Source organism: Dicentrarchus labrax, unplaced genomic scaffold, assembly GCF_905237075.1.
Source record: "Dicentrarchus labrax unplaced genomic scaffold, dlabrax2021, whole genome shotgun sequence".
NCBI classification, from domain to species: Eukaryota; Metazoa; Chordata; class Actinopteri; family Moronidae; genus Dicentrarchus; species Dicentrarchus labrax.
Window position 1 is genome coordinate 15,529,053 of NW_026136712.1, and position 57,641 is coordinate 15,586,693.

Genomic DNA, 57,641 nt, shown 5'->3' on the forward strand with positions numbered 1-57,641 from the left:
TTTACTTATATTTTTATTTCACATATAGACACATTCTACACATCCATCTTTTAGTCTTCAACGTCCGCTGTTTGTTCTTTTAAATGATGATGTTTCATTACAGTAAAAGACGTTTGTCTGGTTGGGCTAGTTAGTGGAGGTTTGATTTCTGCCCGTCATAATTAGCAGATTTAAGGTCAACCTGGGTTATTATATTTAGCTCTTGTTGAAATTCCAGATCAATAAAAATTTTATAAAACCACATTTTCTTTGTAGTTATTATCAAAAATATTTTACTTTTCTTAACAATATATATTCCTTCATTCTTAGTGACAGAAATGTCCAGAACCGACCTTATGTATGAAACCGACCTTTGCCAAAATCCCCTTGTAATTTGAGCTTAATGTTGCTCCAGACGAATTAAGTGCAAGTTAATGATTAAGCTATGTATCTATCAGACACTTGGTATGGGAAAGTTTTAGGGAGGAACAGCTTGGCCCGGCTCAACAATCATTAAAACGTGCTGACAGCGATGGGAGAACAAGTTCCCACTTTGATCCGATGACAGACCTGAGCTCAGCCTAACGTCACCCTCCTGCTCTGCCTCCGCTCCCTCACTTTTATTAAGTCTGAAGTTCAGACAACAACACCTTCCACTCAAAATCTGGCGAATACAGTCTTTTAATACTCATATGAAAGGAATTATGGCGTACAAGGAGCATAATCCATTAAGAGTGCATAGAAGAACTGTGTTGCTTTGTTTTGCCTCCCATACAAATTTGTGTGGGTCACAGATTAGCAAAATGAAAATTCAAGATATTAAGATTTGATTGTTTTAGTCTATATCTCAATCCTAATAGTGTTCTCATCCATTAAGATGCTTTTATTAAGTACCTGACATCTAACAATCACGCTCATTAATGTCTGTCTATATAATGAATACCAACAGACTGATATTCGTGGCGATCTCACAGTGATCTCTTCTTATGTTCTTTGTATTTTATATGACAGGTTTTCATATATCAATAAAACTGAATTATATTCAGATTTTGATTCTAAACATATAATAGTGAATATTTGCATTAAACAATCTTTTGCCATTAGTTAGGATTACATCTGTGAGTAATATGTAAGTGACATCTGACAGAGACTAACAGAGGCAGAGAGAGAAGTTTCTATGAAATCTTTGTTTCTTTGTAAGAACAAACTTTATTCTTTCTTTTGGAAGGATTTATCAGCAGCCTGAATCGTTACCTGACTTGAGCCTCAGCAGTAGGTGACAGTTGGTGTAAGTCAGCCGTAAGCAGCAGCACCACCGGTGTAGAAATGAAGGTCTTCTGCTGCCCCCCAGGGGTTCATAGAGGAGATCACAGGCAGTTGTACAGCTCATTTGAGGTGATACAGCTTTAGTATATGTATACGGTCATGCTGAGGGAACAGATCTCAGGACAGTAGGGTGGACACTGTGTGCTTTTATATGAATATCCTGCTCAAAACAGTGTAAAAAAATTAACTGCTAGTAGTTTTTTTTTTACAAATATCTGTCTAAATATTATTTCAGTACACTGTGGTTGTCAGGGCTTCACTGTTAGTATGCAGATTATTCACGTTTATATATTTCCATTTTTATTCCTTTTATGTTACAATGAAAAATAATGCACATAATGCAATAGTATAACATTAAATCTTAAATGAGCGGCTGCTCTGAAGCTGATTTTCAGAAGAAGAAATCAAATTGGTATTTAAATGACAATTAGCACATCTGGGTAATACAATAAAAACGATCATGGCCTATGTTACAGAGTAAATATTTACTCCAGCTGCAGAAAACGAGGCCTTAACAACACACCGTTTGTAAAGACGTCTTATTGAATCGCAGTATGGAGCTTCAGTTCACTGTAAAAAGATGAAGAACACTGAAGTGCATTAGGACGCAGAAATGCTCATAACATCTGTTTCCTTTGTGTTACAAAGGATATCGCTTTGTAGCAAGCAATATGTGCCATCAGTGACTGGTGGAATAATATTTGTGTTCCCCCCTCAAACAGACACACTGTCACAGAAGCACTTGTCTACATTTTGTAGTTGCTCGGGGAAAATAATTGCCTTATCTGCAACTGTCAAAATGATGAATGCCCTGGAGAGCACCGAGAATTGACTGATGGAATTGGGGGAAAATCTAATCCCTGATCTGAACACTTTGTATAATACATTAACCCCTCTGGTACAATAGGCTGCACAGAAACAGATTTGTATAGACTTGTAGAAATAAATTCAACAGAGGCTGAAGGATCGATAAACATCAGGAGTTATGGCCTCGTCTGTACCGAGTCAAACAGAGCGTCAGGAAACATTAAGTGTATTGAGATGTATGCAGGAGTTGAGTCAAAGAACAGATACAATAAATTATGGTATAATGCAAAAATATCTGTATTATCTGCCACATAGAGAACTAGAATTGATATGGATAAATAGAATTAGTAATTCATTCATCCTAAAATGTAATTGTAGCGTTACAGCAGCCAGGTCACATAAATTACAGACACAAACGAGGTAGGTAGGTAAATTAGGTAAGAACCTAAATACAGGAGTAGTGATGTAAAAAATAGGGCTGAACTGTAACATGTATTGAATATACTTTGTGCAATGATAGTGCAAAGATATGTATAATGTTTAAGAGTGACTGTATTTAAAAATTTAGTTTTAGTTTTTCATTTTTCAGCCACGTGGGGCTGAGACAAACGAATTCAGGTATTGAATGTAGAATAAAAGGGAAAATATATATCTGTGAAATCTGGAGACAAAGGACAAATCTTAAAATAAAAAAAGGTTCAAATGAATATCCCAATATCAAGATTTTTTCCAATATTGATATTCAATATGATAATACATGCAAAATCACATATAAAAATAATTGATGTTTAATGCAGTTGTTGTGTCCCACTGTTTTTGCACATGGGACAAAATAAACTTCAATAACTTATTTTTGTTACAATTTCTTTTCTTTTCATTCATTTAGACAACAAACTGTTCATATCTTCACAATACAATTCCAACAAAAGCCAAAAAAAGCTAATATTAAATTATCACTATGCCCCAAAAACATGTTCTGTAAAAATTAGTAGCGAAGGGAATTGTCACTCAGCTTTACAAAGGTGCCTGAATGCAATCTTATCTTTAGTTGAATATTTAAGTGACAAAGGCAAAGAAATAATGGCTAGGTTGAGAATTCAGTGCTATAAATGAACACACTGTGATATGCACAGGAGGATGATGGGAAATCATCTTGTACTCTTCCTCTATCGGTCCACAAGCAGCAGAGTGGAAATCTCACCCAGATATGAAGGGATATCTCTCCTGATTAAAACGATATTAACTTTTCATAACCTAATGTTCTTAAATGAAGTTTTCTAAAAATGAATGTCTGGCACCTACCTGTGAACGAGTTCTCCCTCTTTTTTGTCACACTTGGGTGGAATACATTATCCCCAATACTAGGAGAGAACATACCTGTAACAGGTTAATGACCTCACACTTTCCACACCATTTCACTTAGCGGGCCATAGCCAGGAAAAGCTAAACGCTTCACTCCCACTTCACTAAATTATGAATTAACCAAAAGGTGAGGCGATTAAAGATTCAACATTCTGCGGTTCGACCAATGGACAGCCTCTTCGTTGAGCTCGGGTGGGATATCTTAAACCATTAGCTGAAAACTGTCTTGATATCCATTACGAAGGGCATAAATATTGGAAGAGGAGAACTAATAATCTAGAAATTACCAATCAAAGTGTTTGCAACCTCAGAGAGAAATTACTCTCTGTAGTATAAATAAAGTCAACAGCACAATCTTCATCATTATACATTAATAAATAAATCACATGACGGAAAGCATTGCATCATTGGGATTTTAAATTATCTGTCATGAAATAGTGGAAATATTTCAACAGCTGTCATTTTTATCATGTAACCCAAGACTGATTTAGAGAAATATCATTTTTACACAACAATTATCAGCATTAACAAGCATTTTCTGAATACATTACCTTGAATTTGCACAAACTAGCTGTAATCGCTGGCGTTTTTAACGTCTACAGTGGCCTAGGCATGTCAGGCTTCTTCAGCCTTACCCGTTCTGTAATGAGAGCTGACAGGTCACATGGCACAAACTGTGATGTCTGAATAATTTGAACAAATGCTAAATCATTGCAAAGCAGCCAGAGAGATCAGCGACGTGAAAGTGAAGTGTTTGCGCTTCCCCAAGGCTCAGTGGCATCTGTTCTACATGTGTGCAGCAACAACATCCATGTTTCACCAATTAATTGTGCTTGTATTAGAGTAAATATTTGACTTTGAAGCGCTAAAGCGTTAATTGGGGTCCCTTTCTGCAGTGAAATCTATGGGAAATATTTCACGTCTAAATGTTCTGAGTTGGGAAACCCTTTAAATGATCTATGTATCTTATATAATACACTGCAAAATTAAAGTAGAGATGTTTAGATTTAAAATATAGCCTTGTTTTAAGTATGAATTGGATTATCTTGTCCTGACTGTGCTCGGCTGTTTGACTTAAGTAAATGTCTTTTTTTAGTTTTGTTATCTAGAAACAAGAATAGCACTTATCTTATTTTAAAGGACCAGTGTGTAGGATTTAGTGGCATCCAGCAGTGAAGTTGCAGATAGCAAGAATTTGAATACAGCAAGCCTAACAAGCGTTTAGGAGAAACTATGCTGGCAGTGAAAAGCAAAAAATGCTAAAGGCCCTATTTAGAGCCAGTGCTTGGTTTGTCTGTTCTGGGCTACTGTAGAAACATGGCGGTTCATTGTGGCAGCCTCCATGGAAGAGAACCCGCTCCCCTTGTAGATAAAAATGTCTCATTTTAAGGTAACAAAAACACAGTGATAATTATACACAAATGAAAACAGAACTATGAATATTGTATTCCATTTCTTCCCATAGATCCTCCTAAATGTTAAATACCAGACCTTTAAGTAATTTAAACTTATTTTAAGACTTCTCCTAGCTGAACATCCCGTTTTATTTTGAAAAATGTGAAGTGAAAATCACTTACTGCACTGGCAGCCAGATTTGCTTGGCAAAAGGAAGCTTAAACTTGATAGGGTATTTTTTGCAGCGAATGATTTTGAATCTCAATTTTCCTTTTTGTCAACCCTGGCCTCGGAGTCTGTCGCGTCAAAAGTGTTTGTCCTGAGCACAAATCAGCAGAATAAGTCAGGCTGATGCCTCTCCTTAATTCTGTAAATTGGAGTGTTGTGAGTCCAATTACGGTCTGATGGTTCAGCTCGAGGCCACCAGGGAGAGCTGTGCTTGTTTCTCAGAGTCACTGGAACAAACCACTCAAAGAGCCTTAGCCCTGCCATAAGGAAAGCTATCACTAATTACTACTACAGTATTTTTTTTTGTTTCTTGTTTATTGTTGACAAATAAGCACTGTAAAGAGGTATTTTGTAGGTGATAGGTGGTGAAAAGCAATGGAAAAGCTTTCAATTGAGCCTAAAATGAAGAGAGGATACAGATTCTGGTACTTCTTTTTCTTCTGTGTTTTCACAATTTCAGACTCTCACTCTTTTTAACCTGGCAAAGGAATTATGTACATGAAACCTCTGCAGGATGTGAGGTTGTTGGGGTCTGTTGCCTCTACTGGCCATTAACTGAGGATTAGTGCTGGTGGGGCACACATCCCTTTGAAGAGGTAATTCCTCACACTTCCTTGCCATAGAAAATCAGGAAGCAATCATAGAAGAAACCATGCAGATTGTTCAGACAGGGAAGCTTGTGAACATTTGAACATCTTGAGTCACAATTAAGACTTGGAGTAGCCACTGCCATTGTGAAAACTTAGCACATCAGAAAATTAAAGATGACATCCGAATTGGCAGGAAACGCACCCTGGTCCATCACGCAATTGTGCTTTAAAGTGCAGGGGGGAAAGGGTAACAGTGAGATCAAATGTTTCCTGTTTTTGTAATAGTTTTTAAAAGCTTGTTGAGACAGTTTCCCATATATCTGTCAACACTGTATATCCGAACACGAGGAAGGCTTTAAGACTATAAAGGTTGTCAGAGGGGCACATAGAGAGGCTCAGAGAACCTAAGAACACATGTTAGTGAGAATGATGACAGGGCATGAATCATTGTACTACTGCTGGAAAAATAGTGAAAGTTAGAGCTATTAGTGTTTTATATTGGAGCACACTGACTTCTACAGGGTTCTGCTGACATTTACTTTTCAAACAGAGGAAAGTCAGTTGTGTGTAATCATTTAATTTAATTTAAAAAATCTTCACAGGGATTCCCATTATAAAACACTTTTAAAACATTTAGAAATGTTTAGTGTTTCTGTAGAGCAGCAGGTTTTACATGTCCCTCTGGTTTCCTCTGGTGGTCTCTCTGGTAAATTGTTAGCATGTCGTCCAAGCCAACCATACAGTGTTGTATATAGCACTGGGGGTTTGTTCACTCTTTCAGAGCTGTTTCTATTTTTTTGTTCTCAAATCACTGACTTTGTAAAACCAGGGGCCACTTGGTTTTTACTTTCGAGGCTAAATTGAAGGTTGGCTAAAGCGCTTGTATTTAAAGTTTGCACATAAACTGAGAGCTTTTGAGGCAGTTTAAGGGTTGCAAGTTGTGCTGTGAGGCTCTGTGGGTGTTTACTCTGTTCAGTTTGACGTGCAAGTCAAAACACAAACATATGCATTATCTCTTTTATGAGGTGCAATTCAGCCTTTACAGCGTTTGCTTTGGTTGGTCTCCCAGTAAGGAGTCTATAAAGGCAGCCACTTAGCCCATATTATGTAGCCTTTATCTTTGTTTTGATCATGCCATTTTAAAGATTTTCAATTATTGCAAATGAGCTGCAATATTGATCAAGTCTTTGGATTTTATGGTGGTTTCTCAGTAGTGTGTTTGCCAAAAACTAAAACTTAATGCCAATAAAGTAATTCTGAAAGAGATGTAGCCAAAACAACTCTTTACAAAACTCCCAAACAAATCAGTAAAAAATGTTAATATTTATACAGCAGAGCAACAAAAAAAGAAAGAAGACATTTTATTAGCAGTTTTATTTGGTAACTTGTTTAATACAGAAAGTAGCACAAACATTTTCCAATGTGCATACTATGGCTATACTACATATATATATATATATATATATATATATATATATATATATATATAAAAGGTGTTTTGATTTAATGTATGAACCATATACTGTATTTATTATTGTACATACATACTTAGTATTATATATTAGCATTTTCTAAATATTTTATTGATGTCTTAATTATCAGTACAATCTGCATGCAGGTGAATTAGATTTTAAAAACATTTAAACATAATTATTTTAGCACATTTAAATATAACAGAGGTAAAGTTACCTCCCTAGGTAAGCAAATTATACAAAATTAATTAAAGGGAGGCATTGTGTTGTGTACATTTGGTCATTTGTAATGGATCCCAAAATCTGTGCAATTAATTCAAGAAGGCAAATGGTTTATAGTTGCATCTCTATTTGTTGAGGGTAGAGATTTTTTCTGAGGTACACTTAGACTATTCATATGCATTGTTTGGATTTATCATAGGCATTTAACAACCATATAACAGAATCCAACGGAATCCAGCACATCTGTAATGATAAAACACGCCTGCTCTCAATATACACTTAGATATACAGATTTTGTGAAACATGTATTTATTCAGAACAATACCTAACAATATCTTACACTGGTACAAATGAGAAAACCCTAACAACAGTGACAATTATAAGTCTTTAAATAATTAACTTGTGTGTTTGCATGGATATCACACAAGGCTTTAATCACTACAGTTACATGTTATGTTATTTTTCTTTTGGCCAGACATCAGCTATGTCACCCAGCTCGGGGCGCCCTCGGAGCCAGAGTCACAGCTCCCTCTTCTTCAAGCTGCTGCCATCAGATTATCGGCCGCTGGGTTACACGTCAGCCTGCCAGATATTTGATTAGCAGCATCTGTGTGAGCAACTGGTCATTTACGAGCCATGTGAGAGGCCAACCGTCGCCTGTGGGTACTGATTGACACTTTGTTTGGATTATGTATTATGCCATTTAACCACACATTTCCTCATTTATTGTATGAATTACATTTATTAATGTCACAGCATATTCTATTAAAATTTCGAAGCAATAGAAGACAAAGCTGACATGTTGTGGTCCTACTCTGTACAGTGCATTTCAAACTAATCTTGATTACATAAAACCCAAATAAAAGTGACTGTAAGTTTTGTGCCTTTACCAAAATTCCTAAATGCTGAATACAAGAAACTAGGTGTTCCATCGTCTTCAAAGTTCAGCTCCTGCCCTTTGGAAAAGTAAAGAGAGGTGTGTTTCCCCCCTCGCTGGGGCCTCCTTCCTGCACAGACTAACAAAGTACCAAGGTGGCTGAAAGAGGGTAAAGAGGAGTAGGGACAGCTGTATCTCTGGTGTTAGAGTAAGTTAGCCATTTATCGGGTTGGTGGTTTGACCCCTTGCTCCTTCTGTCCACATGACGAAGTGTCCAAGAAACTGAACAACAAATTGCTCCTCATGCTTGTGAGGAAAAAACATTAAAGATAAAAGCCAAATGAATGTAATGTAAAATATAGAAAAATGTGCTCATGTTGTGCTAAAATAAATGTGCATGATTCTTTCAGGTAGATGTCATTTAAAAGAATTTAAATTATGGGACCCCAAATGAACCTATAACCTGGCAGCTCTTGTATCCAAACGCTTTAAAGTGCATTTTTACTGTAACACAAAACCATACATTGTCATTCATAAGAAGAGAAGCGCTTTCAGGCCAATCAGCTGGTGCTCATCTGTCATCAGGCATTAATGAAAGGTCTTAGCCTTACCACCTGTTCTGCATATTCTAGTGCCACACAGATGTTTGTGTAGCTGCAGGGGATGTTGCTCTGAGGCCAGCGGTGGTTGTCCTGTGCGGTATGTGCGGCACCCGTCCAGTTTGCCCTGCCTCAGTAATAATAATAATGTAAGTCTTCTCTGTTCTTTGTTTAAAAGTATGCACACCTGAATCTGTCCCCGCCAGGACACGCAGGTGCATGGCAGCAGAAAACAGCTTCTTATAATGCCCTACCAAGGTAGAATGCAGTAACTAACCAACTGAATGTAACAGCTAGAACCAGTACTACTGAAGTGAGGACGGCCAGACTCTGAACGGTGAGACGGTATGAACAGTGACACATTCACTGACATGCAAAAGTGCATTTGAACAGAGACGATTGATCGCTTACCTTAACAAACTGCGTAGTCAGTGACCATCAATCTTAAATCACTTTAAAGAAAACAACCCAAATCAGCAAAGTGATTGTTAATTTATACCTCGGTATAGTTACTTACTATACTTACTGCATCTGGGGCATGAATACAAAGCCAGAATATAGTTACTGTGAATTACCCTGGTTTTTAGCTTGTGTGTTGTTACTGCAAATTTAAAAAGCTGTTACAGACAATATACATTTTTATATTATTTATATATATATTATTTAGCAAATCATCAGCATCGTTTTTTTAATTCAACTCTTTGTCTCTAGAGCAGTCTGATAGCATAAAGATATGTAATAATGGCAATTGGGCTTCCTCTGAAGGATTCTCAGGATGCATCTTTGTCTCTTATGTTAATATTTTTTATATTCAACAAATCCTATGAGAAGTTCTATGTATTGTTACTGTAAACCAGCTTGATATACACAGTGCACAGATTTAGACAAAGACAGAACTGGTTCTTGGGCTAACAACAATGAGGGCACATACTTTAGATGCCCTTTTGGGAGGGGACCTCATTTTTTGATAAGAATCTTGCAATAAGAGAAGGTAAACGTTAGCTTGTTAGACACATTAGCTTCTTTATATAACTTGTTTTTTTTCTCCAAGAGGAATTTTACCCGTACTTTATCTGCACCCACCATCCATATAAGACCACAGCCTGGTGCGCTAGAAATAGAGCAGCTTTGTGTATGAGAAATGGCCAAGGTGCAAAGGTATGAAAATGTTCCCTTCCTGCTGCCCCAATCAAAGAGAGTGAGTGGCCACTGTGGAAAGGGCTGACTTGTAATTCTGCTGTGTTGACTCCTATTACAGTTTTATACAGTGTATATTTAGAGGTGGTAGCGATATAACTGGACCAAAGACAGACGGAGAAGAAAACCATGAAGGGTTTCATTGTCTGTTGTATATCTCTATATGTTAGGCTTGGATTTGATTGGATGTCTTTGAAATACCTTGCCAGATTTTAGGCCATACTGTATGTGGTTTAATTTCTTTTTATCATCACTTGCAACTGTTTGAATATAATTTTAAGTGAATGTTGGTAACATTAAACTTGACAAATTACCATATGATCCTCCTTTTGTTCTATCATGAGTGACACACTGTCTTGCTGTGGTGTGGCACACAGGACAGGGGCGCATTCATTATTATTTTTAGCACTGTGGTTTGTGGTCAAACGTGAATATAGGCAAGTCATTAATACAGCCCATAGCTCTATATTTGTCACTGACCCATAGTAAAATTATCACAGTATAATAATGTTTGCTATGACAACTCAAAATTCTGAATACCACAACAGGGAGCCAGTCTGTAATTATTGTTCAACTTAAAATAAACTGTCTCCGTTCCTCAGTTAGTGGTGCATGATACGCTATGAGTAACACAAATGAGCCTTTGTTTCTGTAGCTTCTGCTTTAAGAAAAAATACAAACGTGAAAGTGAGGGAAAAGGTGGGAATGAAATCCCACAATGTAGATTTTTCAAATGGCTGCGGTTCAGTTACTCCACCATCATTTCCTATATGTAAAAATGGATATTTCCGGTGGTCATTCTGGTCTGCTGTTCAAACATTTCTCAGCATCTTTATTGCATCCTTTAATCTGTGGCAACAGCGTCACATGGTCGTGCCCTCATGGCATCTGTTACGTCAAAAAGGAAAAGGCCTGTTATTACACAGTTGAGGCTGGAGATTAATCTATAATTGGTAAATGCATCAGCATCAGATTGGTAAATGCTCCTTCTGCTCCTTTTAGCCCTAAACTGTAATGCCTGTTTTATTGTGACTAATAGTGGCAGTAGAAAAGCACTTACTCTGTATTTGGAGCAGAGCCAGCAGAGTGGGACAAATGGAGCGACCCATTCAGTACTTCTAAATTCTTTTTCAGACCTCTTCGCTCTGGCTTGGTGCTGACACAAAAGGAGGTATTGATGTACGGCAAAGACTGAAGCTTTGTGTTATGCCCACCAGAACTGGCTAAGGAAACAGTTCTTTCACAGACCTTAATTCAAAATGCAAATGGTGGCACATCTTGTCCTCGAGAAACCTACAGTAGGCCTATTTTATTTGAGCCATGCAGTACACAAGTAACACACAACATGGACATTTTAAGAAAACAAATGTTGTTTTTCTCTTTAATTCTGTTTGTTAAAGAAGTGAAAAGAAATAAAAGCACAGGAATGTAAAAAAACATTGTAAATGTTTGGGATTTTCTGACATGGCGGTTTGCGGCTTTAAATTGTCTCAGGAAGGGATCCGCGTCTGGGTTTAAAATATATGCATGATGAGTATATTTCCACATAGAAAACAAAAGAAACGTAAGTAAATATAGGAATGACACCTATTCACTGAGAATCAGAGTGGTGTTTTGTTGTCTTGTTTTCTTTGCACCACCTGCTGACCTTACTCAGAGTATTTACTTAAACTCTCCCCTCACCCACAAAGCCATTGTTTGTACTGCAGGGGGCTGACTGAAACTAAATGTCATGCTAGATGGCTAAAACCATGAAATGTCCATGTTATTTAAAACTAGAATGGATATCTAAATTTAGAGTGGGAGTAATGCTTTATGTTTTCTTGTGGGACTGGGTACAGGGGTTGGCAGTGCTGTGCGTAAACACAGAGCTCATAATCAAAATGATAAAGGGCGTCCAGTGTAAACGAATGCAAACCAAGAGAAAACCAAGTAGGGAAGTCAAAGATTACTCTGTGTTTGGTTAGAAAATCCCTGGTGTTTATCACATCACATGTCCTCTAGTAGTATAACAGGCCTTTTCTTGGGATGATTAAACCCTAAAGCATCAGCAAAACTCAAACACAAAGTAGTCAAAGTATAAATGCGAATTGAGTGTACACTTTGTAAAAGTTGACAGTTTTCTTAAGAATCAGTATTGCGTTGTTGAGTGTTTCTTTGCAGCACATTTTTGGCAAACACCTCACAGAGAACATCTAGGCTTTATTGTAAGGATGAAAATCGGTTACTGCATTTTTTAAGCCACCACAGTCATCACAATAACTGTTATTTTGTCTTTATACATTTTGGTGGCTGTGCTAAATGTACACTCGTCAGACAGCTTGAGCCTCTGTCCGTGTCTCAGGGGCATTTCTCGCATCTTTTGCTGAATCTTCCTGAGTAAATGGGCGTCCATTTCCGTTCTCTCAAAGGCTTTTATGGTGTGGTCAACCACAAGGGAGTGCTGAAAGTAACAACAACAACAAAAAGTGGCATTAGGTTACGAAGAAATTTAGAAATGTTACTCAGTAAAAATAATGTCAACAATAATCAATAATTCTGTGAAAATGTGATTCAAAATGCATTCATATTTTAAGCGCCTATTTGTGATTTCAAAAGTCTTTAGTGACACAGCATGATCAAACAGTTGCTGACTTCCTGCTGAAAGATGACAAGACACATAGATGAGAACAACAAGATAGCAAGGGATGTATGTAGATAAAGTTTTGGTACACTGTTGATTAGTTTCTGCTGTTATGGTTATTTATGTATGAGAAAAACTGGTTCATACTCATGTCTACACTGCTTAGAAACTATGCTGACAACAAACACATCAGTGCAGCTGCAGCGGGACAGCTAAACCACATCAGATCTTTCATGTCTGTGTATGTGTGAAGAAAATAAAATGCACTCATAAACCCACCAGGTTATCGTTGCCTGTTTTCGCTTAAAATTAGGAAAAATGTCTGTCTTTAATAACAGCGAGACAGCTCACATGACATTTGATCCCATGTCAATAAATGCCTGCGAAAAACAGGTTTTATTGCCAGCATTTTATTTGAAGCAGCGTGATATTGGCCAGGAAGTGCTTCCTATGCAAAGTTTGCCACAAGGCTTTATGCAACTTCTGCTGATACACAGGAAAACTGCGCATATGGATTTTATGCATACTTGGGAAATGGTCAAAGATGAGAGAAAACTCAATAATAGTGACATTTCCAATACGCCAGTTTTATATGATGAAAACTACTTAATTTGTCTCCTCATCACTCATCAGTTGCTTACAGTGAGTTTGGAGCATTGAAATTCTGTGCCCACTCCTCTCATAGTCACTCATTATCACATGCAACAACCTGAGTTTTATGAACTGCATTCCTCGGTGTGGCATAATTTACAGCGTATTTAGATTTATGTCTCCTCCTCAACCATCATTATCGCCTGCAACAGCTCAAGTTTTATGCGTGGCTCTGAGACACGTCTGAATTAACTTAATTTTGTGTCTGTTTATCACAGATCTTCCAGCACAGTATCATTCAGATCCTCTGCTATTTTGCATATTTCAAACCCCTCACGGTTGATGTGGCAGGGCACCATATAACAGAGCAGGAGGGTGGGGTTACCTAAATACCCTCATTTTACTGCAGAGAGGGGAGGGGGGGATGAGAAGGCTTTAATTCAGTGGAAAGTGGTTATTCTATATTTGATCCAACCATACAGTTACTCCACCCTCCACACGTCCCACATAAAGCCACTCCAATATAAGAGTTTATGAATGTTGAATCTCTCCTCATTAGGTTTAGTCTCAGACGCTGCAGACCTGGGAACACTTTTTATAAAAATAGAACAGCCATCCCAAACTAACCAGATAATGATCTGTTGATATGAGCAAACGTACTTGAAGTGCACGGAGGTGGCTTTTCTTAGAATGTGTGAGAGTTCAGATGAGTGCATTAATAAATATTCACTTTTTTTGTGTAAAAGAGAAGACTGAGGCTGAAAAAGAAACTGTATAAAAGACAGCCTTCGTGAATTTCTGTAAGCGGGTGGGGTCAGGTGGACCAAAATGACTTGGACCACATTATATGTAAAGTTGAGGTAATTACTAGGTTTGCAGACTTAAATAGCTAGGCCCACAGTGGTAAACACACTGGAAGTCAAGGCAGCCTCCACAGTATTCTTCCTTTTTGCCTCCTCAGAGACAAACTAGTCAGTATACAAAAAGCTTAAACATTTGGTTTAGGTAGAACAAAAAAAAAAGCACCAGGGACACTTGAATTAACCACTTGAACGAAGTCAGTGAATGCTTGTGTTTCACAACTAACACTATGAAATGTGACTGTTTTTGTTTTTATAGATTTCTTTTTTTTTTTTTTTTTTTTTTTTTGCACAAACCACAAAACAGCACAACAAACTGATATGCACACAAATAGATGTGGAGCAGCCATGAGAAGTCTAACTTGTAATGGACCAAATAACCGGAGTAACTTAATGGTACCAGTAGACTCTATCAGAAGTGCTTGTAAGATAGTCAAATAGCTTCAGAAACCCCTCCCCCTTCCTAAAGTTCCATAACCCAACCCCTCAGTCCAATGCAATACAACAACCCTGCAACAAAAGCTACCTTTGTGGGGGGGTTTTTGTTTGTTTTTAGGCTATGTTAGCTGAGTTATTTTAGGGCTGGCAATGTCATTCTGTTGGTCCACCACTTTGGTCCACACTGAACATATCCATGATGCCTGATGATGAATCCATCCAGCACCACCATGATGTTGACATTTCTGGTTTTGAGTAGAATGTCTTCAAATATTAGCACACACATTTATGTTCTTAAACCTTTCATATAGTTACGGAGCCCCTAAAGGGACATGGGAAAAAAAAAAAAAAGAAACGTTTCATTTTTTTTTTTCTTTTCCATGTCCCTTTAGGGGCTCCGTATATAGTGCCAACTTTAGGCCATTTCAGTTTCAATACTTTGTTTTATGACCAAAATAACCATCGTGGTAACATGGTAAACATTAAGCCTGCTAAACATCATCCTATTAGCTCTGTCATTGTGAGCATGTTAGCATGCTGATGTTAGCATTTACCTCAAAGCACCACTGTGCCTGAGTTCTTGTGACTGTGTCAGGGAGGTGTTGAACCAACTGTGGTCATTTTTGAGGTTGTACTGTTGTTCAGCAAATAATCTGTAAATGCTCTTTCAGTGATGGTGAGTCCACTTGTACCCACCGTTCCTCTTTGCTAATGCAGCGCTGCTTTTAGTATAACTTTAGCAAAGGCAGGCTGTGGTTACAAGCAGACTCACGTTAACACTCATTGACGTAGGATGCTCTATTAGAAGCTTTATGAAGGTTGTATTGATTGCAGGGGAATTTTTCACAGTGTACTGTATTGAGTGATTACATCTCATGGTTATTTTTTACATTGCTCAACCACATGAGATTCCTTTGATGCTGTTGTTGCTTAGCTAGATTAAAAAAGATAAGTGATAGGATGACAAAATGGGGAAGTTGTGCTATTGAATGTAACCTCTTTCAGACAAGGTAACTAAATTACAGTTTTGCCACACTTATGGATGCAGCATTTTCATGCCAAAAGTGAGATGTTTTACAGTTTATGTAAAATAAGTTTTATTGTCACAAAACAAAATGCAAAAGGAGCAGATTGGAACATCAGCTAACAGCATGGCAGGCCTAAGTATCAGGGCCCCTTTTTATCACCAGCCAAGAGACTTGTGTCAACAGACAGAGACCTGCCGACCAACCTTACACAATCCTGCAAACCAGCTGCAGTTGGAATGTTTGCATACAGTGGCAGTGTAAACATCTGTTTTTACAGAATGGGTCCTTACAGTCCTGCGGACAACTTCAAACAGCTTTTGGCCAATTACAAACATGCATGTACAGCAAAGTACAGTAGGCAATACGTGTGCAAGAAAAGTACCCTTACACAGGGGGAGAGAACCTGTCGAGCACATTCAGAGCTGGAGTTATGACTTTTAGCAAAGCGAAGAAATAAATAACCATACATTACTTCTGAAGGATCAAGAATCAATCTGAATCTCATCCGTAGAATTCATATGGAAAAACATTGGTATTTCCTCCAAGCATTGCTATACAAAGCAATTCGTTTTTTTTTCTCTTTTTGGCTATGCATGAACATTTCGTTTCAAGTTTCTTTGGTGTAAAAGCAGCTTATGTTGCTAGCTCAGAAGTTTCTGGACAAAAATAACTAGCAGAGGTTCCTGGAAGTGTTTGAAACAGCTCATTATTGTTTACAAAATCCATCAGGACTTTCCTCTATTTGCTAAGGAAATATATTTGGACAGGCTTGCAGGACAAGCCAACGATACAGTTTGCATTGAACAGAGAAAACAGTCGAAAGTGCAAAAACAAAGATAGCTATTCTCACCATGCTATACCCATATATAAAGTTTTAATAATGTTTCAAACACCCTGGCTTCAATACTTATTGAAGTTTAAGAAAAACTTATTGCTTTATATGTATTTTCCACTCAACAATACATTTTCTTCATCAATCTATTTTAAATAGTAAAAAACTTTAAATAGCACACTATCAGAAAATATATAGTTCTCACCATCAGGATAAACAACCCTAATAAATATCAGTTTTTCGAAAGGGGTGTTTTCCTGCATCAAGGTTCAGAGTTCATGTCCATAAAACTCTATAAAAAGTTGAACGCTTTGTCCTCAATCAAACTAATAGACTTGTCTGTTAGCATTTCTTCACTGCTTACAGATTTATATCCAAAAAGCTTCAGTGTTGGCCCACAAACTTTCTGTACAACCTGGGCTATTTTGAATGGTAAATTGAACCTCCATTTCTCTACTTGTTCTGAGGAATTTTTCTGTGTAGAGTAAACACCGCTGGTCTCCTTAGAGGCCTGGATGTTCCTCAAGATCCAGGATTTCACTTGTGGAGGGAACGGGATTCCAGTAAACCTGTACATCTCTGCTGCCTTCCTCATGGGGAACCGAGCAATGTCTTCGTACCTCACCAGCATGTAACGCCTGCGCAGCCACGGTGGCTGTCTGAGGCCGATCTCTGCGGACATCCTTATGTTGTCGCAGTTCCCTTTCAACTTTCTTACTTCATCATCATCAATGGGCACATCCCCATCCATAGCCCACCGCTTCCAGTTCTTGTACTTGGCTTCAAAAGCCACCATGCGCGAGGCTAGTACAGCCCTAGGATCCCGGACCAGCTGAATGAACTTTATGTCAAGGCGTGGGTCCTCAGCCAGAGGACGGAGAGTCTCCAGCTGGCGCACCCTCACTGACTTGATGGCCCTGTGATCCTTTTGGAGGCAGGACTCAGACGCCATGGTCAGGTTCAGGGGCCCACAGCGTCTGGTCCTGCAGTGATAACGCTCAAAGACCCCTTTGATTGAGGGACTGCAGACTGACTCCTCACACAGAGAGCTGCTGGACTCCCTGCGGAAGAGGGCAGTAGTGATGTGATCCACAGGGGGGGGTTCGATGAAGCTCTCCAGTAGGGAGAAGTCACACAGGAAGAGCTGCCGGAGCACGTCACGGTACGCCTTGGCTGCCACTGTGGCGTTGGTACCACCTGTCTCGAGCGTCAACATCTTCTCCACATGCCACAACGGCTCAAACAGGTAAAACATGTTGTCACCCTGCTGGTTGAAAAACTCGCCCACAAATGAGGAGCCCGTCCTGGTGGTGGCTAACAGGAGGATGTGTTTCCTGCCCCTCCTCAACACCCCCTGGTGCTCGCTGTAGTTCTCCAGCCGCCGCTTCATCAACGTGAAGGCAGAGTCTATCTTGCTGAGTGAGGTTAAGGAACCATTGTGCTTCTGCAGTATGTGGGAGAAACCACTGGGCTGTAGAGGGGTCTGGGGGGTCTGCTTTAGGGTGAGCTTATCTGACACCCTGAAAGTGCAAGAGGAATCACAGAGTTATATTATCTTTCAGAAACAGAAAGAAGTTTAGCCTTGTTATTTAACTTGACATTTGCAGTAATTTTGTGTTGCTTGGGGAGTTTTTGTAAAACATCTGTTTAAAGCTGGGAAGAGATAAACATACACAAAACCTGCTGGAAAACACAAAAGCACTCCATTCATCACTGAAATGGACTTACCTTGAGATAATGTTGTTTTCCTTCTCAATGATAACAAGTGTCACAAAAAAGACGATGGATATTGTGTATTTGATCCTCATTCTTGGAAGTAGCGGTGCCTGGATATGCCTTCTTCTTAATAGGTTCTGCCAATCTTGCAAGGCTCTAGTTGCCTTCTTAAAGAGCCTTGCAGTTATTTGTATTCCCAGTTGTAGGCGATGTTTCATCCTGTAAATGAAATGAACATCAACCTGTCAGTTACACATTTTGCACATTTGAGCATGGCTGTGAGTAACTACTTGGGTCTCATTTCTTTCTATGTCGAAACACTTTAAGGTATTTGTTTTAACTACTCATGGAAATGGGGAAGTTGACAGTCTATTATTGCATATGTAAAACTGCACTGTGATGCACAGTCATATTATACACGCTTCTCCTTCCTACGCACATTTTCTTCCTCTATTTGTTGTATTCTGCAAAACCAGTGATGGAGACATTTACTCAGAGACAAAAATATCATATCTTAAGAAGGTAAGAATAGAAAATAGTTGGGTGTGTTTAACTGGAATCTAAGCCAGTTCTTCCTACGAGGAAGTCCTTGTTATCTTTAAGTGCACCAGTGCATTTCAGGAACATGCCCACCCACCATACAAGACTATTTATGAGTCAGTCTTTTTGTAGACGGGAACAAATGAAATATGAGACTGCAATCAAGTACAATTTTGTAATTAAACTATAATTCCTCAACTGTTAAACTGCCTCCTTAAAAAGTCAGAGTTGTCTGGGTTGGAGTGATAATCCTACCTCCCACTGATAGGTAGCAGAGCAGCCTATGGCCACACTGCCAGCTGTGCCTTCATGTCAACACTGGGAGGAGATCTTTTTTAACAAAGGCCCTCAGTGACATGGGCTGCTGGAACAGTACAACATCTGGTGGTGGGATAATGGCTTGCTGCTTCCTCTTAATACACCTTTATGCTTTTAAAACACTGAGATGAGGGGGGCGCATGTCCAAACACTGAGAAGTATAACTGCACGGTGTTGAAATTGAAGGGGAAAGCCTGCTTGTCATTCAGACATAAATTATAGTGCTCTGAGCCTGCAGGCCATTCAGTACTTCTGTTGGTCTGCAGAGGGCAGGCAGTGGGTAGTAAAATGAAGCAAGAGTGGATTTAATGATGCCTATTTGGTAAATGTCTTGCACATTCCTGAAAGATTGGTATTAGTTCCCTTTAAAGATAATGGCAGCTTGGTTCAGATCCCTGACTAATCTTCGGATTTCGGCATAATCCTGCCTTACCTCTTCTGCCAGTGAAAGGGTCAGTAACACGGCAAGAGTGTTATTTTGATGTGTGCCTAGAAAAAGAAATGCTGAAGTTAGGGTGTACAGTCTGTCTTTTTAAATCCTGAATCAGACGTCTGGGTTTGTGAAAACATTTGTTTATTGGATCTGTCAGGTGCTACACACAGTATCCTGAGTGTGCCTGTGATTTCTTATGGATCACTGTTAAACGATTGCAGGTCTAGCCTCGGGGGGCCGACACATTAGTGAAACTGCTGCTATTAATCAGCCGAGCCACAACCAACAGACCAACCTTTTCACTCACTACAGCAAGGTCCTCGTGTGTTTGACGTAAAACAAGCAGCACTTTGGAGGAAGTGAAAAACCTGATACACGACCCTGCTGGAGGTCCAGTTCTCACATCCTGTTGCGACTTCTGTCCCTGGCCAGTTCTGAGCACAGAAGCCAGTCCAAATGACTGCAGTCTAAACACAGGGAATGGTTGGACACTGCCTGCGAAATTCTCTGAGAGGCAACGGGAAGTTTACAGCTCCAATAGAGAGCACTGTTGACGTGGAACGGCGTGTAATGAAAAGGTGAACAGCCTGTGTACTGAGACGTTTTCACCGGGAGGAAAAATCAGCTATGTCTTGCACCACCCTGCCGCATGCCACAACCACAAAGGTCTCTTTACACAGGAGTGACTCTAAACCTCCCTTGGGCTGAGATCGCGGAACATAAACTCCCAGGTCACTCACACGTCACAGGGTCAGTGACTAACCCCCCTGGATGTTACGAGTCATGTAGAACTGGTTAGATAGTCGGCTGCACCAAAGGAAATGACTGTGTCCTTAAGCCTTCAGTGTGCATTTAACATTGTAAACATACAGTCAGTTTGTGGAGGTAAACCAACAGGATCTGGATCTACACTTATAGAACAGCATATTTGTTCTGCAGTTTATTTTCTACTGTGACTGTACCTGAACAAACACCAGAAATAATTTTGCCATGAGACATGAGTTGATTTGACATACATTTAGATTACCACAGTAACAGTGTAGTTCTGTGGGATTGAGTATTTATTTAAGCAGTTTTAGGTCTCTCAATATGTGATTTAAAATAGACCAAAAAAAGGTTACATCAACAATTCAAGAAAATAAGTGGTCTGAGGTTTTGTCATTTATATGGTAAATTAGATGTACACCAATTATCTCAGCTTATTGCATCTGCTGTGTAAAGTGAAAAAACACACACATGAACGGATATTCTTGAATATTCACAAACCACTGAGGCATATGACACTTTTGATCATCTGCTCATAACAAAACCGCCACTGCACCATTTATCATCTTGCTACAAATGCTTTTAATAGCTGCCTTTTATTTAATGTTACATCTTATGTGAAGACAAATTAAACACCACCCAGCCAGACCTACTTTCCCTGAGATACAGAGAGTGTACACAGTATTGCAAGTGTTCACTGTATATTGAAAGAATATCCCAGTGCACTGGATTTTTTTTAGACCCAGACAGTATGTAGGCGTGATAATTACAGGATGATATGTCTCTACATAAGAAAACAAAAGAATAGGACATTTTTGAAAAAGTAACAGTAAGATTGGGTCATGATAGATTTTTTAATACTGCTTATACCAATAGATCTATGTTTGTAATACATCTGACATCATTATGCACGATGTTATAAATATGTGAAGGGAACTTACAGTACATTATACTGTATTACATTTATTTTATAGCTGTATTTACTATAGTAATCAGGATTTTACAAACAAAACGCATCATTATATAGTAATATTATTATGATTTTATCTATTTTACATGTTTATGAATTTCCAGAAAGAATGTATAATTTACATGAGATACAGAAGATATGTTAATATCATGAATTACATATAGCTACTGTGATTCAGTGCATTATTTAATAATATGTATTACTCAACAAAGGCAAATAAATCATGATGCATGTGTTTGGAAAGTCTGTTATTGATCAGTTTATGTGATGGTATAGAGGACCTGTTGCCGACAGTTTTTTATTTTATTTAGAAAGGTGGGTTCAACTTCTTTGTCAGAGGTGATCATAAAGGCTGTTCGTCTAAATGTCTCCTACATCATTATTTTTAATACTTTATAACAAACTGCTATTCATAAAGGCAGTGCCAACACTTCTTGGTATGACATGTAATCAAAAGAGGCGCTTGAACTGTAGCAGTCAGGGTGTCAGGGGAGGGGTGGAGATTAGGAGAGGGGAGTATGGCATGCAGGCAACAAGTTTAATTTAGAAAAGCAGTACAGGCGAGATTCATGCGTGTTTGGGGGGATTTGGGGTTGGAGAGTAGATATAGTGGTCATCAAGCACGTTTGTGAGGAAAACAAATGACACATTATGTGTGATATTACTGTAAATCAAGGGCAGTGACTTTGAGAGCAACTTTGCTGTTAATTTATAACCTGATTTCATTTTAACAGAATGTGTGGAAAAGTCAAACTTCTACAATACAACAGTGGTTATGGTCTCTGGAGAGCATGCGCCGCAATTTAAAGGTCAAAGGGACACACCGGCCAAACTGAAGTCATGCTTTCTTAATAAAAAAGACTCTTAAAGACAGCCTTTATGAGACTTCTGTTTAATATAAGCAACAGTTTTATGAGTGATTTCTGAGGTGTTATTAGAGTCCTGTGATATTATTAGTTTACAGCCAAATGTTTAGTTATTTCTAAGGGTTTTTCCCTCGCTCCATACCCACCATCATGTGGAGCTGTGGTGTCTGAAGGCGTCCCCGCTTCGGCTCATCCGTTAAGTTGGTCAGCCTTCCCTCAAAGAACGACTCCGGTGAGAAATTAATTCCATTACTTCCCAAGACTGCTTCACTTGTGTGACAAGAAAAAACAGTGCAATCCGAAAGAAGCAGCTTGAACAGTTTTGCTGAGTGAAACTTGTGGATCAGATGGACTCATGTTTGAGGAGGCTGCAGGTTCTCAGGCTTCCCGGTGAACTGAATTAGAAGTCAGTGCAACAGTTGCGAGTCAGTGAATCACATGGCAACTTTGGCGCACCATCACCACCCCTCACAGACCCTCTATTTCTAGTCTGTAATAAGAGATGGCAAACAAACTTTATACGCGTAAACCACAGGGGCAACTCTGTCAGGGTAAATAACAAGGTGTTGGCTCGATTATGGTGTTGTGTCCTACTGTGATTTAGGCCTATTTTATGTTTTTTAGTAGTTATTGACGTAGTCTGAACAAAGGGAGATGCAAGCACTCCACCTAGTGGACAAAAGCAGACTTTGCTTTACAACTTTTACTCTGACCTGTAAGTGGATAGGATAATTACAACACATACAGATCCTATCTATAACGTGATTTAATTCAATTAAAAACAAGTTATTTACTCAAGAACTGTACTTGTACTACATTTTAAGGGGAAATATATTTGTTTTACCCCACTACTTTTATTTACTTTGCTGATCAAGATGTATATTACATAAGATCAGTTCATAAAATATCAGAATCAGAATCTCTGAAAAATGAAAATATTCAGTGTCTCGACTTAATGAAAGCAGTACTTTCACGGCGAAAAACCAAAACTGTCTCTACCAGCATTTTTAGAAAGAGTGCAGCTTAAATGAAATACTGGTAAACAAAAAGTCAAACAAGTAATTTAAACACACAGCTATACTTATAAAAAGTAAGAAGATGACGGGAGCTACTGTAACAGGCGCAGGCGCAAGTGTCCTTTGCAAATGAAACATCTGAGCTTGAATTTGAGTGAAATATTTAATTGAATTATTAATTTATTATTATTATTATTATTATTATTATTATTATTGTTATTATTATTATTATTATTATTATTATTATTATTATTATTATTATTACATTTTGGTATTGCTATTTGCGAGGACCTGAATACTTCTTCATCCTCCGATTACAGTAATTACAGGATTACAAAATGAGACGCGATTTAGAACTACAATTCCCGTCAGACCTGACGCTTGATGATGACGCACTCATAGAGAATTTTCACGAAGGTTGCAAAACAATTGCGTCAGAAACTTGCGCACTTGTTTCCAGAAAGGTGAAAGACGAACGTTGCTCTCTCGGTACGTGACGTTTACATCTACATTTCTTGCAATTACCCTTGACATAATTCATTTTTAATGGCTTTAGTTAAATAATGTGTTCAGACTTAACACCGTGATAGCAGTAGTTCGGGGAAAGACTGTAAAGAAATGAGTCTTTTTAACTCTTTCTGCGTATGTCGTGCTAGCTAACCGTTAGCTATCTTACGTGACAGGATATAAAGTTTATTTTATGCACTAACTGCTCGGTGTTATTGTGACAGTAACGCTAACGTACTTTGTTATATTCGTAACAAATACCCAATAGTCAGTCAGTCAGTCTGTCAGTCTGTCTGTCTGTCTGTCTGTCTGTGTGTCTGTCTGTGTTGTAGTTGACGCTCTGTTTATCTGTCGGACTGATACAGGTTAATACATTGTGACCATGTTGGTGGCGAGGCTGACGTGCCTGAGGAGTCTTCCTCTCGCCGGGATGCGTCCTGTGCTGTCGCAGGGCTCTGCAGTCCTGAGAGCACCCACCCTGAAGGCCTGTCCACCCCTGTTCAGGCCCCAGCAGGTACTGTCTAATGAACTCCCAACAGGCTGACGTTCATGGCTGTCTAACATTTCTCTGAGCTTTCTGATTGCTGCTTTCACTTTTTACTATGACCACACACACACACATACACACACACACACACACACACACACACACACACACACCAGTAAACACGTGCAACTACTATTACTGAAACTCCTATTGATCTTGGGTCACAACAAGCAGATATTAAAATACTCATAAGATCAGATAGTTGGTGTTGAATGTAAAGAAACTATTCCCTAATACATTGCATATAATACATCAAGCCTTTTGGTACATCCGAATGTATCCATCCTATTTTAAATGTATCGTCTTTTGTTGATGAAGGCAGGAAACGACTGCAGTTGGACAGTTAACACACTAAATGCCAGAGAATCCCTCTCCTATTTGTTATGTAAACTGGATTTAGCTTGTAATAAGTCTGGTGCTCTAGATTTTACAGTTGCCTCTTCAGAGCTGTGAGTAGGAGCAGTGGTTATCAGCAGCTAGTGACCTGCAGGTTAGGAAACTGCAGAACGATTTTCAGAAAGAATGTTGTTGTCATTACAAATTAGAGATGTGGGCAACACTTCATCTGACACAAGGCTTAAAAAAACTGTCTTCCAAACAAATTTGAACCCTGCAGCAGCCGTCTTGTCCCATCAGTTGCTCTTTTAATTAAATCTAAACACCTTTGTTCTCACTTGAAGTCAAGTTCATTAAAATGACATATACCAGTACACATGTTAAATTAACAATGGCCTAAGGCATGTTGCTCACTCCCTGATTGTTTTCCATTGTGATTGATAAGGCTGGGCATGAAATCCTAGCCACAAAATCAACATTTGCAGTTTTGTCAAAAGCTTTTATTTCTTTCCCCAGGGATTTTCCTCCAAGGCCAGATTTGGTTTCCGCCGTGCGAAGACAGCCAGAGACCAGTTCAAAGATGTAGCTTTTGAGCCAGCAACAGATACTGCCATTAGAAGTAAAGACTCTAACATATACTAGTTAATTATACTACATTACATACTGTTACTTTGAACGTACTGTTACATAACTGGAGTTTATGCTATCCACTCTATTAAACAACTCATATACAGTGTATAATATGTTATATTTCTATACAATATAAAGGTTGTAGAAATGGTCAATTCAAACTTTTTAACTGTGACAGTCACTGTGTTTGTCTATAACACTTTTTGAGTGTTTAGGTTTATAACACTGCAACGGAAAACATTTTAAAGTGTGTCCAAAATAATTATTGTTGTGTCCACAGTTGACAGCATGGGAAGAATGATTCTGGCTGGAGGTGCAGCAGTTGGCCTTGGAGCTCTGTGCTACTATGGACTTGGCATGTCCAATGAAATTGGTGCCATTGAGAAAGCAGTGTGAGTAACAGCGTTTTGTACTGAAAGCTCTTTAAAGTTGTTTTGAAGCACACAAAGTGTTAAAAGAGCTCCATTCTCACCCGGCTCTTCCCTCTCTCTGCAGGATCTGGCCTCAGTATGTGAAGGACAGGATCCACTCCACCTACATGTACTTCGCAGGAAGTGTTGGGCTGACGGCTTTGTCAGCTTTAGCAGTGAGCAGGACCCCGGCACTTATGGGTCTGATGATGAGAGGATCCTGGCTGGTAAGCTTTATAACTCAAGTAGCTCCAACAGAGATGGATGGGGAATTTTATGTTCAAATGAAATTGAAGGCTAATACAACATGTAGCTGGTTTAGTAAAATCTGTACTAGTATCTCAGAAGTATTTTACATTTTTAAGTGTATATACAGGTTATTAATATGAATATTTGATGTCTGCTTTAACTCAGGCTATTGGAGCAACTTTTGCAGCTATGATTGGTGCTGGCATGCTGGTCAGGTCCATTTCATATGAGCAAAGCCCAATGCCCAAACACCTCGCTTGGATGCTCCATGCAGGTTTGTAAGACAGTGTGTAGTGGAAAATTCTTGTTCTGTTATGTTGTTGCACTTTGCTTTGTTATATTTGTTATGTAGTTGCCTCAGTTGAACACTAGAGAGCAGTCGTGTAAAGGCTCAGAGAGTAACACCTGCTGTTGTATTTTAGACCTCTACACTGCATCTAGGCATACGGCACAGATCTGTTTGTTGTGAACGTGGTATTCAGTTGTCTCTTTGTTTTATTTATTGATAAGGTGTGATGGGTGCTGTCATCGCTCCCCTCACTCTCCTGGGAGGACCTCTGATGATGAGGGCCGCCTGGTACACAGCAGGCATCGTGGGAGGTCTGTCTACTGTGGCCATGTGTGCCCCAAGTGAGAAGTTCCTCAATATGGGCGGGCCATTGGCTGTCGGCTTTGGAGTTGTCTTCGCTTCCTCTATTGGTTAGTATAATGCAATTTCACCTTGAAAAAAACCCTTTCTCAGGTGCGCTACAGACAGTACTGAGTGCTATAAGTTGAAAACAATTCAAGAATACAAGAGGTCGTGTTGACATCTTGCTTCAGGTATAAATGAGATGATTAGATATGATTGAGAAAGGCCAGTTTCAGTAATAGATTCATGAGGATGAAGGCTCATCAGACACCACATGCGCAGTATTTTATTATGCTGTGAAACAACACTTAACACCTCTGGAAAGTTACCACAGTGACGGCCCTTTTATCCACCATCTTGACGGTCACAAGGTAAACAGCTGAAACACGGCGTTCATGTTACAAAGTAATCCACCATGATTGTCCTCTAGCACACTCACTGTGCCACCTCAGTGGTCTCACTGAAATCGCCATAAAAAAAATTCTATATAGATTAGACGTCTAGTGTGAAGTCTGTTAAGTAAAGTGTGGTACTGTGTTTCTGTGTTTACACCTGATGATACTCAAAGTTTAGAATCGTGAACATCTTAGTAAATGACATGATGTGTACTTTGTGAGTACAAATGATTCCACTGAGCCTTTGATTAAAGACTGCAGCTAAGTATATTCATACAGTACATAAAGTGTTTTTACCATGTCCCTACGGTACCATGTGAGAAACGTCATTTCTTCATAAAATCATAATATCCAGTTGATTTATGTTAATTAATTTGAATAGAATATCTGTGTTCTGTATGAATTCATTTGCAACTGGTGTAAAATTATATATAGCTTAATCTTATTGGGATCATGGCACATACTATAATACAGGCATGTTCATGTTCTACTTAGATTGGACAGATTGATTAGATAGATTGTGCTTAACTTCAATTAATGAATGTCATGGTGGTTAATCGAATTGGAAATACAAACATAAAAGATGTAAAGACTCAGTTAGACTTTCCCATGCCTGTGCTCATCAGATAGTGTAACAAAACTTTGCATTTCTTCACACTGTTTAATTTACATTGTCATTACATGATTTTAACAGTACTTAGCCATATAAACCTTGACATAAGAATACTTTTATTAATTAACTAAAATTAATTTGGCAGCAGTTGAGAACATGACAGTCATGGAGTACCATTTCTGTGATGGCTTAATTTCTGAACAAGTGCACAGTGTTGGCAGCTTAACATGTCAGTAGTTTTTATAGAAACTTTAGAAAGCTAGATGCATATTATAATTAGATAAATGGCCAATAATTATTTAGGTTTATCACTTTGAATCCACAACCGTACCTGAATGTTCCCGTATTCTTTAGGATCAATGTTCCTGCCACCCACCTCAGCATTCGGAGCAGGCCTGTACTCAGTGGCCATCTATGGTGGTCTGGTCCTGTTCAGCATGTTCCTCCTGTACGATACACAGAAGGTCATCAAGAGGGCAGAGACACACCCGCTCTATGGCGTACAGAAATATGACCCCATTAACGCGTAAGTCACTCTCCTCTACTGCTCTCAGACTGTAATGTTAGTCATGTACTCGCACCAAGGTATAAAAACTCAAATTCTTTGTGATCTGGCAGGTGTATGGGGATTTACATGGACACACTGAACATCTTCATGAGACTGGTGATGATTCTGTCAAACGGCGGCGGCAGAAAGAAGTAAACATCAGCATTCTGACTACAGTTTTTCCTTCTACAGGGCTGAGCAAAACCATGTTTCATTACTAGCAGCCTATGCCAGGTGTTATAGTGAAGTTGCATCTATCTGGTAAATAAACATGAATGCTTTGTAAGTTGCAAAGAACAGGATTGCACAAAATGAGAGTCCTCACCTTGATTGTGGAAGTATCTGGTTTATCCTGGGGGGTTACAGATGGGTTAAATGTGTCAGCATAATTTCGCCTGCCTCAGATGTCCTTTGTGTTCTTTATGTTTTATATTTATTTCTGTTATGAATGAGAACTAGAGCTGAAGAATATCTGGTATATGCAAAAGAATACATATGTCAACCATAGACTGGTCCAGACTCACAGTACAATAAATGCTGTAGGAACACACTTGCTCCACTATACACTGATATTGCACTTCCGTGATAGGTTAATGAGGTTGGCACTAGTTCATATATTTCTGAGAAAATGTACAGTCACTTCAACAATGGAATTACTCAATAAACAAGTCAAAAGTTATGTGTTTTTGTCACATGTTGGTGTTGTTGTACTTTTTTGTGAATCACTTGCTTTTCAGTTGTGAAAAGTCTTTTTCATAGATGATAATTTGACATGTCACTGTAGGAAAAGCCTTATTATTATTATTATTGAATAATACAGTTATTGATGGTTTCAAGGTCCTGATATTGTGCATGTCTTAATGTTATCGGTAACATGCTTTTAAAGAGTAAAAAATAATGTTATGATTTTTGTCTTCATTAACAAAAATGACAGGATGCATATCCACTGTAATCTTTTGGTCAAATGCATGTTTACATTTTTGGGCACTATGATAATATTATTTATATAGTAACACATCCTGTTATGACCCTGTGGTCTAATAAGTTATTAAATAATTTATTTTCCTTTTTTTTTGTCAGGTAATTATCTAAAGGTAACAATTATTTAGCTTTAGGGGCCTATTAACAACTCGAGCAGCAGCTAAGATTAATTGTAAGCGGCATCTCAAATCAGCACGAGGCAATGTCGGCGTAAAGTTTTGTCCTCACTGCTGATATTAATTAAGCCAAAAGTTACTAATTTTACTATTCATCATCCACACTCTCAGCAGCTCTGACCAGACTACAGCAACCAGCGGGGGTCCACCTTGTATTTGTCTATAAACAGTCACTGTGTAGCAGCAGATGACAAAGGCTTAGCATAGTAATCCTCTTGTCCACCATCTGGCTGCTCCTCTAAAATTAAACCTCCAAACCAGGGCACTTGCAGCAGATGCTAACATCTGTAAATATGCAGGTGCTTCATTAAAGCACATACACGTGGAACACACAGCTGTCGGGCAGTGTTTCAATCTCTCAGATCATGTTCACGTTTAGGACACATATGATTCATATATACTGTGTATCGAAAAAAAACCCTGCAGATGGGAGGGATAAAGAGGGCAATAATGATGAGATTGGGGAAAGCTTCAGCATGAGGAGATCTGGCATTACTGGGGATAAAAGTTGCTCTGTCAGTCATTTTCAGATTGATGACCAATATTTGGTTAGGGTCCAAGGTTTTTACTGCTTAAAATAGGCTTGATGTGGTGTGTATTTGTGTATGTGTGAGAGACTTTTAACATGTTCAGAGGATATTGAGTCAGTGCATGTTGTGTTATGGTAACACTTTCAGCAATTTAACCCACAATACTTTAGAACTCTGACCTCTTGAGCTCTTCCTCTTGCATAATCATGAGCAGTGTGGCTCTAGAGATATGGTCTGTTGGTCAGTCCGCCACTTCTAAACAACTATTGGATGGATTGGCACAACATTTTGTACAGACACTCACAGTTCCCAGACAATGACTAGTGACCTAAAGATTTTTGGGACTTTTTGTTTAGCGCCACCATGAAGTTGACATTTGTGTTTTATAAAAACACAGAAATATCTTGGCAGTTCTTTGATAGATTACCATGAGATATTTGCACAGATATTCATGTCCCCCTCAGGATGAGTTGTAATCACTTTTATGATCCTTTAACTTTTAATCTAGTGCCATTATCAGGTCAAAAGTTATATTTTTTTCCAGTTAGCCTACTTTGGTTTAAGACAAAATGGTTGCGAAACGATGGACTGTATAATAAATAGATTTTTGTGTAGATTTGTAGCGCCAGTAATGACATTACCATCAACATAAACTTGTGGTTAGCGCTAATTAGCAAATATTAGCATGCTAACAGGCAAAACTAAGATGTTAACAACAATAAACACAAAAAATCAACATGTTCGCATGCTGACATTAGCATAAGTTAAACTAAGTACATGATTTAAGTATTTTAAGTAAGTACCTGTACTTTACTTGTGTATTTCTTAATGCTAATTATACTTAGGTTATGAATAAACTACTCCACTACAGTTTTATGATTAGCTTATAACATATGATTTATTATTATAGATTAAAGCACGCAACATTATAAAAGTAGATAAAAAAATCAGGTCCACCCCGACCAACTACAACATAAAAATATTGCCTAATTAATCAGTAATAATATTCCATGAATGAAATTTATATTATACACTGTAAAGGGCGAGATCCTGCTTGATGTGTTAGACTTTCAACATGTCAGTAGATTTTGCTGATAATACATCTATACTTTTACTTAAGTCATATTTTGAATGTAGGATTTCCACTTGAAATTAAGCAAATTTGTATTTACAAACTACTTCCATATATATTATATATATGTATATAAATTCTGCCTTAAATCTCAAACATTCAGTAACATTAATTCTGTGTCTGCAGTAGTCCTCTATAAACAGTCCCTGGATTCTGTGTTATTTTAGTGTTTGGAGCAGATTTATCATTGGCTGCCGACGAGTAAGATGTATCAGTGTGTCACTGAACGTCAGACACTATTTTTATACCTGTGAACATAGGAAGTGCACAAGTCTGCACCTGTAAGTGAGTAAGTCAACACAGTTCACAAAACTCGCTGAAATGGACGCAAACATGCGCTCACATTCGACACTTGCATCTAAGCAGATCTGATAAAAAAAAGGTGAAAAACTCTCCCAGGACCAGAGTGGAAACTATGTTCAAAAATAAAAAAGCATGACGTTTCGGGCTCTTGACTGTTATCAGAAACGGGCAAGGTTACAAGATCTAAATGTCATACTCATTTTTCCATTCTGGTCTTAACAGAGTGTCACACTTCTTTTTTTTAACAGATCATCTTTTTATTTTTGGGCTGCATCTCTCTGAATTTTAGAGCAGCGTTTTGGTTTTGACCTGTCTAAGCTGCAAGTGATTCATACCAGGAGGATTTCTAACAATTTTAGACAGTGCTTAGTGAAAAACATCTTCTGTAACCTGGCATACTTACATAAAGTAGGCTTGTGGCTCAAAAAATGTAAATCAAATAATTCTGACTGACAATACTGACTATTTGTAAAAGCCTTGATATGTGTCTTTAGGCACTGTGATTGACAGGTCACTAGGTTTCCTGGGGAAAGTGGACTGCAAAGGCCAAAGAAAGCCTCTTTCTATAAGTGCTTCACAGATCCACAAGTGCAGCTGAGGCTTGTGTTGGTCAGCGAGCTGCCAAGGAGAGCAGCCACGGGAAGCTTAGGCCAGTGGGACTGACTGCATGTGACTAATGAGTTTGTTGAAACCCTTTAAAACACCAGCGAGAGGAGCCAAATTTGCCATGTGTCCATACAAATAAACAAAAAGAAACAAATTAACAACACATGGCATAAAGGATGTTTGTATGAGGTGTAAGCTTGAGTAAATTTGATATAATACTCAGAGCATCACTGATTTCAAACACTGCATATAGTAGAACCATAGAAAGTATAAAGAGTAAGAATGGATGCAGTGCCTCTTGTGTATTTTGTCACATGTGTGCAGAGGTGTGATGATCACACCATACTGTGTGAAACCTGAATTCTCTTCCCTCCTCATGTAGTTTTTCAGGAGAAATTGGAGCGAGAGCAGGGTGGTAGAAGATGTCTGCGGAGGGAAGGGATGCGTCACTGGATTAGTGCCTAAGAATCTGTCCCAGCCTCTTCCTCCTGAGCTGCTGAGACGCCTTCCAGAAGGGCACGACACTAGCTGCACGCTTTCCCTCCACCTAGCCTTCCACATGAGCCAGCCAAGCCTTGCCTCCCCACCAGGATGAAGAAAGAAAAGAAAACGCATGCTTTACTGTTTCTCCTCCTGCTTCACTTCACCTTGGGTAAGGCTCTGATTTTCTTTTTTTCTGTTCTTTGTGTGTGGTTAAGACTTCTTGCCTTGCTCTTATCTGGTTAATCCTCTAACACACAGAGAGCATGTCCATCTTAGCGTAGACTGTTTATGCTGCCTGTACTTCATAGTTATATATGTGGTTATATGTTTGTGATGTGATAGCTGCAACTTAAATCCAAATATATTTATAATTCATATCCATCCTCCCCCCCTCCTCCTCCTCCTCCTCCTCCTTCTCCTTCTCCTTTTCCCTGCTTTCGGTTCCTGCCCTTTTTTAGCAAGTGAGTGCAACAGTTATCATTTAATTAATTACATTAGCATTTCCATTAGAAATAGAAAAGAAAATAGACAACTCCATATGAGTTATTTTAGACATTTAGACAGTTTTTAGGTTTGTACAGTATGTGGAGTACCTTAGTTGTAGATTATTTTATTTTATCATTTCTCTTCTGCTCAAGTAACTTGGAGCCTGTTTATTTGTTTTCCCATAAAGGGCAATCAGACTATGCTCCATATTTTTATGATAATGGACCCAGCAGTACAAATGGGAATATGGCCTTGTTCAGCATCTCAGAGGATACACCAGTTGGTAAGTGCAATCTAACGATGATTTTAAAACAATTGATCTGGTTAATTTCAGTACGAGATAACATCTAGTGTAGCTTGAAGGTGTTTATTTTACATGCATTGGTGTAACGATGAAATCATCACACGAGGCTCCAACTAATCACTGTAATACCTTTTGGATTGTGACGTACATCAAGACTTACGGGAAGAAAACAATATGGGTGGTGGCTCATCTGACCTAATCATCAAACGTGCCATTCACACTGAATAAAAAACAGGAAATAATAATGAAAACAACCTATTTTCACCTGCCCTGCATGATTTTAATGAACATTGAAATGTTTGTGTGCATTCTGACAGTTTAACATTATTGTGTCTGTCATTTTTACCACATAGGAACACAAGTATACATTCTGAGTGGTCGCGATCCAGAGGGAGATCCAGTACGATATGGTCTGACTTTTGAAAAGGGCTCCAAAGAATATTTTAGGGTGGATTCCAAATCAGGAAATGTGACTCTAATTCAGGAGCTGGACAGAGAGGTGAGCCTGTTAATGAGACTCTTGTTTTGAATAAACCTGCTGTAAATCTGTCACCACTGTGGCTCAAAGTGATATTACATTTTCTCTGTAGAAACAAGGTGAAATCTCTGTGCTCGTGAGCATAACGGACGGTCGCAATAAAGTAAGTATGTTATGTGTTTTTGTCTATACTTAACTGCCACTGCATTTGTCACACCATTGCTGGTTTCATAACCTCCAATTAATTATATTTTTACAGTTGCGACTGTAACACTATAATCTAATTGTGACATAAGACAGAAGTTTGTAGGAGTAAAGAAAAATAGAACCAGATCTATGTTAAGATATATGATAGATATTCCTATTATTCCTACTATCATCACTTTTAGATAATTATTTCTCTCTGAATCTTTGTAATAAATCCCAGTCGGTGTAGTGTGCATTTTTATTTTAGAATTTGTTTTTATTTTGCTTTCAGGTTGTTGAGACTGTAAGAGTGTTTGTAACTGATGCCAATGATGAACCACCTGAATTTCAAAACCTGCCTTTCATCATTGATATCCCAGAGGTACAGTATATTGAACAAAATACACCCAATACAGTATAAAAGCAACCTCTGAATCTGCTGATCGAGTCAAGCAAATAATTGAGGTTAAAGTGGGTTTTAGTGTTATAAAATCTGTTGTCTCTTTACTAGGACACTGCTCCAGGAAGTAGCATCTACAGAGTGCAAGCAACGGATAAAGATATTGGCTCGGGAGGCAGCGTCTCATATTATTTACAGGTAACCCTACAGCTTTGTTTTTATGCAGATGATGCACAGCTGTGACCCTGGCATCTCTAAAGCTCTGTCTTGGTGAAATCTAGTGACAGATGCAAAATCTTTTTTCAACGGAATTAACAAGACTGTTTTGTTTTGTTTGGACATGTCTACCACAAAATTTCAGGAACACATTGGAGGCTTAGTGTTGAATTTTAAGCAATGAATCTTGGTTTATTTTGACTCAGGTGAAAAAAACTATCCAGATGTGTCTCCTTCAAGTTTGTAATACATCCCCAGAACCAGATATTTCCTAAAATGTGATTCATGGTTTTACTTTGTCTTGCCCAGACTAATGCATCTATCTTTACTCTGGCATTAGGCAGAAACATCTCTTTCCAAAATACAAGAGCCAGGCTATTAAAGTTAAATTGCTTGCTCATGGTGGTACTGTTGGGTCTCTGTAAATAATGTTATAAGGAGTTCGGTCTAGACCTGCTCTATTTGAAAAGTGTCCTGAGATAACTTCTGTTATGAATTGGCGCTATACAAATAAAATTGAATTGAATTGAATTGAATTGAATTGAATTGAATTGAATTGAATTGAATTGAATTAAAGTAACATGTGCCTGGAAATGCAACCCAAAGTAACCTTCCTTGCACACGGCCTCCAGGTGAATTGATTTTACTAATCACATATAGAGCTGTATATACTAGCTCGGCTTCAGTCTACATTAAACCTCTTTACTCCTGCACCCTACAACACACCCTAAAGTCTGCCAACAAGTTCATCCTCTCCATGCCCAACATTTTGAAAGTATGAGCAAGCATTTATCTTTTCCAATTTCTTACTTTTTAAAATCTTTTTACAATTGCTTTTACATGCTTACTTTTTATTGATGCTCTTCTACTGTTTGATTCAATTTCCACTTTGTAATCCATGTGAAAAGTGGATTCTTTTTATTATGATAACTGTACCGTTATTATCTACATAGTGATACTGTTAACTGGCTCGAGAGTAGGACCAGAGGTCGAGCTGACATCATGAGAGCTGTGCTGCCATGTGGAGGGAGGAAAAGGGCATTCGAGTGATGGGACAGTGTGTGGAGGGAAAGATTAATCTCATACCAGAGAGCAGTCTGGAAATGGTGTTACTTTAGTGGATTAAATTTCAATTACATTTGAGCAAGGCACTGAAGGCTTAATAGGAGCTTAGGTTTGGTCCGGGCCAACAGCTGACAGCACAGTAGTTGTTACTGTTCATGTGTCAACTGTGAGACAAAAACTATCCTGATGGAGGTGTAAAGAAAAATGTCAAGGTTGAAGTGAGGTAGGCATTAGAAGCATCTTCAAAATTAGCTTGATTACTCTCGATTGCTAAATTCAGGTAAAAATGATATGTGTGTCGACTGTTACCCTAAACTAAACTGCTAACTGTGTGAGTTTATTCATTACCAGACATCACCGTTTGCCAAGTTTACCATCGATGGGCACAGCGGTATCCTTAGAGTCAAACCTGGTGAGACTTTGGACTACGAGACTACACCCACGCACTTTGTGACGGTGGTTGCAAAGGTGAGATGTCATTGTTGCCCTTTGCTTTTAGGTTTGTCTTCTCAGGTGACTTAAACACAAAAAAGTTTTGAATGGTTCTTATGTACCATTTTGCACATGGAACAAGGTAACACTGTAAGGAAAGCAAGGCAGCACAGGAACCCGTCATGAAAAGTTCTGTCGTGACTAAGTTCTGAACACCAACACTTTGCTGAATTTCCACAGTTTCTCTGTATGACTTCCACTTACTTCACATAAGTGGAATTCTGGTGAAGTGTTGACAGTGTTCCTCCCAGTGGGAGTAACCTGAAGTGCATGATGGAGACTGCTGTTTTGTTTTTTTGGCCTCAGCTCTGTGTCTCTGTTGAATAACTAACATACAGTACAGTACAGTACTACTGTTCCCAGTTATAGTGAATATGACGTATGGATTTCAAGCTAGACATCTGGTTACCTTAAGCCAGTGATAGGCCTCTAATCATGTTTTTTTAGTTGGCTAAGTAAGTACTATTAGTAGAATAAAATCTTTGTATAGGGATTTTAAAATACCGCAGTTATTACTTGATTAAAATTGATTAGCATTACGCAAGGATCACACAAACCCTGCAAAGAACATTGTGAGTCGATTAACTACCAAATGTAATATAAAATGTTTTTTATTTTAAGACTGTTTTAACATAATTTACCATGGATAAAGCATCATCCAGAGTCTAGATCAAATGTATTACTATAAATATAATTTGTACTCAGTCTGCTTTCTGCTTCACTTCTTGTTTTCTCAGGATGGAGGCGGAAAGTACAAGGGGAAGCACCAAGTGTTGACCTCCACAGCCACCATAACAATCAATCTAATTGATGCACAAGACATGCCACCATCCTTCATAGGAACCCCTTACTTTGGCTATGTCTACGAAGTCTCAGTTCCTGTAAGTCCTCCTGTTACTCTTTACACACCGGTGAAGGTGATCAACCATTACATGCACTAAATATGTATAAAACTAATTATATTTTGTTTCTTCTAGGGATCTGAAATTTTCACTGTGTATGCTAAAGATGGAGATCAAGGCAATCCTAACCCAATACATTATTCTATTATGAATGGTAAGAACAATACATCAAGAAATAAATGACATCTTGTTTACTATTTTTACCAGACAAATGCACAACATTTCTTTTATCACCTTTTAGGGAGTGATGGTGTGTTTGACATAAATGGCACCAGTGGATGCATCACCCTGACAACTTACCCATCTCTTCTGAAAAATGAATTATATGAAATTAAAGTCAAGGTAATGTTTTATATTTTTGTCTCACGGTTATTTAATGGGGATTACACTAATCTCTTATACATTTGCCCTACTATGCCTACTAAATATGTTGATCAATTTGATTTTTAAACCCAGGCGTCTGAGTTAGGACCAAACGATCAGCTGCAGGACTACGACATTACCATGGTGACGGTCCGGGTTGTGGATCTTAACAACCATCCCCCGACCTTTTATGGCGAGAACGGACCACAGAGCAAGTTTGAGGTCACCATGTACGAGCATCCTCCTGCAGGGGAGATCCTGCGAGGCTTTAAAATCACAGTCAATGACTCAGATCAGGTAACTATCATTCTATGGCGAACTATCCCCAAATTTTACTCTTGTCTCATTGACCTCTACGCATCCTTTGATTCTTTTCTCAAGGGTTTATTGGTCTGTGTGTGCCTGCTGCACTTCAACTAACATTCTTTTATCAAGACATTCACTTTAGACATGCAGTAGTGTGCTGTTACCTGTCAATAATTGTTTTCAGAATGACTCATGTAACATTATCTGCCAGATTATTTCCCTTTTTTAAAGATCCATCAAGGTTTCCTGAAGTCATCTTGAGTCTGATGCATCTACATTCTTATTCACTTCACTGATTCACGGTTTCTACATTTTGCGCTTTATTTTTCTTTGCAGGGAGCAAACGCTAAATTTAAACTGAGACTTGTGGGGCCGAGTCGAGTCCTGCGAGTGGTTCCCCAGACGGTCCTCAATGAAGCGCAGGTGACCATCATTGTGGAAGACACATCTGGCATCGACTATGAAAAGGGACCAACCCTTTCTTTTAAGGTTAGACTTTATATATCACTAAATTAGAATGAGTATTATTGAAATTACACCAATATTTAATGTTGGGCTGCAACTAATTAGTATTTTCACCTTTTAGTGTCTTTGGTTATCTTTTTGGTTAATCAATTATTTGCAGTGTTATACATAATACATGTACAACAATAAAAATAACTTATTTAACATTATTTACTAAGAATTCATGTGTGACTTAAAAAAAAAGTCATCATAGGATTTTAACCTTTGTTTTTACCTTTCTTTATTGTTTATCATGTATCATGTTTGTCAATGCTTTGCCCTTTTTCTGCAAGTCAAATTTACCTATACAAAGTAACCTTCAACCTTCAACCTTCACCCTCTGACTAATTATTAAATTTTCTTCATCATGACTACTAAATATCAAAAACACATTTTGATATCCAACAGTTTGTTTATAATGAGCATTGCAGCACCACAGAGCTGCTAGTGTGGCTGTAGACTCTTCATCTTGTTCGTCAGTAAAATAATCGATTAATGGACTAATCGTTTCAGCATTAATTTAATCTCTCTGCAGCTGCTGGCGGTGGAGATTGACACTCCGGAGAGGTTCAGTGCCACAGCTGACATAGTGATCAACCTGCTGGACACAAACGACAACATCCCCAAATTTACATCCGAGTATTACATCGCCAGGGTCCCTGAGAACTCTCCTGGAGGCTCCAGCGTTGTGTCTGTAACAGTGAGTCAATCAAGATTAGAGTCCGCTTTAACCTGACCAAAGTGATTATATAATCCATCAATCCTCCAATGAATGCATATTACTCAGTGCAGTTCATTAGATGAAAGCAGGTTGTTGCCAGACAACAAAATAGCTCAGCGGCCCCTTTTTGTTGGTCCTATTTATCAAATTCATGTCTCTGTGTGACATTCTGGCATATGCTCTATGTTACACCTCAGGCAGCGGTTTTATTAATAGAAATATTAGCACATTTATTTCTTTCTTTCCATTATACTGTATGTATCCTGCAGCCAGGCAACATGTGCAAGCTACGTAGTGTGGAGTATAAAGCTTAATTTTACCCCAAGGTTAATCACACTGACCTATACCTCCATCCCCACCCACCACAGGAAGAGACTTAAAGCCTGCCCCACCCACCATACATGAGCTTAGGACCCTAGCTGTTTATCCTCTAGTAAAAACTTCTAAATGGATCACCTTCAGTCACCTTGGTTGAGTTTTTTTGTTCCCCAGCATAACTATATTGAATTCAGTTGGTAAAATGTAAATTTTTCACACTTTATTGTGTGCGCTATGTATTATTATAAGCTTCTCATCTCTGTCCTGCTTTTTTTCTCTAGGCAAATGATCCAGATTCAGGGCCTTGGGGTGAAGTCAAATACACGATTTATGGATCAGGATCAGATTTGTAAGTAAAAACCTTCCACTCCTGCCAGTTTAGGCTCTGTCTGATTAGATATTTAACTCTTGCACTTCCACAAAACACACTTCATAGGCTAAAAAATCTGTTTATGTGTATATGACTCAACACTGCTCAGAGGCTCAGGGTGTTTGTTAAACTCAGCCAGCAGGACACCAGTCTTGATTCATCTTTTGTCACTTTGATGGAAGCGGCAAGCAGGAAGCCAGTTTGATTGGCCCCTCTGTTGCACAAACAGCTCTCTCTAAAATGGCTGCAAGATGCTGGCTAATCTCCTAATTGGATTGGAGGGTTAAAAATAGACAGCCTGGCCTGTCTCACATAGGGAGAGCCAATTAACATGCAATGTGACAGCTGGAGCTACAGAAACGGTAGCTTTGAAAAGCAAGGCAGCATGCAGCGAAGGAAAAGTGAGAATTTATGCTTGTCTTCAGGCAGCGACCTGAGTTAATTGTGCGAAAGTTATCAGTTTCCAGGCAACTTGTGAAATTTCACAGTGGAAAATGAGATGGAGAAGGCTGAACAAAATGGCAGTAAGCCCGATGTTGAACTAGAAAGCACTCAGAAAGCACAAACCTGCACAATGCTGAAGAGTATTTTAAAATATCTCTTATGTGTAAAGTTATTCTGACTGCAAATGGTACAGCTTGTAGAAAAATGACAGAATCTTGGTGAAAATTGGTGCAGTCTGTCACATAACGGGGGGTGGATCAGCATGCATTGCTGTTTGCCACATAGTCTGTTTTTAATACAACCACTGGAAAAATGGAAATGGAAAATGTGTGGCTCCAGATCGGCATAAAAATACACAGTGATAGACAGCCATGCTAAATAGGTTGATGGTGGTGATGAGTGAAGAAGCACCTGTCATCAAAATGTTGAGTTATGAGTTTCTACCAACTTGGCCATTTCTAGAATAACTGTAGGAAAACAGTGTGACAACCAAAACAATTCAAATGTTTTCTGAACCAAATCTATCTACCAAACCTAATTGTTGACAATTAGATAAGAATGTCAAAAAAAAAACCTGTAGACTCAAAATGAGATCCTGGAAAATAATAGAAAGATGTCTGCCTCTACACCTCACATCTCAGGGGTTGTGAATCAACATATAAAGTGCTCTATAAATTGTCACATGTTGGTGCTACTTGATCCAGATCTGGACCAAAACATTTTCATTTTCATTGTCATTCCTTGGCCTGTACAATCAACAGGCAAACAAACAAAGAAATATTCAGAGAAAAGAACATAACATGATTGGTGGAGAAAGAAATTCAATTAATTAAAATAAAACAGATAAAATGAAGAAATTGAATAAATTAAATTCAAAATCTATTTACATTATATAAATTATAAAACCTTTTATCACATATTCCCTGTGAATAACAATGGAAAACTGCTTTTTATAGTGAACAATTAATGTGATTCCCATAGAGATTCACAACTTGTCATCTAAATGCCACCTGTGCTGTGAATGGATTGTCGGGACAAGCGAGTGTTTAATACAGTGATGGACTGCTGTTGTTATGACTCATACATTGTCTTAACTGTTCTGAACCTGCAGGTTTACCATCCACCCGTCATCAGGACTCATCTCCACGCAGCCCTGGACCACCCTGGATGCAGAGGTCAGGTCTAAATACAACTTTTACGTCAAGGCTGAAGATTCGGAGGGGAAGTACAGCTTGGCTGAAGCCTTTGTCACCGTCCTCGACATGAACGACCACCCTCCAGAATTTGATGAAAAACTTCTGGAAAAGACCATGATTATTGGTACACCTGTCAGAGTAGAGGTATATAATGTTTAGTGTTTTCCCCCATTGTTTTAAGAAATATATTTTTAAATAATTAAATGAAAAGACTTCCTGTTTTTGACATTTAGAGAACAATCGTAAACAACAGTTTAGGAAATTTAGGAAAAAACATTTTTAACGTTTTACATCTTCATCAGGAACAATTTTTCTCTGGGTTAGTGCCACAGATAGTGTATGGCAGATACAAATACAAATAATATTCAGTGTATTGTATAGTGAAATACAGACAATGATGACAACTTTGAATTCGTCATAATGGCCTGTTGTCTGAAACACATAATTTCATTTACAAAGCAAATATTAGAAGATTGAATGAATTGACTTAAAGTTGGTAGTCCAGTATGCAGGTTATTAAAATGATAAAGATATGCAACCTTTTTTTATCTTATTCTGCTACTTTTTACAGGCAATGGATGAAGATGCAGAGTCTCCAAACAATGTCATTGAATACTCCATCATGACAGCCGATCCTGACAATGCATTTGATATCAATGCCAACACTGGGGAGATCAAGCTGAAGCCGTACATCAAGTCCATGGAGATTGTGCAGAACATCACCAAGCAGAAGGACTGCAAGTGGTCTCTGGTGGTCCAAGCCAGGGACAGAGGCTCTCCATCCTTCAGCACGACAGCTGTGGTCAATATCGATATCACAGAGGCGGTAAGACCTGCTATGTCTCGCAGCGTGCTCGCAGTGCTCGCAGTGCTTTCTATTCCAAGCCTGAGCTTTAGGCTGCACGAGCTGTAGATTTAAGCTGTTTCACATATGGTAAAAGGCATTATTGTCATGCTACCCAGCTGCTAGTTCAACATCCTTGTTTCAGCCAGTCACATTTCATTGCCATCATCTTCTTCAAAGGATAATGCTGGTCCTTTTTATGATTTTATTATCATCAACAAGTCCCACGAAGACACTAAAACCAATGATGAATTTATCATGGATTTGTTTATCACAGATCAGAGCTATAATGAGAGCAGTTCTTGCGTTGCCAAGTTTTGAAAAATACCCTTGGAAAACCTGGTTTCAACTTATTTGAATTTCTCTATAAAAGTTAAAGTTTTGGAGAAAAAAGAAAACATCCATATGTATTATTTGAAGAGTTTCACTCAAGAAAACAACCAGTGTATTGCTACATTCTGAGTGGTGCATAGGAAAATATCTTGTGTTAAATAACCAAACAGAACCGAAAATTGTGTTGTTTTTAAGTTGGACCACATCGCTCATGTTAAGAAACTGATTGACAAAATAGGTTTCATGGGGCCTTTAACTTTTCGGTTTAGTTAGTAAGTTAGTTTTCAATAAATATTCATCAGTTTTTCTGTTTCTAATAGTCATCTAGTTTGCAGCTATAAATTAATGAATTAATAAGTAATTGATAAAGACTTTCTAATCCATCAAGACTGTAATTTGGCAACCAAAAGGTTATTCTTATAAATGGCTTAAAACTGATCTATAAAACATTAGTAAAGGATTTATTAACCACTTAAAAAAATACATTAATAACAACATACAAACCCTTTACAAATTATGCTTTATTGAAAAAATCGTACTCTCAAAGGAATAAGCCTGTGGCTACACAGAATACTTTACTACGTTATTTACTTTATTCTGTTTTTTGTATTTTCAGTAAATTTGAAGAGCAGCATAATCCTTTAAAAGTCTTCAGTCATTGACATTAAACCATATTCTTTTGATTCTCTATGTCTTCACCATGTGTTCATTCCTTCACTCTACATGATGAGATGACTCCGTGTTTTTGGTGTTGTTTCTTTCTTGTGTATCGTGCATTTCAGGTCAAAGGTCGAATTATTTCATACTTCATGGGCCTCAGCAAGCGTCCACTGACTGTTTTGGGAATTTTTCTCAGCATTGTCACTTCCCTCATTTTGCTTACAATCTGCATATCCACAATCCTGTACTGCAACGCAGTGAAAAAGTCCAGAATCAACCCTGAGAGTAACTATATTAAAGTGGTCCGCAGAATCAAGTGACAAATAGTTGAACACCTGTACATTATTCATTCATAACCTGGAAAAAAAGGTATCTATTTTTTTTTTTTACTGGTTAGCGATGGTCTGTAACAGAGTCCTGGAGCACACTAGAGGGAATATTATAACAATGTAATAAAAAAATTATAATAATTTTTCTTTTTCCATTTTTGATTGGAAAACATGCAATATTTTTCTAATAATGTATTTAGACTTTTTACACCACCACCAAAACCCCATCTTTGATCATCTAAAATACTTTTATTCCTAGAGCATGACTCAGACTATTTGGTTGTCAAAGTGACGAAGATGGAGCCTTTTACATTGGATTTAAACCTGGATTTGCTCACTTAATCTCCATTTTTCTCACACAAACATGCACTTCACTCCATTTTGGTTTGATCGTTCTTGTTCAACCCTCATCATGCCAAAGAGAAATCCTAATGCACCGCACTGCCAGACGCATTCCCAACAACTAGTGTTGTGCATAGTTCTTAGCTTTGCATCAGCAGTCCTGTACTGTAGGACAGAGGAAGACGGATGACAGAGTGTGAATGTGAGAGTGTCACATTGTTGGTAGACATGTTGTTTGGGCCTCCTCTGTCAGTGCTTTGCACATTCATCTCTCATGCTTGCATGCTTTGAACAAATGCTGCGTTAAGGCTTAGTTTCAGCCCCTTGGACTTGATTTAAACTATTTTATTTGTGCTCTTTTACAGACTCCTCTCAAGGGGCCTATGGCGGCCTTTTTATTGAAAAGTAGGGACAATCCTATGAAAGCTCTAGCCATGGTCACTGTTATTATTAGCATATTGGTAGGTGTGACAGTCTTGATCTCTACGGCTCTGTACATGCGCAACTCAAAGTCAAACAGGATCATGCCGACACGTCGCATCATTAAGAGGCGACCTAGGGACCAGCCGCCCTGGACCTTTAGGATGCCCACTATCACATTCAACGACCCTGCAGAAAAGTTCCTCATCGACAACCCAGAGAGCGGCAGGCAGCGGACCAGCAGCCCTCGGCCAAAGCCTCCACCCCCCAGCGCTCCTAGTCTCCCCCCTCCACCCCCGTCTAACACACGCCCTAGTGAGAGGCCCCGTGCTGTCCCAACAATATCTGGTGCACTGGCCTCCAAAGGCTCCAAGAAAGCTAAATCTAGTCGCCGCAAAGAGGGAAATATGAGCTCTGCTTTAGTGTCAGAGCTAAAAATGAAGCTGGAGCAGAAAATCATCGAGAGCAACCAAGGTTATTGTTAAATCTGTCACACAGACATCTTGTTTGAGATTCCCCCGTCCATTCTTTGACGGCTCATCTACTGTCCAAGAGTTGTCACCTGAGCTTCATGTGATGATCTGGTAGGGTGGGCCTGCCTTTAGATTATTCATGAGTAAACGGTATGAGGGGTATAACAGGAAGGTTTACAGATATTTATGTCTTAAGTTGATGTATTAAACAAGTGGGCTTCACTGCATCCTCAGTTGACCCGGCTTAGGTAAAGAGAGGAGAGAGCTCTAGTCTGTCACTGGTGCAGTCGAAGATAATTCCCACACTGCCATCTTGAGGAGGATTACATCATCTTAACAGTAAGAAGCACCACTGTAAATTGTCTAGAAAGGGGGTTACTAAGACTTACTGTGTATCCATAAGTTACATAACTTCCTGAAAAGTGTAATGTTCATAACCTTGTAATGTTTTCAACACAAAGCTAGGATTTCACCCAATATATCATACTAAAAAAATATTTCTTCTTGCTCACTGGAGCATGCAGGTGAATGACATGGTGATGAAAAACAACACTGCTTAAGTGCTAAAGGACCTGTGTGTTATTTTTACTGTGTTACATCAGCCGCTTGGAAGCTGAGAAGTTGCTCTTTTGTATGATTACAATGTGCCACTGTAGGTTTTCACAGTATAATGAGCGAACAGAGTTGCTTTTATTTATTTGAGTGTGTAATTCTAGAAAATGCTTTTATATAAATAACATGGATCCATTTTAAATGTACAGAATTATATTATTTTCATTCTTTTTCAGTATACATATATGACAAGATATGAACATTTCCAAGTTGTTATCTTGCAGCAGTAAATAACAAAGTACAAATTAAACCATCTAACACCACTAGTCAGACATTGTTGGTACAATTTCTTAGTCATATGCTTAAGATTTTCAAGCACAGATCAGTATGTATATAACTTGCTCGGACATTTCCTTTATAGATATAGAGTCTGTGTCGAACTTTTAGAGTCCACACACGTTACTTTCCATGTTACTCTTCAATGCCTTCAAATGTGGGCAATAAAATTTGAGTGATTTAATTGCTGTAATACATATCTTGTATCTGATTATATCTTAACTTATAAATATCTTAAATAAGTTGAGATAAACTATATATCTTAACTATAAATTACACTTGCCTGGTCCTTCGAAGTAACATATTTGTACCGTCTTTGTACTGTCTTGATTTTGAATAAATATTTGAAAATAATTTGGTCTGTGCTCCATTTTGTCCAGAGGCTAATATTAGGTCAATTTGAAATTGATATGTGTTATGTGGTGGAAACTATTAACTATAAAGTAAGTATATTTACTCACGTACCATATTTGAGTACAATTTTGAAGTACTTGTGCTTTACTTGAGTATTTGTAGTTTATGTTACTTTATACTTCTCCTCCGCTACATTTGAAAGGGGAAATATTGAATTTCCTAAATTATTTCCTAATTATTCAATGTTCCTACCTAGTTAAACTACCTGGAGTAAACTCCCTAACTGTGTATAAAATAGTTAAAAACAGCTCCATCTTGGGCAGCAGAAAATGCTGTTTACATATTGATGCATCAGTATTAAATATATTTTGCAGATAATACTTATGTACTTTTACTTCAATATGATTGTAAATGTAAGACTTAAGTAAAGGCTCTGAGTACTTCTTCCACCACTGCTCACGTAGAGAAAAAATATCATACTTATTTATATATCTTATATATTTAACGATAATAAACACCTTTTCATTTATCTGTTAAAAAATCAAAAACTATACAATATGACTGGATGTAGCGACTCCACTGTGAGTGTGAACTGACTAAACATAATTTATTTAACACAAAATCTGATTTTCATCATAGTGTTTAAGTGTTATTTGCTTTTCACTATATAAAAAGAAACTGATTATTTTCAGTTAGACTGAAAAATGTTCACATACACTCTATTCGCTTGAACAACTGACAGTGAGCTCAGAACTGTCATTAAATGGAAATATCATGTCCTGCTGACTAGGATTCAGATAGAAAATCACTTTAATCTGCTTACGAGTGTATGTATAAATGCACGGGAAAACGCTGCTTATGTAACAAATCCTCTGAGTGATTGTGCTAAAAAATCAGAGTATGTCTCAGCATTCGTCTTTGACTCCCCTTTAATCCACATCATACATCATTTTATTCCATTACAAGACAGCAAAGCTGCATCTGTAAAAAGAAAAACAATAAAAGCAAAAACATATTTTTTCCAACATAAAGTGGATTAAAATCTCCTGAACCACAAACCAACTCAATTCACTTGATTATAATGTAGTTTTTGTATAACAATAAAAACATGCAAAACATTAAGAAAAAAACTGACCCAAAGAAATATCAAATGCATTTTTAGCAAAAACGTGTTTTTACATGTATATAAACAGATTATAAGAAACTCTCCTTATAATAAGGAAGAAAGGCATCTCCACTTGGAGCTGATAGCTTAAGATATATATTTACAGGATGACTATATACTCAAAATAGCCTTGGTTTGTGCCTCTCATGTATTCCTATTACATTTGAGTCACAGAGCTATAGTACAATAAGCTTTTCAAAAAAAAAATATCCCAGGATCATTTAACAAAATGTATTGTTGCTCTGAAGGTATTTCCAGGATGAACGAATATTCTATTTGCTGTACTATTATTTTTCTTAATCGAAACAAAGTTGGAGGCCGAAATGACATGGAAATATCTGTCCTTGCTCAATGTGTACAGTGAACCCAATTTTAAAAAATGTTACTATCGCGTATGTATTGATATTACTTAAAGAATGGAGTTATTATTGTGCAGCAGATATAATATTTTTTCATCCAGGTGGTTATATACCTTCATAACAGCGATATATTTTGTTTAATGACCATCAGGTTTCTTAGGTATTTATTTTTTAAAAGATTGGACACTAAGCACTGTGACTGTAATGTAATTATAATACATGACAAGCCCAAACTGGGGCTACACTCAAAACTGGCATTATTTACAAAAACACAAGTATGTACATTTATTGACATTGATGCTAGTACAAATAAGCAGCACTTCCTCCTTTGCTCTTATCCTCTGACTTTCGCCTCTTTTTCGGCTTTTCCTCCGAGTCCCTGTACAGGCCTTCATCGCTGGCCGCCTGCAGACTGTCAAAGGTGCCCTGCCTCTCCGACCCCTGCAGGTTCTCTCTGTGCAGCCTGCGCTTCTTCCATAGATCTATGCACCGATCCACACAGTTGAACTTGGCCTCGGTGGTGCAGGCGTACATGCCGGCCGGCACTGCCAGCACCATGGCACACACAATGACGATAATGTGAATGAGTCTCTCTCTTTGCTCCAGCTCACTGATGTCACTTCCCGTCACGAACACAATGCACTGGCCTTCCCTCGGAGGATGGTTCTTCAGGGTCACACACACCTCGTATTTGGTCACAGGAAGCAGGTCGCTGACAGAGTAGCTGTTGATGCCAGGACCGATGTAGATCATTTCCTTTCTGGGTGAATCGTATTTGCCAAAGTGGATGGTGAACCAGGTTTCTGCTGGGTTATCTGTTGCTGCATACCATTCCAGGGTGATACCGTAAACTGTCTGCTTAGCGATGCGGATGTCAATGTAGGTGCTCTCATTGGATGACAACATGGGGACAGGTGGATGGAGAGGAGCAGAGGAGTTCGAGGAGCTGATGTTAACCATGATGCTAACAGAAGAGTTGCTAATGAAGTTGTTGGCCATGCAGGTGTAGATTCCTCGGTCTGCCAGGTGAAGAGAAGGGATCACCAGCTGGGAGGTGATGGTCTCCTCATCTATTTGAGTCTCTGTAGCTGCAAGGAGAAGACGGGGTCAGAGCATATTGCATTAAAATCGGAAGCTTGTTTACATCTGATAAAGCCATGGTAAGGTAAACGTAAAAAGGTTATTGTTCCTGTATATTTCATAAAGCAGATGAAGCCTGAAAGTTCAACATATACCACAATAAGCGCTCCCAGAGCAGGTTCACAAGAGTTTAATGGATGGTAGTAATAAAAAAAATCTTACCAGCAAATCCTCTTATAATCTTCAGACTGTACATCCACTGAATGGTCGGGCCTGGCCTAGCCTTGACTAAGCATGTGAGTGTTGCATTTGCTCCGAGAGGTAAAGTGATGTTAGTAGCTGGGGCAGAGGCCACTGGCTTCATGCATGTTTTTAACTGGATCTCGTGGAAAAACTTGTCAGCTTTGGAGGCGGGGCCCACACACATCAAATAAGAGTTCATCAGAATGATGGGAGGGCTGACTGCCCGGATGAATTCAACGAAGCCTTTGAGGCGGCAATCACACAACCAGGGGTTGTCATGCAGCGCCAGAACCACATTGGAGACCAACCCTTCTTTCCCCCACACTTTCTCTGCTGTTTGGTAAAGAGGCCAATTTATGAAGACATCTTTTGATATGACACTAAGCTGATTGAAAGATAAATCTAAGTAGGTCAGTGCAGGTAAGTGTCTCAGAGCGTGTTCAGGCAGGACGTCCAGTCGATTGTGCTTCAGGTCCAAAATCTTCAGTTTTGGTGTGTTCTGAAACGCCGTCCATGGTACTGAAGTAAGCTTGTTCCCTTGTAGCCTGAGCTCAGTCAGGTTGGCCAGCCCCTCCAGGCTTTTGATGTTCATGAGGGTGATCTCATTGAAATTCAGCCAGAGGAACTCCAAGGCACTAACGTTAGAGAAAGATCCTCGTGGTAACTCAGTCAGTCGGCAGTTTTCAATTCGGATTTTAGTGAAATCATGTGGGATGTCCTTTGGGATTTGTCCCATGGGGGTTTCCATACAAAGTAAAGACCTAGAATGGTAAGACAAGATATATTTAGACAAGAGAAACTAATGGCAAGTGTATATTTTATCTTCACAGCTACTCATGTACATGCACCATTTGGACAAATGTATGGATTGTGTCTGTCTGTAGGTTTTAGAGCCGTTTGGTTTGCAAGCTGCATTTAAAACAACACGTGTTGTTTAAAACAGGGTTATGGCTAACACATAACCTACTTTTAAGAGTTTGCATAGTTTCAGTGGTCACTTACCTTCCCATGTTCTCATCTGTGCAGGAGCAACCGATCAGACAAGTTGATGATCCAGGGGTGATGAGATAAAATACCAAAGTAATACGTAATGCGGCAAAAAAGGCACCCATATTCTTGGAGGAGTTTGTGAAATAGGCCTGTGAGGGCAGGACATGTCCATGGGCTGTGTGGAAGAAAGCCTATTACATTAATCTTGTTTGACGTAACACTTAAGATGCCAAGTGACATGTGAGACACTCATAGGTGAGGTGTATTTATAGCAATGGTCCACTTTGTCTAGAAAACATTGTCCGATCCCCTCAAAAGCATGAAAACACTCACCACAAATGTTTCTCGAACAGGATTAAGTGAGTTCAGTGATTGTATTGTAGTTCTACTTTCAGGTATGACCCCAAACTGCTCTGCTGCATTAGTCTAATTTAATTTATTTGTCCCCCACCAAAGCACAGACATTGACATGACAGGAGGCCCATCTGTAAGTGGGCCGGAGCCCGTCGGGCTTAGCAGCACAGAGAGGGAGGGCTGCAGAGAGACAGAGAGACAGATGTCTGGAGAGGACTGTAATCTGACCTCAATAATCTGAACACTGGTTGTCTCACAGGTTGCTAAAGACCGAATCAACAATAAAGCAAGTGTGAAAACAGACAACATCTACAGCAATGAAGATTCAATCTTGTCCTTGAATGCCCAAGCATTTTATAGGCGTACATCCTTTAACAAGCAAAGAGATAAATCTGATGTCTGCTAATGAAGGCAATCTCCTTGTCATCGTACAAGTTTTAAATTAAGGATATAGATACTTTTAATTCCTTTGTAGTTTGCTTGTTTAGCAAACCAGAGACATTTGTCAAATTGACAATTGTTTACTAAATACTTTTTAATTACTTTAGTTTCATCTAGGCTACGTAGATACTAGATACTACGTCTACTTTTCCTGCAGAAAAAAGCAAACTGCCCTTAAGTTGATTTAAGTGTTACTGATTCTTCGATTTTATGTGTTAAAAAGACTTTAGCTTTGAGCTAAAGGCTAATGTTAACATGTTCACAACAGTGATGCTAATATGCATGTTAAGCAGTTTTAATGTTTACCATCTTAGTGCAGGCTGATGGAATGTAAGTAGTTGTGCAGGTGTTTAGACATAACCCAAAAGTCTGGAAAAATCAAAATTTTCAGCTGATGATGAGGCTAGATGAAGGAGTTATCACAATTCACACTGAGGAACACATGAATCTCTGTACCTCCGCTAGCATTGCAAACATAATAATTTCTGCTTCAGTCAAGATGAATATTGATGATGTAAGAAAAAGAGAACATAAAAAATATTTAATTTTAATACAGTACATTCATACATACACATATATTTCAGGTCACAAATATTTACACATTATAAAATGTACTGTATTTTAGGTTTTCGACCCAACAGTAAACCTGGCACATTAACATCATACTGACATGCAAAATACACTAACAACTGCTGGTTGATCTAAATACTTTAAATAAAGATTTTAACACAATGCAGAGGTTAAATCTTGGGGGAAATAAAATTGTCAGGGTTTTATACAGTTTAGGGCAACATTTGAAGACATTTTCCTCTGCAAAACATAACCTTTAAAAGTGCATGATGAATTAAATTTAAAAAAGTTATTTTTACACATTTACACCAAATGTAAATATTTAAACCATGTCACTGTGTATATTTTCCCTTTTTTGCTGTCCACCAAATGAATGGTGGTTTTTATTCCCACAAGGCTGTAAAACAATGTCATACATCAAATGCTGCCAGAGCTACCAGTGTTCTCTGAAGACCGCCAAAAGAGGATCATTTGAGTCTCTGAGCACAGTGGTTTATCTACAGTATTCACATAGAAACAAAGTGCATCCTCTGCAGGTTGGGGCATAATTGGTTTTAGCAGAAGTACTCGTTAGGTGGCCCCTCAGTCCTGGCTGTGGCCTCTGAGTCCACACTAGACCTCGCTGACAGGAGCCTGTTGGATTCGTCAGGATTCAGCCTGGTCAGATACTCGCCCTCCATCCCTTTAGCTTTGGCCGCAGGACCAAGGGTTTCAAACGTGACATACGAGTCCTGCATTTCCTTGGACTGCCGTCCCAGCAGCTTTTGGCAGCGCTTCTTTAGCGCCCCGCAGCACACTATCAGTGTCAGGGGGACAGCAATCACGCAAGCCACTGTTATTACCACCACATTAATGAGCTTCTGAGTGCCACTAGCACTGGCTGCTTCATCTGTTGAGAAGATTACACACTGCTCCTTTTTCGGGATCAGGCCTTTGACGCAAACACAAGCAATGTACTTTGTCTTTGGCACAAGGCCATCAATGGTGATCCGGTTCCTTCCAGCACCTACATTGATCCGACGCATGTCTCTTTCACCAAATACAGCATACAGGACACTGAATTCTGTGGTGTTTTTGGCTGTAGGGGCTCGCCAGTTCAGAGAGACAGTATGATCAGTGTCACCGATCACTTTCACCGAACGCACCACCCTTTTCTCTGGAGCTTGCTGTAAGGATGAGGCATTGGCGGCTAAGTTGCTCAGAGCATCCCGCTGCAACTCCTCCGTCCTCTGAGGGTCTGTCGCCTTGTCTTGTCCCTGAGAAGCATCGTCAGAGATGCTGTAGCTCTCAATCTCATACTTTCCAGTCACACCTTTGCCATTGACAGGTTCAATGATGGGCTGGGCTGCTGTGGTGGTTGGTGGAGGAACATATCTGGCAATAAGTTTCTCCTGGTATGCCGCTCTTCCAATGCCACCAGTTTTCTTTCCTCTGGTTCTCTTAGAAACACCACCGCCTGCTTCCTCTGACCGAAAGGAATCTGTGATCACCAAAGAGATGATGGCATCTGCAGTGCCCACGAAGTTGGTTGCTTTGCACACGTATTTCCCAGAATCTCGGTAGGAGACTGCAGGCACGCTCAGAATCGACCAAATGATGCCCTCCTTTGAAATCTCTTCCTGAACTGAAAAAATAAAAAAAACAGGCATCCCCAAAGTTAAGCAGATTGACACGGAAAGAATAACTTTAATCTCATTGAGACTTGGACAGAAATAGATATGGTTCTAATCTAAGCACATCTGAAATTAGTTCAGCCGAACTTACCGGTGCCGTTCATTTTCTTGCCATCAACGCGGCTCCAGGACAACTCTGGGATGGGGACTCCCACTGTTCCACAGCGTAGCAGGACGTTGTTGCCCAGTGAGCTTCGTACACGAGCCACAGCTGTGTGCACCCGAGGGCCCTGGCACCTCTGCAGCTCCGCTTCAGTGAAAAGAACCCCTGACAAGCTCTCCGGATCAGCGCACCTCAGCCTGGTGTCGATGAGAGCCACAGAGGATGATGGGGACTTCTGAAACTCGACCAGATCGTGCAGCCGGCAGTCACACAGCCACGGGTTGTCATGGAGACCTGCAGAGGAAACCAAGCATGACAGTTAAGAGAAAAAAATAAATAAATTCCTACTCTGCACCCTCATATGTTACTAACATCCAGTTAATTTTCCTTAACCTAACACCGCCATCGTTATTTTAAGTGTGGCTGTGAGTTAAAATAAACAGAATTAGTCTGACAACTTTGACACACAATAACTATAATTAGACTAATCCCAACTCAGCTTTAAATGCTTCTTGTGTCAAAGAAGTGGTCGTCATGCAAGGCAGATTAAAAAGAATACATTCTGGTATCCTAATATGTCACAGCTTGATCCTCACCGAGAATTAGTTTGGAGGAATCAGTATCCTGGGATGGCTTCACACTCAGCCACATTGTGAGAGCGTCAGCAGGAACGGTTGTCAGACTGTTGCTGGATAAGTCCAGATAGGTGATATTCTTTATGTACATGGTGGCATCGGCAGGGATGGTGGAGATCTTGTTGTTGTGTAAGTCGAGGAGCCTCAGGTTTGGCATATCAGTCAGAGACTCCCAGGGGAAGGAGGTGAGGGCGTTTCCGTCCAGCCTCAGCTCATCCAGGTTGTAAAGACCCCGGAAACTGTCGACATTCAGCGAATTCAGTGAATTGAAAGACATCCACAGAAACTCCAGATTGTTAAGGTAGTGGAAGTTGTCGGTTGAAATCCGTGTGATAGCTGTCTTTTCAATGCGCAGCTTTGATGTGTCAGTGGGGAAATTTGGAGGAATCAGAGTGATCTCTGGGTCATTGCAAAGTACACTCCTGCAAGAGAAAATAACAACAAATATTTAAATATTTATGTGACATTTAAGAGGAACATTATTAAAACTACTTTCAAATTGTAGGGGGTTTGTACAGTGGATTTAATAACAAACTAAATATTTTTCTGCCTCCATTTTACATATAAAACAGTATAGTTCAGAATGTATTTGAGAAAAACGTAGTAACCTATTGTTCAGTAACAAGAAAAGGAGATTAAAGGGCAACTCCAAGTTAATCCCCCACTATACTGAGTGACTGAACAGAAGAAAGCTGAAAATAAATTTTGCACGCAAGAAAAATAAAAATAAAACACATGCAGTGAGAATAAAATTCAAACAATAAAATGTGAATATTTACCTTGCTTTTGATCCATCGCTCAATTTATGGAAGAAGCAGCTGCATTGTGCAGGACATGAATTGCTCAGCAGAGGAAGAAAAACTAAAGCCAAACAAAAAGCTGCAGTAAAATGTCGACTCATTTTTTCTCCTGCACGCTAATAACCCGCTATGCAGCTAAACTACAATAAAAACAAACAGGCGCTACAGCTCAGTCTAACGGGGCATCGGATGCATCGTGGTGTGCAGGCTCACAGCTCCATACTGCTCCGACTGGTCGGAAACCCGAGATAAAAAGGATAGGCAGGGATTAGTGAAGGACTTGGGTTATTTTCATTCACACGATTAGGCTACTGCTTCCTGGACGCTGATAGGCTGCATAGTTTTCACTTTCATTCCCAGAAAAGAAATCTACCTACAATAATTATGAATATTTGAAATGTTAAAAACAAAATTTCATGTAGAAAGATTTTAAAATGAGGAAATCCTTGGCAGTTTTGTTTTTTATACTTTATTTTATTTTATTTTGTCAATATTGTCCTGTCAAGTAATATCATATACTGTCAAATAAAGAAATAAAAAAATAAAAACTTGAATTTCCCTCGGGATAATTAAAGTATCTATCTATCTATCTATCTATCTATCTATCTATCTATCTATCTATCTATCTATCTATCTATCTTTATTGGAGTAAACACTAAGAGTGATAGGCCTCCTACCCAAAAGTCACTTGACATTTTATTTTATTATTATTTAATCCCTTCTTACATTTGCCTGTCCTTAAATTATGGTAGTTTTTTTTTACTTAGTCTATGAACTGTTTAACACATTGACAAACCAGTTTGAATGATGGGTAGAATGTATAAACAAATCACCACTAGATGGCAGTGTGTTTACTGTATTACGTTACTCACCTTCTTTTATTAGATCCAAACTTCCAAACCAGATAAATGAGCCTTGACAACACTTTATAACTCTTTTTAAAAACGTTTCATGCACTTGAGATTAAACATTTCTTGATTATATAAACACAAGTGGTGTAACTAAGTACATTCACTCAAGTACTGCTCTTAGGTACAGTATACTTCTATTGCAACAATATATAAAGTACTTCAAATTAACTCCACTTCAACCAGTTGTAACATCAAAGTGATACAAACAGTAATGCATCTCTAATTATAATCCAGTTAAATATATTATTCTTAGATAAATGTGACATTCTGCATAAGGACTATATTTTTTACCTATTTTATATTATTAGGATATTTCTACACATTTCCTTCGTAAATTCAAATTTAAAGAAGAGGTATTTTCAAAACTGTGTTATAGTTTTATATTCAGTAGTAGCGGATTATGCTGATATTTCTTGTGTGTGACTGACACACTTTGTGGATGACAGACGTGTTGTCACAGTTTCTGCAGGTTTTTCACAGGTGCAGAGGTTTAAAGACACAGCTGTCTGGGATTTCAAATCCTTTAATCCACCCATCTATCTGTCTCTTATTAAAACATCTTTGTTCTATTTCTTTCAGAAGGTTTGTCCTGAAAGAAATTGGCAAGACCTGGGACAATCCTCCAACCCTGCTCCTGTCCCTATACTCCCTCTCCTATCTGACCTCAGTGGGAGGGGAAGGAGCAGATAAACTGCCTCAAGCTCCTACATTCAGAAATGTCTTTATAGTAAAAGTTCACTACCATCACCATATCTGGAAAAAGTCTAAGAAAACTTTAAAATGTTCATTCATGCAATACTCTGAAATATGTCAAAGGTGCTGAACAAGGCTGTTTTTTTTTTTTTTTTCATTCCTGCAGTAGAAATAGAAACAGTCTAAATACTTTATAATAATTTTACAGGAATAAACAAAAAACATTTGTTTCAGTTCTTCATCTTTGCTCTTGATCTTCAGAGTTTGTTGGTACAAATGCAAATTCCAACACTGAAACCTTTGTTTCATTGCAAAGCCAGCAGATTATGATGGTGTAATTAACTGTTGGCCAATACATTAATGTGCAATCACAGCAAGGAGGAAAGCATGAAATTACAAACAGGGTATTCAGGTCAGTGACAGTTATGGGTTTGATTCCATTTTGAGCTTGAGATTCTGCATCCATCCTGATTTATTCCAGTAAGTTACTGACAGAGAGCAGACATTTGAATGTTGTTGGGCTAAACATTCTTCAAATTAATAACTATTTTCAAGTTTATTAAGTCATTTCAGTGCTCATTGCATTGTTTAACTTTTGATCAAAAACTGACATTGGCCTACCAATAAACCAGATGGTGCATAGTTCATAAAACCACAACACAAACCTCCTAAAACAAAGATTACAATTCATACCAGCTGATCAATCCACTACATTCATGTTCTAGACTGGTTCTTACTTCATCACACTGCTGCAGTAGATTAACAGATTACTATGTTTGCATTGTGAAATTGGCACTCTGCTGCTTTATGTTCCTGCATAACCTCACACTGCACCATCAGCTTGTGACTAACACTTCTATAGGCCTCCTGTTGGGATTTAAGGCAACAGACAGACATTCTGGTACACAAATCAGATGCTCCAAATTCTCGATTTATCTGTCAGATATCAACATTTCTGCTGCCACATTTGAAACTGAGTCAGCAGCAGATGCAGTGACAAACATCAACACTGCAGCTCTTTTTTTAGCTGAATATATGAGGAAGTCAGTTACTGGATGGGACAATATGGGCAGTTTGAGAAAAAGGCTATTATAAGTCCATTGGGACACGTCATTACTTCATAGTTAATGAGTTTGTGGTAATCTGTGAACAGATTAGTGGTGCAATCAGACTCTGCCCAAATGTTACATTTTAAAAGGTTCAGGCCGCCACGACAGCCAAAGGCCACTTTTACGCTTTCCTCGTTTTTATAGCGTTATTTTGGTCAACAGTTCAAGTCAGATAAATGAGCAAATGAATATGGTCCTTATGCTTTCACAGACTAACTTGACCTTTTACACTGAATGCGGCCAGTAAAACACAACCACTCAGTTATCTGAGGAGTGTGTGGTCCAAATAAAACAAGGGCTTGTGCAGTAATTTGTCAATTTAGCCCTTGGATGTGCAGCTAACAGTTAACTTAAGATGTTACAGTTTTCTAAGCACTATTGTCACTGCAGCTGAGCTTGTTTCATCCAAAAACTTTATTGTCCATCACAAGGCAACGGAGATTTGTCTTTGACCTGGCTTGTAAGTGAAAGTATCAGCTGTAGAGGAAGAAGCAGAGTACAAATGTGCAGGTGCCAGAATGCACTGCTTGTTTATAAAGTGAGAGAGTGCTGTGGGATGTAATTTCGAAAAGGGACCCTGTACAGACTCTGTTACGGTTATTAAAATGTCTTTCCTGACCATAAAACTTGTGCTTCTGGGGCTTCTTGTACACAGAGTCACTATGCTGAGAAAAATATTCTAAAGGTCCCCCAACCTTTAGATACTCTGCCTTTTACATACACAATCATACAAATTACAACACATAGTGAAATTTGTCCTCTGCATTACACCCATACAAAGTACTTGCAGTGGGCAGCCACTGTACAGTGCCGGGGGATCAACTCCAGATCTAAACCAGTGCCTTGGCTAGAGAAATTAACTTAATATATATACTATATATGCAAAATACAAATTGTTAGTATTAAGTATCCTGAGAACTTCCCTAAAAAACCTTTTGAAGGGAGAAAAATGGAGGAGACCTGAGGAGGAGCAACAGAGGAGGGATCCGTCTTCC

The 57,641-nt window shown here is 38.7% G+C and overlaps 5 protein-coding genes across 7 annotated transcripts; 2 read left to right on the top strand and 3 right to left on the bottom strand.

Moving 5' to 3' along the window:
• Window positions 1-15,638: 15,638 nt before the first annotated feature.
• LOC127373711 (carbohydrate sulfotransferase 3-like) lies at window positions 15,639-22,586 on the bottom strand. Of its 2 annotated transcripts, XM_051418420.1 has the most exons (3): window positions 22,181-22,586; window positions 18,155-18,361; window positions 15,639-17,946 (listed from the first exon to the last, which is right to left on the bottom strand). In XM_051418420.1, the coding sequence occupies exons 2-3, from the start codon at window positions 18,358-18,360 to the stop codon at window positions 16,719-16,721; spliced, it is 1,434 nt and encodes a 477-aa protein (XP_051274380.1). In that variant the 5' UTR covers window position 18,361; window positions 22,181-22,586; the 3' UTR covers window positions 15,639-16,718. The 2 variants fall into 2 exon arrangements, with proteins under 2 accessions (XP_051274380.1, XP_051274381.1); XM_051418421.1 differs by lacking the exon at window positions 22,181-22,586 and having other exon boundaries at window positions 18,155-18,493.
• Window positions 22,587-23,447: 861 nt separating this feature from the next.
• Window positions 23,448-28,594, top strand: ghitm (growth hormone inducible transmembrane protein). The gene is made up of 9 exons (XM_051418050.1): window positions 23,448-23,539; window positions 23,923-24,071; window positions 24,957-25,059; window positions 25,351-25,462; window positions 25,566-25,707; window positions 25,895-26,003; window positions 26,240-26,428; window positions 27,723-27,894; window positions 27,987-28,594. Exons 2-9 carry the CDS (start codon window positions 23,940-23,942, stop codon window positions 28,069-28,071), a joined length of 1,044 nt encoding a protein of 347 aa, XP_051274010.1. The 5' UTR covers window positions 23,448-23,539; window positions 23,923-23,939; the 3' UTR covers window positions 28,072-28,594.
• Window positions 28,595-32,023: 3,429 nt separating this feature from the next.
• Window positions 32,024-45,520, top strand: LOC127373508 (cadherin-related family member 1). 2 transcript variants are annotated; one of them, XM_051418048.1, is made up of 17 exons: window positions 32,024-32,295; window positions 32,800-32,895; window positions 33,270-33,415; window positions 33,507-33,557; window positions 33,873-33,962; window positions 34,092-34,178; window positions 35,613-35,729; window positions 36,491-36,634; window positions 36,731-36,809; window positions 36,897-36,997; window positions 37,112-37,315; window positions 37,661-37,813; window positions 38,364-38,528; window positions 39,149-39,216; window positions 40,793-41,021; window positions 41,449-41,703; window positions 43,751-45,520. In XM_051418048.1, the coding sequence occupies exons 1-17, from the start codon at window positions 32,235-32,237 to the stop codon at window positions 44,288-44,290; spliced, it is 2,586 nt and encodes an 861-aa protein (XP_051274008.1). In that variant the 5' UTR covers window positions 32,024-32,234; the 3' UTR covers window positions 44,291-45,520. The 2 variants fall into 2 exon arrangements, with proteins under 2 accessions (XP_051274008.1, XP_051274009.1); XM_051418049.1 differs by lacking the exon at window positions 43,751-45,520 and adding an exon at window positions 42,837-43,744.
• A 911-nt stretch (window positions 45,521-46,431) lies between these two features.
• Window positions 46,432-49,490, bottom strand: LOC127373384 (leucine-rich repeat, immunoglobulin-like domain and transmembrane domain-containing protein 2). The gene is made up of 3 exons (XM_051417807.1): window positions 49,370-49,490; window positions 48,347-49,128; window positions 46,432-48,132 (listed from the first exon to the last, which is right to left on the bottom strand). The coding sequence occupies exons 1-3, from the start codon at window positions 49,477-49,479 to the stop codon at window positions 47,345-47,347; spliced, it is 1,680 nt and encodes a 559-aa protein (XP_051273767.1). The 5' UTR covers window positions 49,480-49,490; the 3' UTR covers window positions 46,432-47,344.
• A 1,189-nt stretch (window positions 49,491-50,679) lies between these two features.
• On the bottom strand, window positions 50,680-54,195 carry lrit1b (leucine-rich repeat, immunoglobulin-like and transmembrane domains 1b). Its single transcript, XM_051417671.1, has 4 exons — window positions 53,913-54,195; window positions 53,095-53,555; window positions 52,487-52,792; window positions 50,680-52,346 (listed from the first exon to the last, which is right to left on the bottom strand). Exons 1-4 carry the CDS (start codon window positions 54,032-54,034, stop codon window positions 51,277-51,279), a joined length of 1,959 nt encoding a protein of 652 aa, XP_051273631.1. The 5' UTR covers window positions 54,035-54,195; the 3' UTR covers window positions 50,680-51,276.
• Between the last annotated feature and the right edge of the window lie 3,446 nt (window positions 54,196-57,641).

Coding starts and splice junctions, on each gene's coding strand:
- LOC127373711 (XM_051418420.1), bottom strand. CDS start 18,360: ATGAAACATCGCCTACAACTGGGAATACAAATAACTGCAAGGCTCTTT. Junction 17,947..18,154: donor GAAAACAACATTATCTCAAG/GTAAGTCCATTT, acceptor TTGCACTTTCAG/GGTGTCAGATAAGCTCACCC.
- ghitm (XM_051418050.1), top strand. CDS start 23,940: ATGTTGGTGGCGAGGCTGACGTGCCTGAGGAGTCTTCCTCTCGCCGGG. Junction 25,463..25,565: donor GGTGCCATTGAGAAAGCAGT/GTGAGTAACAGC, acceptor CTCTCTCTGCAG/GATCTGGCCTCAGTATGTGA. Junction 27,895..27,986: donor AAATATGACCCCATTAACGC/GTAAGTCACTCT, acceptor GTGATCTGGCAG/GTGTATGGGGATTTACATGG.
- LOC127373508 (XM_051418048.1), top strand. CDS start 32,235: ATGAAGAAAGAAAAGAAAACGCATGCTTTACTGTTTCTCCTCCTGCTT. Junction 34,179..35,612: donor GCGTCTCATATTATTTACAG/GTAACCCTACAG, acceptor ATTCATTACCAG/ACATCACCGTTTGCCAAGTT. Junction 41,704..43,750: donor ATATCGATATCACAGAGGCG/GTAAGACCTGCT, acceptor GCTCTTTTACAG/ACTCCTCTCAAGGGGCCTAT.
- LOC127373384 (XM_051417807.1), bottom strand. CDS start 49,479: ATGGGTGCCTTTTTTGCCGCATTACGTATTACTTTGGTATTTTATCTC. Junction 49,129..49,369: donor ACAGATGAGAACATGGGAAG/GTAAGTGACCAC, acceptor TTACCATTCTAG/GTCTTTACTTTGTATGGAAA. Junction 48,133..48,346: donor GATTATAAGAGGATTTGCTG/GTAAGATTTTTT, acceptor TTCTCCTTGCAG/CTACAGAGACTCAAATAGAT.
- lrit1b (XM_051417671.1), bottom strand. CDS start 54,034: ATGAGTCGACATTTTACTGCAGCTTTTTGTTTGGCTTTAGTTTTTCTT. Junction 53,556..53,912: donor AGCGATGGATCAAAAGCAAG/GTAAATATTCAC, acceptor TTTCTCTTGCAG/GAGTGTACTTTGCAATGACC. Junction 52,793..53,094: donor TTCCTCCAAACTAATTCTCG/GTGAGGATCAAG, acceptor TTTCCTCTGCAG/GTCTCCATGACAACCCGTGG.